The following is a 72089-nucleotide window of genomic DNA, read 5'->3' on the forward strand; positions in this document are numbered from 1 at the left end:
AGCCGGTCCAGGAGGCAGAAGACTCCACACAAGCAGATCAGGAGGATCAACCCTCTGCTTATAGTGAGCCTGCCATACCCCTAGTGAGCCAAAGGGTCCGTAGACGGCTGCCCAGTTTACCCTTGACAGCTCCCATACCCTGTAGCTCAGGACCAGTCAGCCAGCTCCGTAGGTCCACTAGGGTCACTAGAGGCCAATTGCCCGTACGGTGGAGGATCTAAGTGTTTAAGCTGTTTTTATTAATGTTTACCTGTTTATTGTTGCTTGTGTATAATTTTGTCTTTCTAGTTATTTATAGGAGTCTTTGGTGGATTTACCGGGAATCCTTTGTGTATAGTTGGAGCGTAACCCAGGATGGACTAAAGACTGTTAAGAACACGGGGCAGGACAGACCCCTACCTGGTTACGTCTCCCTGTTTTGGTGAAATGGACACCTTTGTTTTCTTCAAAGACTGCACCCGGTTGCGGACACGCCGTGACCATCTTTATGTGTTTCCTTATTGTATTGTTATTGTTATACCCTGTTATGTTTAAAAAATATGTTTAGTCCCGGAGTACTAAATTTCACTAGGGGGGAATGTGGCACCCCAGGGGTCTGGTCTCCACAATAATAGCAATATTATGTCTGAGAGCAGGTGGGAGGTCTCTTGGTCAGGAATCCTATGCATGCCACACCTCCTGCCCAGTCCTGGGAGGGGAAGAACTTCCCCTATATAAACTTGGGGCTGAGGCAGGGTTAGGAGAACAGAGTAGAAGAAGAGTAGAGAAGAGAAGCAGCCATAGGAAGAAACAACAGGAGCTCTGTGGGAGCAGTGCTACAAGGAGTCAGGGGCTGGCAGCTGCAGGGCTCGCCCTGACTGAGAAGTTATCACCGGACCCGGAGTCCGAGGCTGTGGGGACTAATCCATACCCAGCAGCAGAAACCGACCGGCAGGGGATTTCAGGTCCTCTGGCCCAGAAACCCGAAGGCACGGTCACACGCGTGGGACCAGCACCGCCGTCGTGGAGCGGAAGCCATTAGAAGGCCCCGAGTCACCGGCCATACGGGTGAGCACCACACGGTACACTCAGGGACGTGGGCTACTTTTACCCGCCTCTAGCAAGGTAGCCAGAAGAGTACAGTTAGTTGGGAAGGCCTACAACTCCGCCTGGCCAGGGGAGATCCCATCTGCTCAAGGACTGACCAGGCCCCGATCGCTAGCAAGTACTCCGGGAGGGTCTATCTTTGTCACCAGTAAAGACCCTGAACTACACCGCATCGTCTCTGAGTGGTTCCTGCTACCCCCATCATCCACGTCGGCTGCCCTGAGGCCATACCCCTCCCGTTGGGGGTTATACCATCCACGCTGCACCATCCTTCCACCGGCCTCAGCGGTCTGCCCTGCAGCGGCAGCTCCATAGCTGCATTCAACGGGTGGCGTAGTCATCCAACATCTACTGCTAACATACCGCCACTTAGTCTGACTCCCTGGGCACGGACCGGGTCACCGCCACGAGACTACTACCCCTATCAGATCCGGCTCCGGGTAGGCTCCCGCGTGCGCAACGCTGCGCGACTCAGGCCCAGGGGCGCGTCATATACAGTACGAGCACTATGTGGGGCCATGTATACAGTATGGAGCACTATGCGGGGCCATGTATACAGTACGAGCACTATGTGGGGCCATGTATACAGTACGAGCACTATGCGGGGCCATGTATACAGTACGTAGCACTATGCGGGGCCATGTATACTGAGTGCAGCACTATGCAGGGCCATTTATAGTGTGTGCAGCACTATGCGGGGCCATGTATACAGTATTTACAGTATGGAGCTCTATGCGGGGCCATATATATAGTACGGAGCACTATGCGGGACCATGTATACTGTAGGTAGCACTATGCGAGGACATGCATACAGTACAGATCACTATGAGGGGCCATGTATACAGTACGGAGCACTATGCAGGGCCATGTATACTGAGTGCAGCACTATTCAGGGCCATTCATACTATGTGCAGCACTATACGAGGCCATATATACAGTACGGAGCACTATGCGGAGCCATGTATTCAGTGCGGAGCACTATGCGGGGCCGTGTATACAATATGGAGCACTATGCGGGGCAATGTATACTGTGTGCAGCACGATGCGGGGCCATATATACAAAACAGAGCAGGATGCGGGGCCATGTATACAGTACCGAGCACTATGCGGGGGCCGAGTATACAGTGCGGAGCACTATACGGGGCCATGTATATAGTAGTACGGAGCAATATGCGGGGCCATGTATACAGTACGAAGCACTATGCGGGGCCATGTATACAGTACGGAGTACTATGCGGGGCCATGTATGCAGTACGGAGCACTATGCGGGGACGTGTATACACTACGGAGCACTATGCGGAGCCATGTATACAGTACGGAGCACTCTGCGGGGCCATGTATATAGTAGTACAGAGCATTATGCTGGGCCATGTATACAGTACGAAACACTATGCGGGGGACATGTTTACAGTACGGAGCACTATGCGGGGCCATGTATACAGTACGGAGCACTATGCGGGGCCATGTATACAGTATGGTGCACTATGTGGGGTCATGTATACAGTATGGAGCACTATGCGGGGCCATGTATATAGTTCAGAGCTCTTTGCAGGGCCATGTATACTGAGTGCAGCACTATGCAGGGCCATTTATACTGTGTGCAGCACTCTGTGGGGCTATGTATACATTATGGAGCACTATACGGGGCCATGTATACAGTACGGAGCACTATGTGGGGCCATGTATACAGTGCGGAGCACTATGCGGGGCCATGTATACAGTACGGAGCACTATGCGGGTTGATGTATACAGTATGGAGCACTATTCGAGGCCGTGTATACAATAGTGAGCACTATGCTGGGCCATGTATACAGTATGGAGCACTATGTGGGGCCATGTATACAGTATGGAGCACTATGCGGGGCCATGTATACAGTACAAAGCACTATGCGAGGCCGTGTATACAATAGTGAGCACTATGCTGGGCCATGTACACAGTATGGAGCACTATGCTGGGCCATGTATACAGTATGGAGCACTATGCGGGGCCATGTATACAGTATGGAGCACTATACGGGGCCATGTATACAGTACGGAGCACTATGCGGGGCCATGTATACAGTACGGAGCACTATGCAGGGCCATGTATACAGTACGAAGCACTATGCGGGTTCATGTATACAGTATGGAGCACTATGCGGGGCCACGTATACAGTAGGGAGCACTATGCGGTGGTCGTGTATACAGTACGGAGCACTATGCCAGGACGTGTATACAGTACTCAGCACTATGCGGAGCCATGTATACAGTACGAAGCTCTATGCGGAGCCATGTGTACAGTACGGAGCACTATGCGGAGCCATGCATACAGTACGAAGCTCTATGCGGGGCCATGTGTACAGTACGGAGCACTATGAGGAGGTCGTGTATACAGTACGGAGCACTATGCGGGGGATGTGTGTACTATACGAAGCACTATGCAGGGGACTTACAGTACATACCAAAAGTTTAGACATACCTTCTCATTTAAAGAAAATTGTACGTTCACACTGAATTCATCAAAACTATGAATTAACATATGTGGAATTATATACTTAACAAAAAAGTGTGAAACAACTGAAAATATGTCTTTTATTCTAGGTTCTTCAAAGTAGCCACCTTTTGCTTTGATGACTGCTTTGCACACTCTTGGCATTCTCTTGATGAGCTTTCACGACACTGAAAATGATTGCAATCAGAAATTCTTTGGTATTATTCTCTTCATTTAATTTGACTTCAATGAAAAAAACACAAAAAGAATTGTCCTAAAGCCAAATTGGATATAATTCCACACCAAACCTAAAAAAGGGGGTGGACAAAAGTATTGGCACCCTTTGAAAAATCATGTGATGCTTCTCTAATTCGTGTAATTAACAGCACCTGTAACTTACCTGTGGCACCTAACAGGTGTTGGCAATAACTAAATCACACTTGCAGCCAGTTAACATGGATTAAAGTTGACTCAACCTCTTTCCTGTGTCCTTGTGTGTACCACATTGAGCATGGAGAAAAGAAAGAAGACCAAAGAACTGTCTGAGGACTTGAGAAACCAAATTGTGAGGAAGCATGAGCAATCTCAAGGCTACAAGTCCATCTCCAAAGACCTGAATGTTCCTGTGTCTTCCGTGCACAGTGTCATCAAGAAGTTTAAAGCCCATGGCACTGTGGCTAACCTCCCTAGATGTCTACGGAAAAGAAAAATTGACGAGAGATTTCAACGCAAGATTGTGCGGATGGTGGATAAAGAACCTCGACTAACATCTAAACAAGTTCAAGCTGCCCTGCAGTCCGAGGGTACAACAGTGTCAACCCGTACTATCCGTCGGCCTCTGAATGAAAAGGGACTGTATGGTAGGATACCCAGGAAGACCCCACTTCTTACCCTGAGACATAAAAAAGCCAGGCTGGAGTTTGCCAAAACTTACCTGAGAAAGCCTAAAATGTTTTGGAAGAATGTTCTCTGGTCAGATGAGACAAAAGTAGAGCTTTTTGGCAAAAAGCATCAACATAGAGTGTACAGGAAAAAAAAAGAGGCATTCAAAGAAAAGAACACGGTCCCTACAGTCAAACATGGCGGAGGATCCCTGATGTTTTGGGGTTGCTTTGCTGCCTCTGGCACTGGACTGCTTGACCGTGTGCATGGCATTATGAAGTCTGAAGACTACCAACAAATTTTGCAGCATAATGTAGGGACCAGTGTGAGAAAGCTGGGTCTCCCTCAGAGGTCATGGGTCTTCCAGCAGGACAATGACCCAAAACACACTTCCAAAAGCACTATAAAATGGTTTGAGAGAAAGCACTGGAGACTTCTAAGGTGGCCAGCAATGAGTCCAGACCTGAATCCCATAGAACACCTGTGGAGAGATCTCAAAATGGCAGTTTGGAGAAGGCACCCTTCAAATATCAGGGACCTGGAGCAGTTTGCCAAAGAAGAATGGTCTACAATTCCAGCAGAGCATTGTAAGAAACTCATTGATGGTTACCGGAAGCGGTTGTTCGCAGTTATTTTGGCTAAAGTATTAGGCTGAGGGTGCCAATACTTTTGTCTGGCCCATTTTTGGAGTTTTGTGTGAAATGATCAATGATTTGATTTTTGCTTCATTCTCTTTTGTGTTTTTTCCTTGCAAGCAAATTAAATGAAGATAATACCAAAGAATTTGTGATTGCAATCATTTTCAGGAAGAAATTGAGTATTATCTGACAGAATTGCAGGGGTGCCAATACTTTTGGCCAGCACTGTATGGGGTCCATTATTCTGTATGAAGCATTATATGGGGTCCATTATTCTATTATTCTCTATTGAGCATTATATGGGGCTCATTATTCTGTATGGAGAATTATATAGGGTCGATTATTCTCTATGGAGCATTATATGGGGTCCATTATTCTGTATGGAGCATAATATGGGGTGCATTAGTCTGTATGGAGCATTATATGGGGTCCATTATTCTGTATGGAGCATTATATGGGGTCCACTATTTTATTATTCTCTATAGAGCATTATATGGGGCTCATTATTCTGTATGGAGAATTATATGGGGTCCATTATTCTCTATGGAGTATTATATGGGGTCCATTATTCTGTATGGAGCACAATATGGGGCCCATTATTCTGCATGGAGCATTGAATTGGAGTGCATTATTCTGTTTGAAGCAATATATGAGGTCCATTATTCTGTATGGAGCATTATATGGGGCCAATTATTCTGTATGAAGCAGTATACGGTATTGTTCTCATTATTCTGTATGTAGCATTATATGGGGCCCATTATACTGTATGGAGGACTATGAAGTTCCCATTATACCGTATGGGAGATTATATGGGGTCAGTATACCGTATGGAGGACTAAACTGTCCAGTCTGCACTGTGCGCTGCCAGTTATCGCCGGTTTCTGAGCTATTGTAGAATTTACAATAGATATCACTCATGTAATGTAAGAAGTAAGTGAAATCTTTGGCCTTGTACTATATATATATATATTTCTCTGCCGTATCTGCACCATGAATCCTGGTATGTATTAAAGGGGCCCACTGAGACTCTTTCGCCCGGGGCCTACGAAAGCCTGGAGCCGACCCTGCTGTCTGCAACCAAAGAGAAAAACAGGAATTCTTCTCCTGTAGAGGCGAAAACTGGTGAAAATACAGGATAAAAGTAAAAAAAAATGACCAGGTATAGTGATATTCCAAAATGTACACACATGGCAGCTTATTCTTAAAAGTTACTTAAAATGATAATTTCCCTTTAAATATTGGAACCTCTCTCCAGCAGGGAACGGCAATCTCCATGAATAAAGTCCACTGCACTCGTTCTGATTATTATATTTAGCATACAAGGCAATATCGGTTTAGAATCGCCTCAGTCATTGTTATAAGATCGCTATGTTTCCGGGCATAAATCATACGCTTGTAACATTGTGTATTCCTTAGTGTTGCAAATCTGAAATATTGTAAATTACATACTCCAGTTTGGCTAAAAATATTCCTAAAAAATGCTAAGAGGAGAATTTTTACTCTGCTGTACAATATGTAGTGTGTCCCCTGCCCCTGCTGTGCCCCTTCACAGAGTATGGTGCCCCATAGTGCAATCCTCTACATAGTATGATGCCTTCACAGTGCCACCTCTACAGGGCCCCAACAATGATTTCCCTCTCACAGTAACCACCCACAGTGATTCCTCATAGATTTTGGTGCCTCCACAGCACTTTCCCCCACACATTATAGTTCCCCCATGGAGCATTATTGAGGAAACTGATAAGACCATTATTGTGTAGGGCACAAATGATCATAGAATCATAGAATGGTAGAGTTGGAAGGGACCTCCTGGGTCATCTGGTCCAACCCCCTGCTCAAAGCAGGATTCACTAAATCATCTCAGATAGATGTCTGTCCAGCCTCTGTTTGAAGACGTCCATTGAAGGGGAACTCACCACCTCTCGTGGCAGCCTGTTCCACTCATTGATCACAATAACTGTCAAAAAGTTTTTTCTAATATCTAATCTGTCTCCTCCCATTCAGTTTCATTCCATTGCTTCTAGTCTTTCCTTGTGCAAATGAGAATAAAGATGATCCTTCTACAATGTGACAGCCCTTGAGATATTTATAGACAGCTATTAAGTCTCCTCTCAGTCTTCTTTTTTGCAAGCTAAACATTCCCAAATTCTGTAACCGTTCCTCATAGGACATGGTTTGCAGACCGGTCACCATTCTGGTCGCTCTTCTCTGAACTTGCTCCAGTTTGTCAATGTCTTTTTTAAAATGTGGTGCCCAAAACTGGACACAGTATTCCAGATGAGGTCTGACCAAAGAGGAGTAAAGTGTGATAATGACGTCACGTGATCTAGACTCTATGCTTCTGTTAATACATCCCAGAATAGTATTTGCCTTTTTTGCTGCTGCATCACACTGTTGACTCATGTTCAGTCTATGATCTATTAGTATACCTAAGTCTTTTTCACATGTGCTGCTGCTTAGCTGTATTCATCTCATTCTGTATATGCTTTTTTCATTTTTATTGCCAAGATGTTGTACTTTGCATTTTTCCCTGATAAAAAAACATTCTGTTAGTTGCAGCCCACTGCTCCAGTTTATGTAGGTCTTTTTGAATCCTCTCTCTCTCTTCTCTGGTGTTAGCTATCCCTCCTAGCTTTGTGTCATCAGCAAATTTAATCAGTTTACCCTCAATTCCTTCATCTAAATCATTGATAAAGATGTTGAACAATACAGGTCCCAGGACAGAGCCCTGTGGTACCCCACTTGAGACATTCATCCAACTGGATGTGAAGCCATTTACGACCACTCTTTGAGTCCGATCACTAAGCCAGTTATGAATCCACCTAACAGTTGCCTTGTCCATTCCATACTTGGTCATTTTTTCAATAAGGATGGTGTGAGATACTTTGTCAAATGCTTTGCTGAAGTCAAGATATACTATATCTACAGCATTTCCCTGTCCACCCAGTCAGTGATTCTGTCATAGAAGGAAATTAAGTTAGTCTGACATGACTTGTTAGTTGCAAACCCATGCTGACTCTGGTTAATCACTTCATTCTTATCCAGGTACTTACATACATGTTGTTTAATAATTTGTTCAAAGATCTTTCCTGGTATAGAAGTCAGACTCACCGGCATATAGTTCCCTGGGTCCACCTTCTTCCCCTTTTTGAAGATAGGAACAACATTTGCTCTTCTCCAGTCTTCTGGGACTTCTCCTGTTCTCCAAGAATTTTCAAAGATTATGGAGAGTGGTTCTAAAATTTCTTCTATGATCTCCTTCAGTACTCTGGGGTGTAATTCATCTGGACCTGGAGACTTGAACTCACTTATGTTAGCTAAATATTCCCTCACAATCTTTCTGTTTACAAATAAGGTGGATTTTTCTATTCCTTTAATAGGACAGTGAAGATCAGTTGATGTTACATTTTCTTTCTGAGAGAAAACTGATGCAAAATAGGAATTAAAAAGTTCTGCCTTCTCAACATCCTTTCTTACCATTTCACCATTTTCATCCTGTAAAAATCCTATAGCATCTTTGACTTTTTTTTTACTTTTGACATACCCCCAAAATCCTTTTTTATTGCTTTTGACATCTCTTGTAAGCCTTAATTCATTGTCAGCTTTAGCTAACCTGATACGTGCCCTGCAGGATCTGCAGACTGCATTATAATCTTCTTTAGATATGCCTCCCTCTTTCCATTTGATAAACATTTCTTTCTTTATTTTTAGCATGTGTTTAATTTCTGTGTTCATCCATCCTGGTTTCCTTAAATGCTTCCCATTTTTCCTACTTTTTGGGATTGTTAACGATTGTGGTTTGAGAATCTCATTTTTAAAAATTTCCCATCCTTCCAGGACATTTTTGTCCTTAAGGATATCCAGCCATTGGATCCCTCCTATTCTCTTTCTGAGTCGCTTAAAATCTGCCTTTCTGAAATCTAACCTTGAAGTTTCAGTCTTCACATGTCTTCCTCCTCTAGTTATCCAAAATTCTATAATAGCATGATCGCTGCCTCCTAGCGCCCCAGCCACTTTTACCTCCTCAATCATTTCCTCCCTGTTTATAAGGATTAGATCCAAAGTAGCAGATCCCCTTGTTTTCTCTCCTACCTTTTGGAAGATAAAGTTGTCAGCAAGAGAGGATAAGAATTTGCTTGACCTGTTAGCATTACTTGAGAGAGATTCCCAACAAATGTCTGGATAGTTGAAATCTCCCATGACCACTACGTCATATTTTTTGGAGAACTTGGTCATTTGATACATAAAGAGTTCATCCATATCTTCATTTTGCCCAGGTGGCCTGTAGTAAATGCCTGCAATGGTGTCCTTTCTGTTGTTCTCTCCTTGTATTCTTGCCCAAACAGTTTCCACAGAACTCCCAGTCTCTGCTTCAATCTCTGTGCAGATATACGCTTTTCTAACATACAATGCGACACCTCCTCCTCGTTTATCAAGTCTGTTTCTTGCAAATAAGTTGTATCCTTTTAGCCTTGTGTTCCAATCATGTGTATCGTCCCACCAAGTTTCAGTGATTCCAATGACATCATTTTTATTTTCCTGCGTTAGTAGTTCCAATTCTCCTTGTTTGTTTCCCATGCTTTGTGCATTTGTGCATTTGTATGACACTTTTACTCTTTAGGGTACTCACTCTGAGGTTCACTATTACCATCTGTTGGGCACAATTACTTTTAGGGGCACCATCTGTCTGGCACTGTTGGTTTCTGTGGCACTATCTGTGTAGATCTCTTTCAGTTGCTATTTCTAGTAAGTTTTGATGTATTGGCTATGTGCGCACGATCAGGAAAATTTCTGCAGCGTTCCTGCATCTATTGGCAGCAAAAACGCTGAGATAAATACGCAGCGTTTGATGCGTTTTCATGTGTTTTTTTATGTGGTTTTGCCTGCAGATTTGCCATGCGTTTTTCCAGTGCATTGTATAGGAAAAATGCAGGCAAAAACGCAAAAAGAATGGACATGCTGCTTCTTTTTCTGCACATGAAATTCAGTCAGGATAAATTCTGATCAAAGAACTTGCAAAATGTCATAGGAAACCATGGGAGAAGGTTTACAATGCATTTTTGGCCCATTTCTGTGCAGACAAAACGCACCAAAAACGCACTGTGTGCACTTTGGGTCACTGCGCTTCACTGCAAGTGCAGTAATGGGGAAAATGGGGCAACAGTAAAGAATTAGTGATATCAAAATAGATGGATAAGGTGGTGGAAATGTGAGAAGTCAAACATGTCTGTGTTGAAATCCCTACAGATGAGTTGAGGCTAGAAGAAGTCGTAATGGTGGTCTGGACCAGATGGAAAAGATAAGAAAAGTGAATGGCTCCAACTAGAAAGAAGGTGAACATTAAGTCACTTAATATAACTGTATGACTATGTATGACTGTGAGACCTCTTATATGCTTGGCAGAACTGAGATCTAACACCATAAGGATGGAGTATAGTGGTAATGTTTAGTCTTTTTATAGTGTGTTTATTTTGTAACAGTTTGGTGGTGCAATTAAGTTACCTTAAGCTACATTGTCACATTATCATTTCACGCATTTTACTCCCATCTTTACACTAAATATCTTATCAAGTCTCCTCTGTGACCTCATCAGTGATTCTATATAATAATATGGCCCGTCTGTACCTCCCTATAGGAGTAGTGCTCTCCACTAGTGCCATCTCTGTGCCCCCATATAGTACTAGTGCCCTCTGTGCCTCCATACAGTACTAGTGCCCTCTCTGTGCCCCAATATAGTACTAGTGCCCTCTCTGTGGCCCCATATAGTACTATTGCTCTCTCTGTGCCCCCATATAGTAATAGTGCCCCTCTGCGTGCCCATAAAGTACTAGTGCCCTCTCTGTGCCCCCATATAGTACTAGTGCCCTCTCTGTGCCTCCATATAGTACTAGTGCCCTCTCTGTGCCTCCATATAGTACTAGTGCCCTCTCTGTGCCCCCATATAGTACTAGTGCTCTCTCTGTGCACCCATATAGTAATAGTGCCCCCTCTGTGCACCCATAAAGTACTAGTGCCCTTTCTGTGCCTCCATACAGTACTAGTGCCCTCTCTGTGCCTCCATATAGTACTAGTGCCCTCTCTGTGCCTCCATGTAGTACTAGTGCCCTCTCTGTACCCCCATATAGTACTAGTGCCCTCTCTGAGCCCTCATATAGTACTAGTGCTCTCTCTGTGCACCCATATAGTACTAGTGCCCTCTCTGTGCCCCCATATAGAACTAGTGCCCTCTCTGTGCCCCCATATATTACTAGTGCACTCTCTGTGCTCCCATATAGTACCTGTGCCCTTTCTTTGCCTTCATATAGTACTAGTGCCCCTAAATAGTACTAGTGTCCCCTCTATGCCCCCATATAGTACTAGTGCCCTCTCTGTGTCTCCTTATAGTATTAGTGCCCTCTCTGTGCTTCCATATAGTACTAGTGCCCTCTCTGTGCCCCTATATAATGCTAGTGCCCTCCCTGTGCCCCCATATAGTAATAGTGCCCCCTCTGCATCCCCATATAGTACTAGTGCCCTCTCTGTGCCCTCATATAGTACTAATACCCTCTCTGTGCTGCCATATAATACTAGTGCCATCTCTGTGCCCCCATATAGTTCTAATGCTCTCTCTGTGCCCCCATATAGTACTAGTGCCCTCTGTGCCCTCATATAGTACTAGTGCCCTCTCTGTGCCCCCATATAGTACTAATGCCCTCTCTATGCCCCCATATAGTACTAGTGCCCTCTCTGTGCCTCCATATAGTATTAGTGCCCTCTCTGTGCTCCCACATGGTGCTAGTGCCCTCTTTGTGCTCCCGTATAGTACTAGTGCCCTATTTGTGCCCCTATATAGTACTAGTGCCCTCTCTGTGTCCCTATATAGTACTAGTGCCCTCTCTGTGCCCCCACATGGTGCTAGTGCCCTCTTTGTGCTCCTGTATAGTATTAGTGCCCTATCTGTGCCCCCATCTAGTACTAGTGCCCTCTCTGTGTCCCCATATAGTACTAGTGCCCTCTCTGTGCCCCCACATGGTGCTAGTGCCCTCTCTGTGCCCCTGTATAGTACTATTGTCCTCTTTGTGCCCCCGTATAGTACTAGTGCCCTCTCTGTGCCCTCATATAGTACTAGTACCCTCTCTGTGGCTCCATGTAGCAATAGTGCCCCCTCTTTGTTTGTATAGAGTAATAAGACCCCCTTCTGACTCTGAATAGTATTAGTCCTGGCTCCGTGCCCCCATATAGTAGTAGTGCCATCTCTGTGCCTGAGGATATGTATATTATTATAGATAATGTGGACCCAAGTGTCCGAAAATCAGAAGAGCCAAATGATATTGGTCAGAATGTAAAGATGGGTGGTCCGGCACTGAATATAATATAACTGAACAGGAATATAGAGAACATTATTACATTCAATATTCTCAGTCTTTATATTCTCCCCATCTGTAAATACAATGTTCCTTTTACCCCTTACACCTATGTAGTAAAGGTCATAGTCGCCTCTATGTCTTATTCTAGAACAATGGGAATCTTCTTCTCCAGGCCCATGTAAATAGCGTTTTTCTGATACAAATGTGATGTGAGCAGAAGATTAAAAATATTTTCAGTTCTTTACAGTCCATTTTTATTGGGCCTTGTTCAGACGAGCGTATTATACAGACCTGTGCTCTCTGCACCACAGACCGCACCCGCGCCCAGTATAGCCAATGTCCAGATATTCCACACATGGACCAACAATGTGAGTGGAGACAATCACTTCATGGGCAAGACCTTCCTAAATGGTATCTAACAGGACTGACGGCCGCTGATTGACTGCAGCGCTTATGTGGCACAATGACGCAAGATTGCCGGGGACACGGCGCTCGGGGCAGAGAAGCAGCATCAGTCCGACAGAAAATGTGCTTTTTTCTTATTTTATTCAGCACAATAGGGGCATTCAGAAGGAGATGTCAGTAGTAAAGACCCCTGTAACTCAGTCCAGTGTTTGGTGTAAAGCATGGAGGTAATAACCAAAAAGGTTCAGGTACATTTTAGAGCGGTTTTTTCGTTTTTTTCTCCCCTTCTTCCAAGACTCATATAACTTTTTTATTTTTCTGTCTACTTAGCTGTATGAGGGCTTGTATTTTGAGGAACGAGTTGTACTTTTCAAAAAAATAATTTATTTTATCATGTGATGTACTGGAAACAGGAAGAAATTGCAAAAAAAAGTGCAATTTCACAATTGTTTTTTAATTTTTTTATTTATCTTATTCACTATATGGAAAAATGATCTGGCAATATAATTCTCCGCTCCACCTGCGGCTGTTAAAGGCACATGATGGCTGATTAAATGAACTATCATCTGCAGAAAAAGATGCATGCTCAGCGCTGGAGCCCACATCAAATGCAGTGACACAACTTATGACGTAACTATGTCATGTGTCGTGAAGGAGTTAACCTGTCCTATCAAAGACATTGAGAGTCACTCAAGTTAGGAGAGTTGGACTCCACTGGCTGAATATTTACCAGATATAAGCTCATCCACGGGCCAGAGAACGCCCATCAGGGACTCTTGTACTGACGCAGATGGGGTACGGCCATCACTGTGCATCCCTGTAACTGTGTTCAATAAGGTAACGAGCAGCCGGCACACTTTCTCATACAATCATATGTGACGTCTTCTTACTCGAAAAAGCCTGTGTTTACCCTGGGTGATGGGGGACTCGGTGTCGGGTCCTATGATGAAGAGATGAGGTGCAGCCGTGGCCCAGACCCGACCCGTGCTCAGGCCCGTCACATTAAAAAGAGATGGTGTGGGCTCATCCGGGTTAAGTGGCTGATTAACGACTACGCCACCTGTGGTGCCTGGTGAAGGGCTACCAGTGCCGCTACAGTCCGCTGAGGCCTTGTTTTACGGCTGCCAGAGTTCTTACTACTCCCCACAGGCTGAGCGTGGCCTCACGGCAGAGGGACAGGAGGATGGGGGTAGTAGTAGAGGGAGACTGGCGCCGCGTCGTGCGGTGTGGCGCAGAATAAACAGTCCGGAGGCCATAGGGGTGAACTTCCAAGGCTTTACTCACTTTAGAGATGGCAGAAGGAAGGTGACTCCCTGCTCCTCGTGGAGTCCTGCGGTCACCATGCACGGGGGTCCGACAACCTCCGAGTAAGTCCAGCATTCAGTCGGGACCCTACTGCAGAGTGTTCCTGAACTACAGACCGAATCCTTTCCTGTCCGTGTGTGTGCAAATAGGCCGGGACTCCCTCTGAACTTCTCTCAGAACAAGGGCACGGGTGGCAGCTCCGCTCCGTCTGATACCCTGTGGGATCCTCTGGGCCTAACCGGGCTTTCCCGTCCAGGACGTAGAGTAGCAAGGTCGGGTGTCGGGGGCCGGTACCCCTCTTGCAGCCGGAGTCCCTCTGAATATATCAGCATGGCGAGGACAGGTGGCGTACACCGCTCCGTCTGCATCCTGCCTGGGATCCATTTGCTGTGGAGCCACACTCTTAAGCTCCGGGCCTTCTTGGTCCTGGTCATTGACCGGGTTGAGACATTCCTGGTCTACAACCTGCCCCTCGTCCCAAGGCCGGGGTACGAGGGCTGTGCCCCTTGCCGGTGCAGGCCCACACAGGATCTGCGCTCCCGGAGGGAGGTCACATTACACACAGTATTTGACAGCACAGTACAGCCGAAGACGACGACCAAGACCAAAGATGGCTTTTTATTAAATATGAAATTTAAAGTGTAACTAACTTGTAAGTCCTCCACCCTCACCCACTAACTGGTTCCCCTAACTCTTGGTTCCCCAGTCTCCCTGTAACCAGGGGAGCAGCACCTAGTGCATATTAGCTCCCTATGGTGGAGAAGTGTGGTGTTGGATGCAAGGTTTGGGTCACAACTATCACACTGGTCTTACCTCAGAGGAGGAACACCACACTCCATTAAAGAAGTGCAGCATCCCTGTGGCGGTCGAACCCTCAGGGGCGCCACACATACAACACTGACGACAGTGGAAACCAAACACTCCTGCACCCATGTCTGTGTCTATTCAGCACAGAAGTGTAAAATATCAAGTGCAGCCCGTGGAGTGAGGTGTGCGCAGCCAAGTGAGTAAGAATCACGTCCTGTTCTATATATTAGACTGGTACATGAGCATGAGATCTGCTGATTGTGCTACGTCCTGGCAGGTCTGTGCGGATGTGACGTTATTGTAGCATCGGCGTCTCTGCCCCCTTACAGGCAGAGACGTCGTCCCCCTTACCGCCGCGCTCCGGGCCCGTCATCTTCCGGCCCTCCTGCTGCTGCTGCCGGCACACGCAGCTTCCCTAGCACTGTGCTTAAGGCGCGCCCGTGCTCCCTCCTCCTTAAAGGGGCCATGCGCGCCATCCTAAGGAGTCCCCGGCCAATGGCGGGAGGACCTCTCATATAAAAGGCACCTCCTCCAAAATGGAGGAGCCCGTGCAAGGTTGTAGCTTTGTGTTATAAACCCTGCTTCAGCCCTCAGGTCTCGCTGCTAGTCTGACTACCAGTCCGCCAGCCTGACTACCAGTCCAGTCCGCCAGCCTGACTACTAGTCCAGTCCGCCAGCCTGACTACCTGTCCAGTCCGCCAGCCTGACTACCTGTCTCCGCCAGCCAAGTACACTCTCCAGCCCAACGGTCTGCCTACGGTCCAAACCCGCCAATCTGTCTATGGGCAAGGCTTGCCTGCCTACCCGGAGAACTTACCAGTTACCTGCCAGTTACCTGCCGTGACTACCAGCCAGCCTACCTGGAGGTTCCTGCCAGTTACCCGTGGTGTCTACCAGTCCGTCTCCCCGGATCACCTGTCAGCCTGCCTGCCGTGCTCATCCGCTGTACCGGTCAGTCCCTGCCTTCTGACCCGTGGAAGTCACCTGCTCTCATACAAGGACTGGCCCAGAGTAGCACCTGGTCCCTCTGCTCGGTCCTTCCTTGATTCACGGAGTCGATTGAGCCGCCGTGCGACCTTGGTCAGTCCGAGTTGATACCTAGTCATGCCCCTCAGGTCCCTCCTTGCACCGCAGCACAGAGGTTCCACCACCCAGATCCGTAACAGTTTGCATGGGCCATGGAACCCAGTGGCCCCCAGGCTCCTTCGCTTGCTGACGTGTACCAGGAGGTTTCTCATCAGAGATCCCAACAGGAAACCATCCTGACCTACCTGCGGTCTGTCAACTCTCGCCTGGACACGCTGCCTGTCACACCAGTGTCCACCTCGAGCCGAGGGACACCCGCTCCTGCGGCGCCTCTGCCTACCTGTGCTATAGCATCCAGCTCAGGACCCCGGCTCTCTGCGCCTCCTTGTTTTGGGGGTGACCCCGTCTTATGTCGGGGTTTTCTGAACCAGTGCACGTTGCACTTTTAACTACTGGCACATCAGTTTCCCTCTGACCGGGCCAAGGTGGCATTCATCATGTCTCACCTCACCGGGGAAGCATTGGCATGGCTAAACCCTCTATGGGAGAGAGGGGATCCCCTGGTGTCCGATCTTCCGGATTTCCTCACTGCCTTCCGGAAGGTCTTCGATGAGCCTGGACGAAGGACTTCTACTGCCTCCTCATTGCTCCAACTCCGCCAAGGGAGTCTCACCATGGGCCAGTATGCCATACAGTTCCGTACCCTTGCTTCTGAGCTTGCCTGGAATGACGAGGCCCTGGTGTCCACCTTCTGGGGGGGTCTTTCCGGATGGAAAAAGAATGAGCTAGCCGGCCGGGACATTCCTACCACCCTGGATGACCTGGTGTCACTAGCTGCACGGATTGACATCCGTTTCCTGGAACAAGCTAAGGAGACTACCCGGGAGAGAAGATTTCCTCATCTTGCTCCTGTTTTCCAGAAACCTGCCTCCCACCCTGCAACTCCCCAGGCACGCTCGCCCAAACCCATGCAGATCAACCAGACCAAGATGGTCAAGTCTCGCCAAGAAATACTCTGTGCCGAGGGGAGCTGTTTCTACTGTGGTAGTAAGGAGCATCTGATCCGTTCCTGCCCGGAGAAGCCGGGAAAATCCAGTGTCTAGGACCACTCGGAGAGGTCGTCCTAGGCAAGAGTAAATCCTCTCCGTTCTTGACTCTATCCGTTTCTATTTCCTATGGAGAGAACCGCTTCTTTGAAACCGCCCACCTGGATTCCGGAGCCGCCGGGAATCTCATTTCTCAGTCCCTTGTAGAGAAGTATCAGATTCCCACCAAACCTCTGGCTGAACCATTGGCAGTCGCTTCCGTGGATGGAAGACTCCTTCCGGTGCCCATCGTGCTCGTCACCGAGCCTGTGACCCTTCAGGTGGGAATGTTGCTGACGCGCCCCCTGGGAACTGGGCCTTGTAGATGCTGGGGGTTGTAGTCACCGTGGCAGTGACCTGGTCTGTGACCCAGGGCGGTCAAACCAGGGTAGTTTATGTGAATCTGTTTGTATAGTCTGACTACGCCACCTGTGGAATGCGGTTATTGGGAACCGCCGCTGCGGAGCAGTCCGCTGAAGCTGGTGGTATGTGCAGCAAGGTGATGTGACTCCCCACAGGAAGAGTGTAGCTTCAGGCAGCGTGTATGCATGATGGTGGTGATAGTGCCTGGATCAGTAATAATAACATGGAGTCTTTGCAGTGCAGTCCTAGGGTCTTTACTGGTGGTAATTATATAGGCCCAACGGGAGTACTTGCTAGGGATGAGGGCCTGGTCAGTCTGGGAGCAATCCTAGAATTCCCCTGGCCAGGTGGAGTTGTAGGCCTGCCGTTCTGACTGTACTTTTTTGGCTATCCCGCTTATAGTCGTGTTGTAGCCCACGTCCCTGAGTGTAACGTGCTGCTCACCCGTATGGCTGGCGACTCGGATCCCGTGTATTCCTCGCTCCTCTGTGGCGGTACTGGTCCTTTCGTGTGGCTGAGCCTCCGGGCTTCTGTTGGCCAGGAGACCTACAATCTCCTGCCGTGCGGTTTCTGCTGCTGGGCTTGAAGGGTCCCACAGCCTCGGACTCCGGTGTCCGGTTCTCGGTGTGTGCTCTGGCTAGGACGAGCTCTGCCAGCTCCAGTTCTCAGCTCCTTGCTCCTTCATGTCCTATCTGACTCCTGACACTGACTACACTCAGACTGACTAACACTGCCTCCAGATCCAGTTATATAGGGCAGGATCCTCCCCTTTCTGGTCTGGAGCAGGAGGTGTTGCTTGTAGTGTGTTCCCTGACCAGGAAACTCCTGTTTTGCTCCCAGACATGGTATTACTACCACTGTGGCAACCAGACCCCCTGGGGTGCCACATTGCACTCGGAGAGGATCTCCTTCCATGTGGTATCCGGACTCTCTCACTCCCTATTGCTAGGTCTACCCTGGCTACAGAGACATGAACCCTTTCTGAATTGGCGATCCACTGAGGTGCTCCGTTGGGGGCAGGATTGCCATGAGACCTGCCTGGTTCCGGTTCGCCCGGTTCGACCTCCATCTACTCCGGCTAATTTACCTGGTCTACCGGCACCTTACTGGTCCTATGCAGATGTCTTCGACAAGAAGGAGGCAGAGACACTGCCACCCCATAGGCCATATGATTGCCCTATCGACCTGGTACCCAGTGCCACTCCACCCTGTGGGCGTATCTACCCCTTGTCGCTGGCCGAAACCCGGGCCATGTCGGAGTACATCGAAGAAAATCTGGCTAGGGGATTCATCCAGAAATCTACCTCCCCGGCTGGAGCTGGATTCTTCTTCGTAAAAAGGAAAGACGGCTCACTACGCCCCTGTATCGATTATAGGGGACTTAAGCAAATTACTATAAAAAATAAATACCCCCTGCCACTCATCTCAGAGCTGTTCAACCGCCTTAAAGGTGTGAAGATCTTCTCCAAGCTCGATCTTCGTGGGGCGTATAACTTGGTTCGGATCCGCCAAGGAGACGAGTGGAAAACGGCATTCAATACCAGGGACGGCCACTATGAATACCGTGTGATGCCCTTCGGTCTCTGTAATGCTCCAGCCGTCTTCCAAGAACTAGTTAATGACATCTTCCGTGACCTCTTATATTCGTGCGTGGTGGTGTACCTGGATGACATCTTGGTCTTCTCTCCGGATCTACCCACACACCGGAGGGATGTTCGTCAGGTCCCGCATAGGCTCAGGCACAATCACCTATACGCAAAATTTGAGAAATGCCTCTTCGAGCAGACCTCTCTTCCGTTCCTGGGCTATATTATCTCTAAAACCGATCTACGGATGGACCCCGAGAAGGTCTCTGCCGTCTTAAAGTGGCCCCGACCGGAGGGGTTGAAGGCGATTTAACGATTCCTGGGCTTCGGTAACTATTACCGCCTATTCATCCCGCATTTCTCTTCCCGGACTGCACCCATCTCTGCGCTCACCCGTAAGGGTGCTAATCCTAAGGAATGGACGTCCGAAGTGGAGGAGGCCTTCCTCTCCTTAAAACAAGCCTTCTCTTCTGCCCCAGTGCTGCACCGTCCGGATTGCAACAAACAGTTCTTTCTGGAGGTTGATGCTTCCTCTTCCGGAGCCGGAGCTGTGCTCACCCAGAAATCTCCGTCCAGGAGAATGGTAACCGGCGGCTTCTTCTTCAAGCTTTTCTCCTCGTCCGAGCGCAACTATTCCATAGGAGACCGAGAACTGCTAGCCATCAAATTGGCGCTGGAGGAGTGGCGTTACCTGCTAGAGGGGACTCTGCACCCGGTGGTCATCTATACTGACCACAAAAACCTGGCATATCTACAAAATGCCCAAAGACTCAATCCACGTCAGGCCCGGTGGTCTTTGTTCTTCGCCCGTTTCAACTTTACCCTTCATTACCGCCCTGCGGATAAGAACGTTAAAGCCGACGTTTTGTCCCGATCCTTCCTGTCTTCTGATCAAGAGGAGGAGCCTATGCATGTCATCGATCCCTCCAAAGTAATGAATGTGGCTCCGTTGGACCTGTCTCGTCTCCCACCCGGCAAGACGTTTGTAGCGGTTCTTCACTGGGGTCATTCATCTAAATTAGCCGGCCATGCTGGCCAGAGGAGGACCTTCCTGCTCATTACCGGGCATTACTGGTGGCCTTCCCTGCACAAGGATGTTGTAGACTTCGTCACGGCCTGTTCATCCTGTGCCCGCAACAAGGTTCCCAGACGTCTTCCAGCCAGCCGTCTCCTGCCTTTTCCCGTACCTGCTGCCACGTGGCAACACATTGCTATGGACTTTATTACTGATCTCCCTGTTTCTGCCGGTTGTACTGTCATTTGGTGGTCACTGACCGCTTTTCGAAAATGGCCCACTTTATCCCTCTGCCTGGTCTCCCGTCTGCATCTGTGCTGGCTAAGGACTTCATCCATCATATCTTTCGTCTCCACGGCCTACCCCTCCACATTGTGTCTGATCGAGGGGTCCAGTTTACTTTGCGCTTCTGGAGAGCTACGTGTAAGCTGCTGGATGTCTCTCTGGATTTCTCCTTGGCTTATCATCCTCAGTCCAATGGACAAGTGGAACGTATCAACCAGATCCTTACCAGCTTCCTCCGGCACTTCGTCAACGCTCACCATACCGATTGGGTAGAGCTCCTACCATGGGCCGAGTTCTCCTATAATAACCATGAGAGCGAATCTTCTTCCAAGTCCCCGTTCTTTGTGGTCTACGGTCACCACCCCCGGATTCTGTTTCCCGTCTCCACTTCAGTGGACAATCCTGCCGTGGAGTCTCTGGTCAGCGAATTTTCCACCATTTGGGAGGACACTAGATCCGCGCTTCTTCAATCCTCCGAGCAGATGAAAAGACATGCTGATAAGAGAAGTCTGGATCCGCCTCAATTCCGTCCGGGAGACAAGGTTTGGCTCTCCTCCAAACATGTTCATCTCAAAATACCCTCCTATAAGTTGGGTCCATGGTTCATCGGTCCATTTGAAGTCCTCAAGCAAATCAATCCAGTGGCCTACAAGTTAAAACTCCCGGCCACCTTACGGATTCCAAACTCCTTCCACATATCTCTCCTCAAACCGGTTGTTCTTAATTCTATTTCCGACAATCCAGGTACCTCCCCAGCTCCGGTCTCCGCTGAGGACGTCTATGAGGTAGAGAACATTCTGGCCACCAAGAGGGTAAGAGGAAAAACCTTTTTCTGGTGGATTGGAAGGGGTTTGGCCCAGAGGAGAGAACTTGGGAGCCCAGGGAGAACATCGACGCCCCGCTTCTTCTTGAAAAAATTTTTTCGGACCTAAAGAAGAGGGGGCGTAAAGGGGGGGTACTGTATCATCGGCGTCTCTGCCCTCTGACAGGCAGAGATGCCGTCCCCCTTACCGCCGCGCTCCGGGCCCTGCTTCTTCCGGCCCTCCTGCTGCTGCTGGAGTGCGCAGCTTCCCTAGCACTGTGCTTAGGGCGCGCGCATGGTCCCTCCCTCTTAAAGGGGCCGCGCGCGCCGTCCTAAGGAGTCCCCGGCCAATGGCCGGAGGACCTCTCATAAAAAAGGCACCTCCTCCAAAATGGAGCTGCCCGTGCAAGGTTGTAGCTTTGTGTTCTAAACTCTTCCTCAGCCCTCAGGTCCCGCTGCTAGTCTGACTACCAGTCCACCAGCCTGACTACCAGTCCAGTCCACCAGCCTGACTACCAGTCCAGTCCGCCAGCCTGACTACCTGTCTAAGCCAGCCAAGTATACTCTCCAGCCCGACGGTCTGCCTACGGTCCGAACCCGCTAGACTGTCTATGGGCCAGGCTTGCCTGCCTACCTGGAGAACGTACCAGTTACCTGCCAGTTACCTGCCTACCAGCCAGCCTACCTGGAGGCTCTTGCCAGTTACCCATGGTGTCTACCAGTCCGTCTACCCGGATCACCCGTCAGCCTGCCTGCTGTGCTCGTCCGCTGTACAGGTCAGTCCCTGCCTTCTGACCCGTGGAAGTCACCTGCTCTCATACAAGGACTGGCCCAGAGTAACACCTGGTCCCTCTGCTCGGTCCTTCCCTGGTTCACGGAGTCGATTGAGCCGCCGTGCGACCTTGGTCAGTCCGAGTTGATACCTAGTCATGCCCCTCTGGTCCCTCCTTGCACCGCAGCACAGAGTTTCCACCACCCGGATCCGTAACAGTCATTAGTCATCTGTACTGCAAACCTCCTAATGTGGAAGTGAGCGGCAACAGATTACTCCTTTATGCCCCATCCCCCTGATGATGCCTGAGAGCCGGCGAAACATGTTGGGGGTCTATATATTTATAGATGGAGAGAGACAGGACCTGAATTACAATTACGGTGACAATCTACCTGTATATAACTAATGGCTGACTGCAGCAGTAAATCATACAGTGTATTCAGTGCCTGTGAATGTGATACAAATGCACAAAGGAGCATTAATAATGGGGTCACTCATTCATGGGGGTTTTATTGTTTTGTTTGGGTTATATGTAAATAATATTAATAAAAGCGACACTATAAAGAGAAAGAAGATTTCAGTGACCCCAGAGCTGAGTTATAATTAAATAAAAGGTACAGCAGTGACCCGTCCTTCCCTGGGGTTGTGGTGGGATTACTGTATATCACATGTGATCGGCCATTGGTAACGGTACAACCTGTATTATATATATTACTGATGGCTTTATTATATACTTCCCCAATCTCACCATATTCCTGTCTTCATACATAGTATATTCTGTGTCAGAGCACATATAACACCCTTCATGCTTAGTACACATGTAATAATACTACTGTGACTACATAACATCACCATCTACAGCCGGCCACATGCTCATTACATGGTGCAAATGGCAGAACAGCACCAACCAGAGTGCCTTATACCAGTGCCAGTCAGGACCTCTATATAAGGGACTGCTCCATCATGTGTCCCCCGCACACAGTAACCACATACACAGTACAATAGTGCTATAAGACTCCATCCACACTGTACATATAACTGCCAATGACTCCTGTCCGGTCTGGTGTTGGCTGTTTGGTAAAGTATATTATCCCCTTTCCCTTTCTCTATTGGGCACCAGTGTGTATATATATATATATATATATATATATATATATATATATATATATATATATATATATATATATATATTGTATATACACGCCCTCCATCCTGGTATATATGTCCCTCATCCTGGGCCCCATCCTGGTATATACAGTGATACAGGGATGTGAAAAAGTGTTTGCCCCCTTCCTGATTTCTTATTCTTTTGCATGTTTGTCACACTTAAATGTTTCAGATCACAAAACAAATTTAGATATTCGACAAATATAACAAAATACAGTTTTTAAATGAAGGTTTTTATTATTAAGAGAAATAGAAATCTAAACCTACAAGGCCCTGTGTGAAAAAGTGATTGCCCCCTAAACCAAATAACTGGTTGGGCCACCCTTAGCAGCAACAACTGCAATCAAGAGTTTGCGATAACTGGCAATGAGTCTTTTACAATGAGGATTTCTCTGTAGGAATCTTGGCCCACTCATCTTCGCAAAAGTTTTGTAATTCACCCACACTGGAGAGTTTCCGAGCATGAACCGCCTTTTTAAAGTCATGCCACAGCATCTCAATCGGATTAAGGCTTTGACTAGGCGACTACAAAGTCTTAATTTTGTTTTTCTTAAGCAATTTAGAGGTGGACTTGCTGGTGTGTTTTGGATCATTGTCCTACTAATGCACCCCATAGTCCTATATAGTAGTATAATGCATGCCTATAGTCATTCATAGTAAGATAATGCACCCCCATAGTCATATATAGTCATATATAGTAGTATAATGCACCATCATAGTCATACATACTAGTATAATGCACCCCATAGTCATTCATAGTAGTATATTGCACCCCCATAGTCATATATAGTAGTATAATTCACTCCATAGTCAAATATAGTAGTATAATGAACCCCCATAGTCATATAAAGCAGTATAATTCACCCTGTAGTTATACTTTGGCAGTATAATGCACCCCCATAGTCATATACAGTAATATAATTCACCCCATAGTCATATATAATAATGCACCCCATATTCAAATAAAGTAGTATGATGCACCATCATAGTCATAAATAGTAGTATAATGCTTCCACATATTCATACATAGTAGTATAATGCACCACCATAGTCATATATAGTAATATAATGCACCCACATAGTCATATATATTAGTATAATGCACCCTATAATCATATATACTGTATTAGTATAATGCATCCCATAATCATATATAGTAGTAAAATGCACCCCTATAGTCATATATATTAGTATAATGCACCACCATAGTCATACATAGTAGTATTATGCACCCGCATAGTCATATATATTGGTATAATGCACCCGCATAGTCATATATATTAGTATAATGCACCCCTGTAGTCATACATAGTAGTATAGTGCACCTCCATAGTCATATTCATTAGAATAATGCACCTCCATAGTCATATATATGACTGGCTCCCCATTGCCCAGAGACTCCAGTTCAAAACCCTAACCATGGCATACAAAGCCGTCCACAACCTGTCTCCTCCATACATCTGTGACCTAGTCTCCCGGTACTTACCTGCACGCAACCTCCGATCCTCATAAGATCTCCTTCTCTGCTCCCTTCTTATCTCCTCTTCCCACAATCGCATACAAGATTTCTCCCGTGCATCCCCCCTACTCTGGAACTCTGTACCCCAACACATCAGACTCTCGCCTACCATGGAAGCCTTCAAAAGAAACCTGAAGACCTACCTCTTCCGACAAGCCTACAACCTGCAGTAACCATCACTCCACCACATTACTGCATGACCTCCTCTACCCCCACCTACTGTATCCTCACCCATCCATTGTAGAATGTGAGCCCTCGCGGGCAGGGTCCTCGCTCCTCCTGTACTAGTCGCTGACTCGTTTTGTTAAGATTATGTAAATGTTTTTGCTATGTATATTCCTATCACATGTAAAGTGCCATGGAATAAATGGCGCTATAATAATAAATAATAAATAAATAAATATATATTAGTATAATGCCCCCCCATAGTCATATATATTAGTGTAATGCACCCCCATAGTCATATACTGTATATTAGTATAATGCATTCCCATAGTCATATAGGGACGCACATCCAGTTGAAGTTTCTACTGGCGTCGCCTGCCTCCTGCATGAAGGGATTAATAGAATAATAATAAAAAAAAACCACTAGAAGTCGAAATGAAGTTCTCTGCCGTTCCTCTGGACTCTAAACTGTCACCCATGATGCCCACATCAGTGTATAGAGCAGAGCAGGTCCATGACCTGCTGCCTGGCAGGTGCCACCTGAGGTTCCATCACCTCTGACCTCACCTGCACACGACCAACTGCCGTTTACTTTCATCTGTCGGCTGAAGCGATCGGACGGAGGTTTGCGGTTTGGAAGATTTTGGAAGATATTTTTGCAAATGGCGTCTACTAGACATGGAGAACAGAGCGAGGAGAAGAAGAGGAAGAGAGAAGAGGACAGTGTGACCGGATTCAAGAAGATCACGAAGAAGAGGAGAGAAGCCAACAATGGATTGGAGGAGTCAACACCTGGATGCAGCGGAGACCCTGGATCATCCAGCCCCTATGCCAGGCTTAACATCAGCCGCTTCGACATCCACCAGGTCTTGAGTAGGGGCGCCTTTGGCAAAGTAAGTCCTACATATTTTATATTCATTTTAAACCTGAAGTTTTTATTATATCCTCATGTATTGTTCTCTGTTATCAGCCATGTCATGCTTTGTTGTTGCACATTGTAGTGCTCTGTGAGATGACATAAGTCATCTCCATAGTTAGGTCTAGTGCTGCTATAACGTGGTATTCTTCTACACTGGATGGTTGATCTCAGGGGTCACAGCTGTAGGGAGCAGGGGACATTGTTTTTTTCCATGTCATCATCAATATTGGCTCCTATCAGGCGGCCATATTGTACATACGTTGCTCTCTGTTTTTTTATTAAACCTTAATAGACAATGATATTCAGACCACACTAATGCCAACTCAAAGCCTCCACTAATGCTTGTTATGTTTATTCCCATATGGTAACAGTGGAAAACCCTTTAAAGAGTCGCTGTTGTTTTAATTTTTATTTCATTAACAGCACACATGAAAATAAGCAACATAATAAATATTATTTGAGAAATCTGCTTCTTTCTCCACCAAGATTGATTTTTCATTTTCAAAGTCTCTATTTTCGTGTAAAATCTGTATTTAGTGAAGACAGATTGTTACGTTACTGAGATAGGAGATGACAGTTGGTGCTGATAATATTCTATGTAAAGGGGAAGAGGGAGGAGCTAAAGGCAGAATTCCTCCCTCCTCCTTCCACTTCTCTTCTACATAGAATATTATCAGTACCAACTGTCGCCTCCTTTCTCAGTAATGCAACAATCTTTTATCACTGAATACAGATTTTAACCGAAAATTGAGAATTTTAGAAAATGAAAAATCAGTCCTGGTAGAGAAAAAAAGCAGATTTCTGTGATTAGATTTATTACACATTGCTTTTTTTCATGTGTATTATTGATTTATGAAATAAAAATGCTGACTATTTTTTATCACCTTTCCATAGCCCATCCCTGGAGTAGGCAGTGCATTATGCGCAGAGATTTGCTCCTCTACATGGTCCTGGTTACCAGCAGATTGAGAAACCACTCAGTTTTATCATGTGCCTTAGTAGAAAATCCAGATCCCTTCCACTTCCTGCAGACACCTTCCAAGTATTCTTCATTTGTCTTTTTCAGGCGGTCCTGGCATCAGTCCCCGGCCGTAACATCAATGATTACCAAAAAAGAGGACAATGAGGACACCATTATGCGAGAGCGGCGGATACTCCTGGTGGCCAGAGACTGCCCATTCTTATGCCACCTCTATGCTGCACACCAGTCTCTGCAGAGGGCATATTTCATCACGGAGTATCTGTTCGGTGGCAGCCTGGAGGAATTGATCAGGATGTGCGACTGCCTGAACATCGGCAATGTGAGGTGAGAAAACGGAAAATGTATCTAAAGGAGAACTAAGGAGATGGAAAAAAACCGAGGTCTGGGTGTAGCTAAGGAAGCACTGGCAGGGCATATGTTTAAGGTGCTGGATGCAGGCAGTGGGGTGCCAGGATATTTGGGAATTGCTAGAGAAGGGTTTGATGACATTGATACTACACTCTGTTCTCTCTGTCAGATTCTACACAGCAGAGATTGTATGAGGCCTCCAGTTTCTCCATGGACACAACATCGTCCACCGGTAAGCAGAACGTTCCTCCTTCTCTCTGTCTCCTTTACATTCTGTAGATATGGCCCTCAGCATTCCTGCTGTCCTGCCCCCTATTCTACCTGGTCTTGTAGTGATCCATTTTCCATCTCTTGTATCACTGGACAGATTTCTAATTTTATTTTCTTCTTTCATTGCAGAGACATAAAGCCGGAAAACATCATGTTGGATGCAGATGGCCACATCCGTATAATCGATCTAGAACTTGCCCAAGATGGCGTCACCTCCTCCAAAAACATGTCTGGAGTGACGGGCACTTTCCACTACATGGCCCCTGAGGTGTTTCGTAGAAAACCATACGGTGCAGCAGTGGACTGGTGGAGCCTCGGGATCGTGGTATCCCGGATGGCAGCAGGACGATTCCCATTTTACAACGGCCCCGTCAAGCAAACGGCTTTCAAAGCTTTCATCAACGAAAAGCCAAAATTTCCATCCTGGCTTGATGCTTACGTGAAACATCTGTGGCACCCCAGGGGTCTGGTTTTCCACAGTAATGTAATGTTATGTCTGAGAGCAGGTGGGAGGTCCTTTGGTCAGGGATCCTGTGCATGCCACACCTCCTGCCCAGTCTTGGGAGGGGAAGAACTTCCCCTGTATAAACCCGGGGCTGAGGCAGGGTGAGTCAGACAAGGAGAGTGGAGACAAGAAGCAGCATAGGAAACAGCAGAGTTCCAAGGAGTCAGGGGCTGGTAGCTGCAGCGCTCGCCCTGACTAAGAAGATTCTTTACCGGACCCGGAGTCCGAGGCTGTGGGGACTAACTTCTACCCAGCAGCAGAATCCGTCAGGCAGGGGATTTCAGGTCCTCTGGCCCAGAAGCCCGAAGGCACGGTCACACGCGTGGGACCAGCACCGCCATCGTGGAGCGGAAGCCATTAGAAGGCCCCGAGTCACCGGCCATACGGGTGAGCACCACACGGTACACTCAGGGACGTGGGCTACTTACATCAGCTTCTAGCAAGGTAGCCAGAAGAGTACAGTCAGTTTGTGAGGCCTATAACTACGCCTGGCCAGGGGAGATCCCATCTGCTCAAAGACTGACCAGGCCCCGTTTGCTAGCAAGTACTCCGGGAGGGTCTATCGTTGTTACCAGTAAAGACCCTGAACTACACCGTACCGTCTCTGAGTGGTTCCTGCTACCCCCATCATCCACGTCGGCTGCCCTGAGGCCATACCCCTCCCGTTGGGGGTTATACTATCACGCTGCACAATCCTACCACCGGCCTCAGCGGTCTGCCCTGCAGCAGCAGCTCCCTGGCTGCACTCAACGGGTGGCGTAGTCATCAACTATTTACTACTAATAGACTGCCGTCTAGTTTGACTCCCTGGGCACGGACCGGGTCACCGCCACGAGACTACAACCCTCTACCGATCCGGCTCCGGGTAGGCTCCCGCATGCGCAACGCAGCGCGACACAGGCCCAGGGGCGCGTCAACTTTGGCGTAGTCGGCAGGATTTCGTGCCCGCAACCACCGGGTACTGCGTGCCTGAAAAGCAAAGACTGTTCAAACTTACCAGTGGTGAAGATTCCCGCTATCCGTGGAGGTTTCCCGCCATCCGGCGCCATCTTCTACCTTCTTCCCGCCATCGGTGAAGTTTCCCGCCATCCGGCGCCATCTTCGGCCTTCTTCCCGCCATCCGTGGAGTTTTCCCGCCGTTGGACGCCATCTTGGGGACGCCGCGCGGGAAGAAGAGGGGCGTGGACTCCGAAAGCGCGCGAGAACTGAAGCCCCGCCTCACGTCCGGACGTTGCGTAAGGTCCTGGAAGGAGCCCAGCAGACGCCGACGTCACAGGAGCGCGACGGAAGGTCCTCAACCCTGACGATCCACTGCGGAGCCGCGGCCTACGGAAGAGGATCATCGCAAGGTAGGCCACGGTCCACTAGGGGGGAGGAAGATGTCGGATACGGAGGAGAGCTTCACTGCCCCAACCCCCGCCAGCGCTACCGCTGCTGCAGTTATGCCCTTCACCATGCCCTATATCCCGGGAGCAGCTTGGCTACCCCAGTATTCAGGGGAGTCACATACCCTGCATGACTTTAGAGAAAAGCTGGATAGCCTCTTCCAGGTGTACCCCCTCACAGAAGAGCAAAAAGTGAGCATCCTGGTGGCCCAACTAACCGGGGCAGCCAAAAGGGAAGTAAAATCCTGGCCACCTGGGAGGAAGACTGTCGCAGGGATACTAACCCGGCTGAAGGACACCTTTGATACCCGCACCTCAGCCGAGATTAAGCTTAGATTCTACGGGTGCAAGCAGCGAGCGCATGAGAGTATAAGGGACTATGCACTAAACCTACAAGAGGCCCTGAGGGCCATAAAGCAGACCGACCCTGATGGGGTGGGAAACGAGGACAGGCTGTTGACTGAACAATTTATAGAGGGTTTATATTGCAATGCCCACCGAACCCAGTTGCGGGCAATGGCCTTACAGGATCCCCATCTGGACTTTGCACAGTTCAAGGACAGAGCCATCCGGGTGCTCCGAGAACTGGCACCAGGTGGCGTTGTGACCCACAGACGCCCCACTACCACTTACTACCAGGAGGCGGCGCCCTTGTCAGCAGGGCCTGTGGGAGCTGATGCGCAGGCTTTGGACAATGACCCGGCTCCAGACCTACACCATCAGGTCCAAGAGCTAGCTAAGAGCGTTGCTGCGCTAACCCGAACTGTGCAGTCTTTACAGGTTTCCACCCCAGGGAAGATCCAGCTGGCATCCGGACCGGAGGACATCCCGTGGCGTCGACCAAGGAGGACCCCACCGGCCAGAGGAAGACCCAGTGACCGATACAGCGAGGACGGACGACCCATCTGCCGCCGCTGCAATCAACCCGGACATATGGAAAGGTACTGTTCTTTAAACGGGCACAACCTGGGGTAGAGGGCCAACCCCCAGGAAAAAGATCACCAGGCCCATCGAACTGGCGCGACAGATATGTGGGAGGACGTCCAGTCTTGCCTGTGGTACTGGATGGCATTCCCATGAGTGCCCTACTGGATACCGGGTCACAGGTCACCACCATCCCGTACGTGCTCTTCAAGCAGTACTGGAATGACTCGGATATTACCCACTACCCTGACGACGACTTGAGTATCATCGCCAGCAATGGCCAGCCCGTGCCACAGATCGGATTTAAGGAGGTGGCCCTCAAAATCGGTAGAGTCGAACTGGCCGCACAGGGACTGATCATTGTAGATATTGATAAACATGAGAGTCACCCAAAAATAACTCTAGGAACTAACGTAATTGAAAATTGTCTTGCAGAGGTGATTTTCATTTTACAGCAGGTTGCCAAGAACGCCAGCTCCGGCGAGCAGCGGGTGCTCCAGAAAGAGATCCGGGCACTGATGCAACGGCAACAAGTGGAACTCTCCGGCGGTGAGATTGGTAGCGTAAGAATGTGTGACCCTTTTCCTATTGCCATGCCCCCAAAAAGTGAAATGATGATTTGGTGCCGGGCAGCTATTGGTCTGAGAGGAAGAGATTACCAGGCAATGGTAGAACCAGTTTACTCAGACAGTAGGCCCACCATTTTGACAGCACGGGGGGTGGTCAATGTACGCCATGGGAGGGTGCCCATTCGCATAATAAATATCGGGGAGAGGGAAGTGTACCTGCCCCGGTATGCCACGCTAGCCAAATTATATACCACTAATCAAGATTCTATACAATCTGTGGAACCCTTGCCTCCATCTCACCCGGAGGAAGGTAACGGCTCTAAGAAAGACATGGAGGACTGGTGTCAGCAACTACATTTGGGTACTGATTCCACTCCCTCACATCAGAAACAAGGAGTCTATCGGGTGGTTCAAGAGTATGAGAGAGTGTTTAGTAAACACCCGTTAGACTTCGGGCGAGTCAAGGGGGTAGAACACCGCATCCCCACGGGAGATCATCCTCCCATAAAAGAGAGGTATCGACCCGTACCCCCTGCACATTACCAACACGCCAAGGGGATGCTTAGAGACATGAAGGAGGCTGGGGTAATCCGGGATAGCTGTAGCCCCTGGGCAGCCCCACTAGTTTTAGTCAAAAAGAAAGATAACACCATGAGGATGTGTGTAGATTACCGGAAAATCAACCGTATCACACACAAGGATGCGTACCCCTTACCAAGGATAGAGGAGTCATTGGCTGCTTTAAGATCTGCTAACTTCTTCTCTACCTTGGATCTCACTAGCGGGTACTGGCAGGTTCCTGTAGCAGAGGCGGACCGGGAGAAGACCGCATTCACCACCCCGATGGGACTTAGTGAGTTCACCTGCATGCCGTTCGGACTCTGCAACGCCCCAGGAACCTTCCAACGATTAATGGAGTGCTGTCTGGGCCACAGAAACTTCGAGACGGTCCTGTTGTACCTGGACGATGTCATCGTATACTCCAAAACTTATGAGGACCACCTGAAACACCTGGCGGAGGTGTTCGAAGCTCTGGCGAGTTACGGCCTAAAGGTGAAACCCTCCAAGTGTCACCTCCTGAAACCAAAGGTGCAATACCTGGGACACGTGGTGAGCGCTGACGGAGTGGCTCCCGACCCCGATAAGATCACCGCAATTAAGGGATGGCCAAGCCCCTCCAGCGTAAAAGAAGTGCGGCAGTTCCTAGGGTTGGTAGGCTACTACCGAAGGTTTATTCCCGGTTTCACCAAAAAGGCAGCGCCTATGCAGGACCTCCTGATAGGCCAGTCCCGGAAGGCCAAGAACCAGAAGCCGCCCTTCAAATGGGAAGAGCTAGAAGAAGAGTCCTTCCGCCAGCTGAAGATGGCCCTCACGGGGGATGAAATCTTGGCGTACCCAGACTATAGCCAGCCCTTCATCCTCTACACCGACGCCAGTAACATCGGGCTAGGAGCCGTACTATCCCAGATTCAGCAGGGGAGAGAACGAGTGATCTCCTATGCCAGCCGAAAACTGCGACCCACCGAAAGGAACCCCGAGAATTACAGCTCATTTAAGCTAGAGTTCCTGGCCGTGGTATGGGCAGTCACCGAGCGCTTTAGGCATTACCTCGCTTCTTCCCGGTTCACCGTATACACGGATAACAACCCGTTGATACATCTGGACACGGCAAGACTCGGTGCCCTGGAGCAGAGGTGGATGGCCCGTCTGTCCAACTACGAGTTCACAATCAAATACCGGGCAGGACGCTCCAATACTAACGCGGATGCCCTGTCCAGGATGCCCAACCTGCCGGACGAAGGAGAAGATCCGGAGGGACTGGAAGAAGTTGAACTCCCTGCGTTCCACCGTCATGGGACTATCCAGTATTCCCACCGGGTAAGGGGTAAACAGGCTGCTACGTTGAACCCCTTACCCCACTACAACTGGGCGGAAACGCAAGACAGCGACCCTGCCGTCCGACTGGTGAAGGAGATGCTGACTCGGCCGGAGGCTCGACTTGAACCAGACGCTCCGGAGGAAGCCAAACAACTATGGGCGGAGAAGAGTCGACTATTCCTTTACAAGGGGAAGTTGTGCCACAGAATGGTCAACTCCCGGACGCATGAACTACTCTGGCAAGTAGTGGTGCCACGAAGAGACGCAGCCATGGTGATGGAGGCATACCACGACGGAGCTGGACACTTCGGGTGGAAAAAGCTGGAGTTCCTGCTGCGCGAGCGGTTCCACTGGGTAGGCATGAGGGGAACCATCGAGAAGTGGTGCAGAGACTGTGGCCCGTGCAATCTGAGAAGGAAGGACCGGGCCAGCCAGAAGACTCCCCTGCAGTCTATCGTCACCCGGCAACCGTTGGAACTGGTAGCCTTGGATCATGTAAAACTGACCCCAAGCAGAAGTGGCTACGTCTACGCGTTAACCATCGTGGATCATTACTCCCGGTTCTTGGTTGTCGTCCCCGTCAAGGACTTAACGGCTCAAACAGCAGCTAGAGCCTTCCAGCAGCACTTCTGCCGTCCACACGGGTACCCGGACCAAGTGCTGACGGACCAGGGACCTGCCTTTGAAGCGGAGGTCTTCCAGGAATTCTGCAATCTGTATGGCTGCCGGAAGATAAGGACGACACCCTACCATCCGCAAACTAATGGACTTTGTGAAAAAATGAACCAGGTGGTAATGGATCTGCTAAAAACATTGCCCCTGGAAGAACGCAGTCTGTGGCCTGAGAAGTTGCCCGATCTGGTGGACCTATACAACCACATCCCGGTAGGTTCCACCAACTGTACCCCGGCTTACCTAATGAGGGCGAGACCTGGTAAGTTACCTGTTGACCTGGAAATGGGAGTCCTGACACCTGAGGACACTTCACCAGAAACAGACTGGGACACAGAGAGGCAGCAGCAGTACCGGAGAGTACAAGAGAGCGTGGAGCGAAGTCTCTGTCAGGCTAGGGAAAGACAAGAGAAGACTTACAACCAGTATGCTCCCGCTGTTCCCCTGGTACCCGGAGAGCAGGTCTTGAAGAGGAAAAGACGGCTCCACAAGTTGGATGACCAGTGGGAGGAGGACCCGTACACCGTACTGCCCTCAAGCCACGAGAACCCGAAGGTCTGTACCATCAGTAAAGACGGAGGGGAAACCACAGCCATTGTATCCCGGGACCACCTGAAGAAGTGTCCCGAACAACTGAGGAACCCTGAAGAGGAACAAGAAGACCATCGACCCGTGGAAGAAAGGGAAGATATGGTTAGTACCGTGCTCGGGGACTTCCCTCAGTCTTGGACTCAAGTCAATGGTGCAGTTGTGGTACCCGTACTCACCTTCCTCCAACCATCATCCCAAGAACCTACGGAGCAACGGGTAGAGCTGGAAGAACAGCCGGTCCAGGAGGCAGAAGACTCCACACAAGCAGAACAGGAGAATCAACCCTCTGCTTATAGTGAGCCTGCCGTACCCCTAGTGAGACAAAGAGCCGGTAGACAGCTGCCCAGTTTACCCTTGACAGCTCCTACACCCTGTAGTTCAGGGCCAGACAGTCAGCTCCGTAGGTCCACTAGGGCCACTAGAGGCCAGTTACCCGCACGCTGGAGAATTTGAAGTGTAAAAATAGTTTTATTTATGTTTATCTGTGTATTGTTGCTTGTGTATAATTTTGTGTTTCCAGTTGTTTTTAGGAAACCTTGGTGGATTTACCGGGAATCCTTGTATATAGTTGGAGCGTAACCCAGGATGGACTAGAGACTGTTAAGGACTCGGGGTAGGACAGACCCCTACCTGGTTACGTCTCCCTGTGTTGGTGAAATGGACACCTTTGCTTTTCTTCAAAGACTGCATCCGGTTGCGGACACGCCGTAACCATCTTATGTGTTTTTATTGTTATTGTTATACTTTGTTATGTTTTTCTAAATGTGTTTAGTCCCGGAGTACTAAATTTCACTAGGGGGGAATGTGGCACCCCAGGGGTCTGGTTTTCCACAGTAATGTAATGTTATGTCTGAGAGCAGGTGGGAGGTCCTTTGGTCAGGGATCCTGTGCATGCCACACCTCCTGCCCAGTCTTGGGAGGGGAAGAACTTCCCCTGTATAAACCCGGGGCTGAGGCAGGGTGAGTCAGACAAGGAGAGTGGAGACAAGAAGCAGCATAGGAAACAGCAGAGTTCCAAGGAGTCAGGGGCTGGTAGCTGCAGCGCTCGCCCTGACTAAGAAGATTCTTTACCGGACCCGGAGTCCGAGGCTGTGGGGACTAACTTCTACCCAGCAGCAGAATCCGTCAGGCAGGGGATTTCAGTGTTAGAACCTTGCTGTTAGGTTTTTTTTCCTTTGCTGGTCACATGACCTTGTTGGCCTATTTAATCCTGCTCCGCCCTTCTGGCTTTGCTGGACTTCATTGTATATCTACTTTCTAGCTAGCCTGTGCTCTGTATCTAACTCTGTTAGTTTGCTTGGTCTACGGACCTCTAGGTTCTATCTATTTTGTTTGTTCGTCTGTCTGCTGCTATTTCTGTTAGGAGGTGTCCCATATTCCTCCCAGTCCTTAGTACTTGTAGGGATTCCCTCCCCAAATCTATAGGTCTCCGTACAGACTAGATTAGGACTTTAGCAGGTCTGATCGCAGGATCAGGTTCCCTGTTACATCGTAGGGATTCAGCTGAGTCTTATAGTAGGGACAGATCTCCTCTCTTTCCTTAGCTTTGGTAGCAGAACATAACAGTAAGTCCAGCCTGTAAATTCTCTAAGGAAAGATTTTTTTTTGTTCCATCATGGTGTCGGTTCAGGATTTGGCTAAACACCTGCAGGGACTCTCTCTGGAAGTGGCCGAGCTCCGTCAGCACGTGAGTAACTGTCCTGGAGCATATTTCTTGGAGCCTAAGGTATGTTTGCCGGATTTATTTTTTGGTGAACATCGAGAATTTTTTTCATTTAAAAATGCTTGCTTATTGTATTTTCGTTTGAGACCCAAGTCCTCTGGGGATGAATCCCAGCGCGGAGGGTTCATAATGTCACTTTTGCGCAAAGAGCCTCAGGAGTGGGCCTTTTCTTTGCAACCTAGTGATACATGCTTCAGATCAGTGGATAGTTTTTTTTCTGCTTTAGGACTATTATATGATGATCCTGACCGTGTGGCATCAGCTGAGACTGAGTTGAGACGTTTAAAACAAGGATCAGGTAATATGGAAAAATATTGTACACATTTTCGTCGTTGGTCCACTCAAACAGGGTGGAACGATTCTGCTCTGAAAAGTCTATTTCTTGCTGGGCTCAGTGAAAAGGTTAAAGACCTGCTAATTGCTTATCCTACACCTGAGGATTTGCAACAGGCTATGCAATTAGCTATACGGGTGGACAGAAGACTGCGTGCTAGGGTTAATGAGAGCAAATCCTCTGCTATGTCAGTTTCTGGTTATGATAATGTGTGTACTAACAGTGGTGAACCGATGGAGATTGGATCGGTGGCACCTCGCTCTCAAGAAAAACACCGTCGTTTTTCAGAAGGCTTGTGTTTCTATTGTGGAAAATCTGGTCATTTGATTAAAGGCTGTGAGCTTCGTATGAAGAAAGAAAAAAAAATGGTCAGTCACGCCCGTATTGCCTGTTTAAATTCCAAGGGTATATTTTTAGCTGCTTCCACGATTGCTCAGGAAAAATTAATGGAATTTCGGGTGTTTGTTGATTGCGGGTCTACACTGAATGTTATTGATGGGGGATTCGTGGAAAAACTCAATTTAAAACCTGAACCTTTATCATCCCCCATTGCTGTGGTTTCTGTGGATGGCTCCCCTTTGAAGAATATTACTCTCAAGGTCAGTGAATTTCCTCTCACTATTAATGGTGTTCACCATGAGAAATTGGATTTGGTAGTGTTGAATAACTTGCCTTCTCCAGTAATATTGGGTTTGCCCTGGTTGAAATTTCACAATCCTGTACTGGATTGGTCTACCAGTGAAATTAAATCCTGGAGCCATAAATGTTATGACAAGTGTTGTAACGGGCGTATTGCAGCTTTGGATAGGGGAGAATTGCCTGTTCCTATTCAGGATTTTTGGAGAGTTTTTTCTGAGAAAGAATCGCAGGTTTTGCCTCCCCATAGAGACTATGATTGTTCTATTGAATTTGTCCCTGGAGCGACTCTTCCTAAAAGTCGTTTATTTAACCTTACTATTCCTGAGAGGAAGGCTTTGGAGGAATACATACAGACAAGTTTGGCCGCCGGTCACATTAGGCCCTCTAAGTCTCCTGTGGCGGTTGGATTTTTTTTTGTAAAAAAAAAGGACGGCGGTTTACGTCCTTGTCTGGATTTTCGTGAGATTAACAAAATTACGGTACGCAATCCTTACCCACTGCCATTGATTCCTGATCTGTTTAACCAGTTATTGGGGGCCAAGTGGTTCTCTAAAATTGACCTTAAGGGGGCATACAATCTGTTGCGCATGAAGGAGGGTGATGAATGGAAGACTGCTTTTAACACTCCTGTGGGTCATTTTGAGAATCTGGTTATGCCTTTTGGTCTTACTAATGCTCCTGCATTTTTTCAGAATCTGATTAATGACATCCTTAGACCTTTGATCGGTAAAAATGTGGTTGTGTATTTGGATGACATTTTGATTTATTCGCCAGATCTGGAGTCTCATTGGCGGAGCGTGCGTGAGGTATTACAGTTATTAATGGACAATTCGCTTTTTGCTAAGCTGGAGAAATGTGAGTTCGCTGTACAGAGAATTAGTTTTTTGGGCTACATTATCTCCAGCAAAGGTTTTGAGATGGATCCGGTTAAGGTTCAGGCTGTGCAGGAATGGCCTAGGCCTATTGGTTTGAAATCAATACAGAGGTTTTTGGGTTTCGCCAATTACTATAGAAAATTCATAAAAAATTTTTCTAGTATTGTCAAACCTCTGACTGATCTCACCAGGAAAGGTGCTGATGCGGTTCAGTGGTCTTCTGAGGCCATTGAAGCTTTTGTGTATCTCAAGGAGAGGTTCACCTCTGCTCCCATCCTTATGCAGCCTGATGTTACTAGGCCGTTTTTGGTTGAGGTTGATGCTTCCTCTGTGGGGGTTGGCGCAGTATTGTCTCAGGATAACGGGGATGGATTACATCCCTGTGCATTTTTTTCAAAAAAATTTTCGGAGACTGAATTGAATTACGATATTGGTAATCGGGAATTATTGGCTATTAAACTCGCATTTGAACACTGGCGCCACTTCTTGGAAGGTGCGGAATTTCCCGTTCAGGTTCTTACGGATCATAAAAATCTGATATATCTTGACGCTGCCAAGCGCCTGAATGCCCGTCAGGCTAGGTGGGCACTGTTTTTCTCGCGGTTTAATTTCTCCGTTACTTACATCCCTGGTACTAAGAATGTTAAGGCGGATGCCTTGTCTCGCAGTTTTTCTCCCATAGTCGGTGCTGAGAAAGAGGAAAACATTTTACAAGAAGGTGTTGTGATAGCTGCTTTAGACTCCGTTTTGGAAGATGAGATTCTTAAAGCTCAGGAGAATGCCCCATCTAACACTCCTCATGGGAGGTTGTTTGTGCCTGGGACCTTTAGGAGAGATTTGTTTGTTGAGTGTCACGAATCTCGGTTGGCAGGTCATCCCGGAATCTCTGAGACCAAGAGACTGGTGGGTCGCAGTTTTTGGTGGCCTGGATGGCAGAAGGAAGTCATTAAGTGGGTGCGCCAATGTACTATATGTGCTAGATCTAAGTCCTCACATACTCCTGCTGCGGGGTTGCTTTGTCCTTTGGAGGTCCCCAGTGCTCCTTGGACACATTTGGCTATGGACTTTATAACTGACCTTCCCCCCTCTGAGGGTTTTACTGTCATCTGGGTGGTCGTGGACCGTTTTAGCAAGATGTGTCACTTGGTTCCCTTCATCAAACTGCCCTGCGCTAAAACTCTCGCTAAGGCCTTTGTCAAGGAAATTGTCAGACTTCATGGCGTTCCTACTGACATTGTTTCTGATAGGGGTCCTCAGTTCGTGGCTCGTTTTTGGCGTGCCTTTTGTGACAGGTTGGGAATTCATTTGTCGTTTTCGTCCGGATATCATCCTGAATCTAATGGCCAGACAGAAAGGAAAAACCAGGATGTTGAGCAGTTCTTGCGTTGTTTTGTGGCAGACAATCAAGAGGGGTGGTCTGAGTTTCTGCCACTTGCCGAATTTGCTCTGAACAATCATACATCTTCTTCTGCTGGTTGTTCGCCTTTTTTTTGTTGTTCTGGGAGACATCCGTCGTTTGGGTCGTTCTCCAAGTTGGGATCTGCCGTGCCTGAGGAGGAGAGTTTTTCCGGTGATTTGGAAAGAGTTTGGACGGATGTGCGTGGTAATCTTCAGGAGGCCAACAGAAAATCTAAAGACTACTTTGATAGGAAACGACAGGAGGTTTTGTTCGCTGTTGGTGACATGGTTTGGTTGTCCTCTAGGAATCTGCGGTTGAGGATTCCTTCTAAGAAATTGGGTCCCAAGTTTGTAGGGCCCTTTAAGGTGCTTCAGGTTGTCAACCAATCTGCTGTTAGGTTGGAGGTTCCTACCTCCTGGAGAATTAATCCGGTCTTTCATGTCTCTCTGTTAAAAAAAGCTGTTGTGTCGGATGGTGACGCCTCTGCCTCTGTTCCTCCGGTGGTGGAGGACGGGGAATATGAAATTTCTCGCATCCTTGACTCTAGACGGTATAGAGGTAGTTTGCAGTATCTTGTGGCCTGGAAAGGTTTCGGACCCGAGGATAACTCTTGGGTGAGGTCAGATGATGTTTCCGCGTCCAGACTTATCAGAGCGTTTCACAGGAGATTTCCTGATAAGCCTGGTCCTAGGGGATCCGGAGGATCCTCTTAGAAGGGGGGGTACTGTTAGAACCTTGCTGTTAGGTTTTTTTTCCTTTGCTGGTCACATGACCTTGTTGGCCTATTTAATCCTGCTCCGCCCTTCTGGCTTTGCTGGACTTCATTGTATATCTACTTTCTAGCTAGCCTGTGCTCTGTATCTAACTCTGTTAGTTTGCTTGGTCTACGGACCTCTAGGTTCTATCTATTTTGTTTGTTCGTCTGTCTGCTGCTATTTCTGTTAGGAGGTGTCCCATATTCCTCCCAGTCCTTAGTACTTGTAGGGATTCCCTCCCCAAATCTATAGGTCTCCGTACAGACTAGATTAGGACTTTAGCAGGTCTGATCGCAGGATCAGGTTCCCTGTTACATCGTAGGGATTCAGCTGAGTCTTATAGTAGGGACAGATCTCCTCTCTTTCCTTAGCTTTGGTAGCAGAACATAACATTCAGGTCCTCTGGCCCAGAAGCCCGAAGGCACGGTCACACGCGTGGGACCAGCACCGCCATCGTGGAGCGGAAGCCATTAGAAGGCCCCGAGTCACCGGCCATACGGGTGAGCACCACACGGTACACTCAGGGACGTGGGCTACTTACATCAGCTTCTAGCAAGGTAGCCAGAAGAGTACAGTCAGTTTGTGAGGCCTATAACTACGCCTGGCCAGGGGAGATCCCATCTGCTCAAAGACTGACCAGGCCCCGTTTGCTAGCAAGTACTCCGGGAGGGTCTATCGTTGTTACCAGTAAAGACCCTGAACTACACCGTACCGTCTCTGAGTGGTTCCTGCTACCCCCATCATCCACGTCGGCTGCCCTGAGGCCATACCCCTCCCGTTGGGGGTTATACTATCACGCTGCACAATCCTACCACCGGCCTCAGCGGTCTGCCCTGCAGCAGCAGCTCCCTGGCTGCACTCAACGGGTGGCGTAGTCATCAACTATTTACTACTAATAGACTGCCGTCTAGTTTGACTCCCTGGGCACGGACCGGGTCACCGCCACGAGACTACAACCCTCTACCGATCCGGCTCCGGGTAGGCTCCCGCATGCGCAACGCAGCGCGACACAGGCCCAGGGGCGCGTCACATCTCATCAAGAAGCTGCTGCGCAAAGACCCTCAGACGTGCCTGGGTGTGAGCGAGAACATCCGTTTTTTACCACCATTGGCTGGGAGGAACTGGAGAAAAGGAGTGCGGAGCCGCCATTTACACCATTCAGGCCAGTTCTGGAGAACCATCATCTGCAGTGGCCGGAGCATACAGTCCTTCACCCCGTGGCCGGATTTACGTACGTGTCATCAAACTGGGCCCGGTAAGGATCTTTTCATCTGGGGATAACTCCCATTAGGTGTTCTCACATTGTGGTAATCACCATCCATCTTGTCTTTTTTTACATTTTCTGCTAATGGCTTTATGTCTCTGTTTTTCTTAGGTGGATGAAAAGATCTGGACTGTGAAAGATTCCATGACCATCTGGTGAGTGACCGCTGTACAGACAGGACACCTATTATATCAGTACATTGTATCAAATGTTACATAGCGGAATGGTTAATTATAAAGACCATTCCCCTAATAACAGAAGATGCGGTAGACAGAATATTTCATGTCTTCCTCTTATGTCTTGCAGGATGAGTCCGTGCCAACTGCCCAGAACTCCATGCCTCCTGACCCGTACCTCGTCTCTGCTGCTGTACGTCACCTCGGCTGCCCTTCAACATCAGCTCTCTCTATAACATCTTCATGCTGGACCACTGCCATTGTTTTGCTGCCCCAGACCCTTGACCTGGCCTCCTCCAATCCTGGGCTGGAATTTGACATCCCTACAGCCCGAAGATCTTCTACCCCAGGAGCGGCCTGTGTTAAGTTTCCATCTGGTGAGTTCAGGAAAAATCATCCTGGGGCAGCGGAGCAGCAGAATGTACACGGAGCGGCCATTATCCCTGAACTCACCTTAGCACAGGCCTGGTAAGTATCGCACCCATCACATCACCCACACTACATGATAAGTATAGGCACACACACTACATGATCAGTATAGGCACACACACTACATGATCAATATAGGGGCACACACTGCATGATCAGTATAGGGGCACACACTACATGATCAGTATAGGCACACACACTACATGATCAGTATAGGCACACACACTACATGATCAGTATAGGCACACACACTACATGATCAGTATAGGCACACACACTACATGATCAGTATAGGCAGACACTGCATGATAAGTATAGGCACACACATTACATGATCAGTATAGGCACACACTACATGATAAGTATAGGCACACACACTACATGATCAGTATAGGCACACACACTACATGATCAGTATAGCTACACACACTACATGATTAGTATAGGCACACAGTGCACACAGTAATTTTGGCACATAGATGTAGGACATAGTTCGGCTTTTGATCGGGATTTAATCTGATCGCCATATTCGGGGTCAGGAAGGAATTTTTCCCCCTAATATGAGGATAATTGGCCCATTCTTCATAGGTGTTTTCGCCTTCCTCTGGATCTACACGGCCTTACATAGGTTTAGTATCATAAATTAATAAGTAGATTCACACAGAAGAAAAGAAATTATAAAAAATAAAATAACATTTTCTTAGTTAAAAAGAAAAATTAGTTTATTCAAATATAAATGATAATTAGTACTAGCAAATAATTTTTGTTACTTAGAAAATTACACAGGTCAGGTACATTACACAGCTTAGGTATATTACACAGGTCAGGTACATTACACAGCTTAGGTACATTACACAGGTCAGGTACATTACACAGCTTAGGTACATTACACAGCTTAGATACATTACACAGCTTAGGTACATTACACAGGTCATGTACATTACACAGCTTAGATACATTACACAGGTTAGGTACATTACACAGGTCATGTACATTACACAGCTTAGATACATTACACAGGTTAGGTACATTACACAGGTCAGGTATTGGCCTTTGATCTTGGGATTCGTTCTGATCGCCATATTTGGGGTCAGGAAGGAATTTTCCCCCCTGATATGAGGACAATTGGCTTATTCCTCACAGGGGGTTTTCGCCTTCCTCTGGATCAACACGGCCCCTACATACATTTAGTGTGAGAGGTTAATAAGTGGGTACATACTTTGAGAGTATAAGAATAAGGTATGAAATAAAATATTAGTTAAAAAAAATGTTAGCTAAGCCAAATATAGACATAAATTAGTGCACACATGCAAAGATCATTTGTTTCTGTTTGTTTTTAATTTGCACTTACATTTCACAGGTTCGGTATCAGCCTTTGATCCTGGGATTTATTCTGACCGCCATTCTTTATTTGGGGTCAGGAAGGAATTTTCCCCCCTGATATGAGGACAATTAGCCTATTCCTCACAGGGGGTTTTCGCCTTCCTCTGGATCAACACGGCCCATAAATAGGATTAGTCTGATAGATGAATAATTTACACATACATGATATTATAATATAAAATAATCCCCATCTATAAATAAAATCTTCTTTTTACCCCTTATATCTTTGTGCTTGTTTTTATTCCATTGCTCTTCCACAAAGTCATTATTATACTCCAACCCTATGTTTTTTTGTGACATATTGTACTTTATGTTAGTGGTAAATTTAGGTCAATATTTTTTGCATCTATTTGTGAAGATATCAGAAATTTGGTGAAAAATTTTGAAACTTCAGCAATTTTCAACTTTGAATTTTATGCTCTTAAAGCAGAGAGTTATATCACACAAAATAGTTTCCCTAATTTCTCTAACATTTCCCACATGTCTACTTTACTTCTGCATAATTTTTTAAACAATTTATTTTTGTTAGAAAGTTAGAAGGGTTAAAGGTTTATCAGCAATTTCTAATTTTACCAATAAAACTTTTAATTTTTTTGAATGGAACCACATCACCTTTGAAGTGACTGAAAGGCCTATGTGACAGAAAATACCCGAAAGTGACACCCTCCTAAAAACTGCACCCCTCAAGGTGCTCAAAACCACATTCCAGAAGTTTATTAACCCTTCAGGTGCTTTTATATGCGATTAATGCTTCTATATTTCTCTTATACCGATGTTTGAAAAAGACCACTTTTGGTCGAAACGTCATGGCATATCGCTTTAAGCTCCTCCTTGTTGGTTTTCAACGGTGTGGTGAATGTATATATTTGAATAAACTGTTTCCACCTTTGCAAATTACCTTTGAGTACGGCTGTTATCTATATCCTTACGGGGGATAGTATCCTATTCAGCCTGCACCAAATCTACAGCTGATTGCGCATCTTCTTCTATCAAATCCCCTATCCATGATGCAGGCGAAGTTGCCTCCGACCTGCACTTGCAACCAAGTGTTTGTCCCTACCCCAGTCCTTGGAACGCAAGCACAAATACGCAACCACTCACATACAGGCCAAAATACTAAACTGCCACATTTCCAGACTGCTTGCACTGGAAATGTTGTCTTTTAGGCTTGTGGAGACGGAAGCTTTCCGCAACCTCATGGCGGCTGTCCCTCGCTACTTGGTCCCCAACTGCCGCTATTTCTCCCGGTATGCTGTCCCCGCCTTACACGAGCACGTGTCCCATAACATTACCCGTGCCCTCACAATGCAGTTACTGGGAAGGTCCACCTAACCACGGACACGTGGACAAGTGCTTGTGGCCAGGGACACTACATTTCCCTGACGGCACACTGGGTAAATATTATGGAAGCCGGGACCCAGTCAACCCAGGGACGGAACATGTGCTACCGACACCGAGGATTGCGGGCCCTGGTTCAATCAGGGTTGCCCCCACCTTCTACAGCAGTTCCTGCACCTTCTCCTCACCCTCCATTTCCGGAACGTCAACATCAGTCTCAAGCTGTATGCACTGCAGCATTTTCTTTTTTCAGGACTTGGGTCTGTGCGAGGTCTGGTTTCTTGTACTCCGAGACATTGTTTTTACTGATATAACTTTGGGGTGGATAGGATGTTTTGATTACATTTTTTTGTGCAGTTGCGATGGCTGAAAAAATGCTATTTTGGCGTTTTGATTTTCTTCTTGCCATTTACTGATTGGAATAATTTATTCTATACATTGATAGATGGACTTTGATGATCGCAGTGATATCAAATATGTGTATTTTTTTATATTTCATCATTTTTAATGGGGTAAAACAGGTGATTTGAACTTTTGCATCATGACCGGCATGTGGGTCTTCAGCAGACTCCCGACCATGATGGCAACCCATTGACGCGCCATGATAACGTCTCGGGGGGCCATTGGGCGCCTAGAATAGTGAGCCCCCCTGCCGGCGCACATTAAATGCTGCTGTCACAGACTGACAGCAGCATTTAACAGACGTAGACGGAGCTTCGCTGTTAGAGGCAGATGAAGGCTGAATAACACACGTAGACAGTATTGATTGTAATATACAACAAGGAAAAAATCCTAAACTGGATCCACATAGCAGTAACTGGGAAAACACTTTGACAAAATAAATATAAACCAAAATGAATGACATCCCCACATGATTAAAAGATATATTTATTAGAAAATAATAAAAAAATACATACAATTCAAGCAAGGTAACTCGAAAAGGAGGGATGAATGACAGTGATAGTTGTAGTAACCCAAGTTGAAGTTCTTTAGGTTTATATTGATTGTAATATGTTTAGCAAAAACCATCGCTTTCCAGAACAAAAATCCAAAACTAGAAAGAATTATATATATTTTTTTTTATGTTTTTTATATTTAAATGTAAAAAAAAAAACAATGTTCAAATGTTCCACACCATATCCATCATATCCATTGCTGGGCAGCTCTGAAAAAACACATGTAGAGATTCTCCAGGTCTTGGAAACTGCTTCTGATCATGTTATCAGTGCAGGTGGGTGCAGGTCTTCACCTCTTTCTAACAAGATGTCTCATGCCTGTATAGAAACAATAAGACGCCTTTCTCATTAATCTGAAAACAATTAAAATACATGTTTTTTAAAAAATTTTGAATATATCCCTTTTATCAAATAAAACAAACTAAAGAGAAGTCATGGAGGAAAAACAAAATATTTACCTGGAAAATACATGTTGGAAGCTTTGTGTGAATCAGGATAGGTGGATTCTGAATGTTTGTTGTTAGCTGCTCGTGATGAAGACGTGTGCTGATTGTCTCCCTACGTGGTGAAAGAAAAGCAAAATATATAAAAGTAGTTACACTTTAAATGATATACGGCAATAAGAGACTAAATTAGAGACTTAAGATTCTCAATATTTTAAAAATAGCTTATTACTGATTGTTGATGATAGTGGAGGCTTCTTTCTTACCTTCATCTTAGGTAGATGAGATGATGATATTTAGACAAATCTTAATGTTCAAATAGTTCAAATAGTGAACCTGAAAATATAAAGAAACATAATTACATCCAACTAAGCTTGAAATTATAAAAGGTTTTCAAAAGCATTGTAGATAATTGATGGAAATTATCAATCGTTCCATATCCAGCAAGTTATGGAAATGTATCCAGTATTAATATGGTAACCTATGAGGATGGATTCTGAATGTTTGCTGCTAATCGCTGGTGCTGGTGATGAGCACAAATACTCATTGTCTCGCTACTCAGGGGAAAATATATAAAAGTATCTGAACTTTAAATTATAAAGAAACAACATTAGAGACTAAATATTCTGAGGAATAGTTACATGTTTAGCTGATGGACAATTGACGTAATCGGCCTCCACACCGGCGGCAATAAGATTTATTATCAGCTATTCTTTGAAAACGCCCAAGTCTACAAAGATAAGAGAAATATTGGTTACCAGACTGGAATGAACGTTGGTTAATACCATGGATCATGTTAAAAAGAACAAATTGAAACCAATATATTAAGGACTGGCCCCAGCACAGAAAATATAACATGTAGCATCCTAAGCCCTACAGTCCCCAGACGTCAGTCCGCTCTGATAGTAGTAAAGTATAAAAGCCTTATACCAACAGAACCGCCCTGACGTCTCTGCACGGCGATTGTGTTTCATGACGCGATGAATCATCAAATCTACTTACTTGTTATCACACAGGGAGCACTGGTAGTTGTACTTATAGCTGATGGTATAGCTGTGACACATCGTCACTTCCGGCAGCTCGGGATGGATGTCATTTACCCTTCTGGTATAAGTCTGCCATAACGGGCCATGGTTATCTCTGCCTTCACCGTCGATTATCCAACAGGCAGCATGGCACATCTCGTGCGCAAGTGTGGATCGTAGTCGCACTAAAAAAGAGTTTATACAGGCATAAGAAAATCTAAGTACACCCTGCTTGAACTCTTTGGTTTTACATATCAGGATTCAGGATATAATATAAAATATCTGAAACTTAAAACGTCTTCAAATTAGGTAAATACATCCTGAGATGAAAAACACATGAAAAGTCACAACTGCCATTACTTATTTACCAATAACTACTTCAAAATGCAGAAGCAGAGAGTGAAAAATAAGTACACCCCATGAATCACTAGCTTTTAGAATGATCTTTATCAATAATAACTTGAAGCTGCAGTAAGGGTGTACTTAATTTATCACACACTGCTTTTGCATAATTACACTATATTATTTATCATGTTGTTTTCTGAGATTGTATTTTCTTACTTTTAAGATCTTCTAAGGACCTGATGCTTTTTTGATTTTGTCCTAATATGTAAAACATTAGATTCCAAAGAGGGTGTACTTAGTTTTTCCCATGACAGCATGTACGATGAATTTATAAGATGTATTACATCACAAGTAGCAGTTTTGCAACCTATAGAGGTTGTCTCATAAAGCTGCAGGATGGACGTGATATGAAACCTACCGGAAGAATCCAAGACCTTATCGGAAAGCTCAATAACTGAGGAACGGTGGTTGTTCTCCAACTTGTGACGGCATTGACCGGATGCTGATGTCAGCCTCTTATTCCAGACTACGTCCATTTTCCTCGGGAGCTAAAATAGAGGAAACAAATTCCACTAAATCTGTAAACTCTTTGACCCCATTCTAACAAAGCACCCAACTCTCCTGTGTGATTTACAGCACTAGTCTCCTTGTATGGGACATGGGGTCTACTGAGAAGTCCAACATGTGAGAAAAAAAATAAAAATAAACCTTTCCTAAAATGTCCAGATGTCAACAAATTGGTTTTTATATGTAAATGTAAAATCCTGTGAACTACAAGAAGTTGCTAATCTCTATATGTCTGCATGATGGATCATGTAAGGTCTCCACTCATCCCACAGATAAGAAGAAGGTGATGGCATTTACCAAACTAAGTGAGTTTTGCCTGAGATTTCAGAACCATGACAAGGGAGTTAGGGTGCTCTTCAGAAACTTAGAATGATAGAAAAGATTGTTTGAAGGTGGAGATAATGGATAAGTCATGTGTCGCCCAGATACCGATAATAAGATACCTTATTCTCGAAGATTGTCCTGTTGTATAGATGGTACAGTCGCTCCACCAGCTTCTCCTTTGTTACCTGAAAGTGGGTAACGTAGATGGAAGATGGAGAAATAATGTCTTCCAGGAAACAGCCGGGGATGTTACATAGTGGTGTCCTGGGAAAGATAAGGAATCAGAAATAAATCCAAAGGAAACATCTGACCTAGTTCATGGTTTTCCACAGAGGTAGATGCATCCGGCATAACTCACCTCTCCTCTGTAGCGGAGCTCTCCTCACTATCAGATGGTAAATTATCTGTACAGAAATATGGAAGAAGGAAAATTTGTAATCAGACAGGTCAGAATGCAGATCCATGCTAGAGAGAAAACATAATAAATGCTGTAAAGTGAAAATACATCTAAATCAAAATGCCAGAATTGTGGGGTTTTTTCTTTCTGCAACTACTCAAAAAATGCAATAAGAAGCAATTTAAATGTCACATCCACCCCATAATATTATCAATAAAAACATCGAGCCGCCTTATAAAAGAACAAGCCCTCATACGCCTCCATCAATAGCAAAATAAAAATGTTACAGATCTCAGAAAATGGCGACAAAATCAAATATATTTATTAATAATATCAGAATTGTTTTTCACACTTAAAAAGAAAAACTTTGCACGTTTGGTATGGACATAATCATACTGGCCTGGAGAATCATATTTCCAGGTTCATTTTACTGTGCAATGAAGACCTTAAAAATCAAAAACCCTCCAAAAAATCCATTTTTTTTTTCAGTTTTCCCTTACTTTGAATTTTTTTGCATTTTGCAATACATTGTATGGTAATGTGAATTGTGCCATTGAGAAGAACATCTCATTGCACTAAAAACAACCCATTATATGTTAATGTGGATGGAAATATAAAACAGATAAGTCTCAAGGAAGAAGGAGAGGAAAAGACACAAGTAGACTACAAATTGACCAGTCCCTAAGGGGTTAAAGGTACAGACCCAACTGTAATTTGCGTTTAGTTGTTAGATTTGGAAACTGACAGTACAAAAAAACATTGTTCTTTCTACAATAACATAACCCTGGTTGTATCTAGAAATGATGACTTACCATGATATGTGGAAGATTCTCCAGTATTGGAATCGTCATCGTCAGTGATAACAATGATGTCATCATCGGAGCTGTGACATAAATGTAACAGAATATGAGCCACCATTAATCATTATTCCCCATCAGGTATCTAGTAATGGAGGAGATGTGAGTCTTACCAGGTGGTACTGTCCGGATCAATATCTGAAGGTGGTAAAATCAGATCTGTGGGGGCAACACAACATAAATCTCTTATTAGAATATTGTAATAACAACGACAGAGGAACATCAAAGAAATAAATCCTAATACAGTATTCAGTGTACCCCTATATGTAGATTAGGAAATAGACCACATTCAGCTAAAGTAACCTGCACTGTGCATGGCCACCATGAGAAGAAATCCCCGAATCCCAATCCTGACCGACTATAGAGCGAATGCATGAATAATGTTCCTGACCAAATGCTGAAAAGAAATGTTGTTCTGCCACTATGGAAGTGTCCCAGACATAGGACTCACACCAATAAAGCTTATCTAAAATAGGATTACCCCTTGAATGTATCTTTAATTTAAAAATGCACAGACCCATTTATAATTTGCCTTTAATTGTTACATTTGGAAACTGATCTGTGACAGTACAGAAAATTCAATGTTGTGGGGGCAACACAACATAAATCTCTTATTAGAATATTGTCAAAAGAAATAAAAGTGTACCCCTATATGTACATGGGGCAAAACACCACATTCAGGTACAGTAACCTGCCCTGTACATGGCCACCATGAGAAGAAATCCCCAAATCTCATTTCTGTCTGACTTTATAACACCTGTATAAATATTCCTGACCAACTGCTGAAGAGAAATGTTTAATATGAACTCATTACCTTAGACGTACAATAGAGATAAATCCAAGCCCTGACCACAATGAGCTGCACCCAATGACTATAATGACACATGAATATATCAGAGCTGTTACTGGATCGGAGCACAGTACCTGGTAAATTCGGAGTCGGGCCCGAATTGAAGCCACTGATGATAACCTGGCGTGGAGACCTCGGTATTGGCTTCTTTCGTGGATGATACTGAAAAATTGTCAAACATGTCAGATAGAATCTATGAGCATGAACATCTCTAATTTATAATCTTCCTCCATTTTCCACTGACTTACAGGTAGATGCCTATATGAATATAGTTACCATTGGCCTGCGCTTACTTCATGTGCAGAGTAGGACGGGTGTGCGGGACACTTATGGTTAGGATATGGATAGGGGCGGTGGTGACATTTTCGTGTCTTCATACAATATTATTATGTACCCTGTACATGGACATGTTGACACAAATACCACAACTAAAGGCAGTCATTACTCTGCAAACATGATCCAAACTACCACCCCATCATGCCTCTTCCTGGAGCTCTATTTTGTGCCACCATTTGTTTTTAATGGGATTTTTATCCCAAATGTATTCTCATTATTTAAAAATATAAAAATGACGCTCACCTGATGGAAATCGTCATCATCACTGCTGTCCTCGGTGTCAGAGAGAACTATAATGCGCTTAAATCGCTTTTTTCTCATCATATTTGCAAAAATCTCTTATAACACTCCTCTCTCCTCAAACGCCTACAAAATCCCTCAGCGGAACTCTGGATGACGGGGCGTTCTATATCGTCCAGTCATTGTGGCATCATCGGAATGATGCGATTGTTTGTTTTTTTATTTAACTTTATTTAAATCTACAAAACGTACTGCAGAAATACAAAACATAAATCCAGAAAAAAACAACAATCCTTCTAATTCCCTAACTCCTGCCCTTTTTTGAATTGTTCAGAAAAAAAATAATAATCAAAAAAGTCGACAAAAAACAAGATTTAAAAAAACAAAGAAACCCCGAAGAAAATAGGCGATTGATTATCCCTCTCCCCCAAGTTTTAATGCTCTACGCTACATTTTTTGCAAAATCTTCTCTCAATTTTTTAAATTCTCTGAGGAGCAAAGCCACGCCCTCTTGTATTTTATTACTCTCTGAAAAAAATTCTTCCATTCTGTAGTATTCAATTTTTTCCCTATCCATTTCCTAACCAAATCCACTCTTGCTGTATAAAGTCGCCTACTTACGAACTCTTCTTCCTCATTTCATCTCTTCCGTTCCAGAGAGCAGGTTACAATTGTTGATTTGACCTCAATGGAGATCTAAGTCCCCAGTTTCCCCTCTATATCTTTATACCCTATGATAAATGTATCAATTCTGCCCTTGTTTCTTACACAACTTACAAGTATTGTCAGCTATCTTCTCCATTCTGTATAATACCTGGTGAAAATAATAGAACTAATGGATCAATTGGATTAATTTATAGTTTGATTAATTGACATCCCACTTTTGTTTTTATATATATTGAGCCTCTGCAATATTTACTCTTTACTTTCTCAACTAATCTTCTTCTTAAACATTAAATATATAAGGAATCACGGTTAATTTTTTATTAATATTATATTTATTATATTATAGAATATTGTATAAAATATATAAGTTTATTAATATTAGATAGATTTTTTTTTAAATGGCAACCAATCAAAAAATAATCCATTCCTCAATTTGATTCCTTCATACTCTTCATCGCTTGTTGAATTTCACAATATCTAAAATCGTGCACTTTACTAAGCTAAACTGTGTCTTCATCACATTAAATGGCAACAACTCATCTTCATGGATTAAATGTTTAACCAAATGCAACCTTTTCTCTTCCAAAACCCTGTATCTTAACAATGTTATATATATTTATATTATCCTATGATGAGGCGTATCCAATTGACGTGTTAATATTTAATATCTTCTTTAAATAATCAAGTATAATTGCAAGAAAAAAACATTTGTCATCTCCTAGATTCCCGTGAAACAAAATCCCTGATTTCAAAAATTCATAAATGTTACAAAATCCCCTTTTTTCTTATTTAGTAAAAATCTTTCAAAATCAGAATTCCTGAAATTTAAGTAATTGGGCTTCCCAGAAATATCTGTGGAAATAAGGGACGGCCAAGCCTCCTTCTGTCTGAGACTTCAGAAGATAGTTACTTTTATTCTCACCCTCTCTCGCCAACAAATCAGGTCGTTCAGAAGAGTTTCTGTTTATTTAAAAATTTTCTCATTTACCCATACCGGGCAGACGCTGAGGACATAACGAACTAGAGGCGAGAGACCATCATCTTAATCAGGGTTATTCTATCCACATTAGATATCGGCAGCATCCACATCAACATCTATTTTAATTTCCTAATGAACAATATAATGTTAAGCGATACAAAACTCACAAGCTCCCATGTGATATTTATCCCTAAATATTCAAAGCCATCTTTTTACTAAAGTCTGTAAATCTCTTCATGCTTTTCTGATTTTTTCATCAAATGGTAATAAAACCCATATACTACAGTTGCTATCCAAGCCAAAGTGGGCACCAAAAGACACGGTCACCTCTATGGTCCACATGAAAGATTTCCCCATCTCTAACAAAATCAGCAGAATATCATCTGCATAGATCAATATCTTTCCCCCTCTCCACTGCTGCCAAAACCACTAATTTCCTCAAGGAAAATACAGTGAGAAGATAAGAGAGGGGGCATCACCGTTTTGTACCTCTGGCTTGGGGTGAATGGTATAATAGTTTGATCCACCTGATAAAATTCTCCCTGAACCCAAACATCTTGAGTACCCTCCACAAGAACTCCTACACCACCCTGTTACAAGTCTTTGTGGCCTTTGATGCCAGGATGGAGCGGTGGTCTCCGTCTCCTAATATTGTTAAACACTTTCCTCAAATGAATCAGTTCCACTCCCTGGTATAAAACCATTCTGGTAAGAAAGTAGTGGGGGCTTCAGAATTATTTAAACATGTCTTACATTTCATTGAGGATCCAGATACAAATGAAGAACAACTTCCTTTAGGTCCATGATCAGAGTTGACAATTCACACCAGCCACTTCCAATATTAAAGGAGATGTTCACCAATATTTGATGAAACAAAGGAGTTTAGCGTAATCTTAAAATTAAAACGCAGATATCTCTCTGATCACTTTCATTCATGTGCACCTCTGCTTGTGTCCTGTGTTAGTTTTCGCTCTTTTTCTGGCAAGGGGTGTCTTCCATCCAAGTTGGAATAGAACATGTCTAAATCTCTTTTCCTTCTTAGACGTCACCTCTCCAAGATTATCTTTTTTTTAATTCAAGTAATTGAGAGATTGCATAACAGGAAAAAAAGAATAACAATGGTTCCAGAATGAAAATACATAATTATTCAACAACATCATATCTGTTATTAGCTCTTTATATACATCTCCATACACATCATGTCAGTCAAGTTTAAAGAATACAGCAATACACATTACACAGGTGTTTATAGGGGAAATACAAGGAAAACTATTATCTCCCAGACTGAATTGAGAGGTAGGATCAGTAGGGTATGGGTCACACCAAAGCTTCCAAACCTTCTCAAATTTATTAGGACAGTGTCCACTCTTATATACTATCTTCTCATACAAAAAGCCAAAAAAGAGAATTCCCATGTACAAAAATCAGTCAATCTTTATTCAACAATCAATTAGACAACATTAAAAAAGTGATACTACAGAGATGGTGGATGAATGCAAATTAGCATGCTTGTCCTAGAAAGTTGGACAGGTTACAAATATAAATATAAATTGCACATGGAGCCACTAAAGACCAATATGAAGAAAAAACATATAAAGGATGAGAATCCAAATATATACATATAAATGCCCTGAACAGTAATGAACATCAAGGGGGATCCACCTGGCTGTATAAATATGTAATATAAATAGTGAAAGTTCACTCTTAGACCTAAGTAATAGTGCCAGAAGTACACAATGTGTGATCCACCTAGTGTTCATCAAATAGAAATACTATGGTCGCACAATAAAACTGTTCACAAAGATCAATATATAGAAAAAAGATTTTATATTCCCGTGGATTCACTCCATAAGGGTAGTGGCAACAGGATGAGACAGAATGCTGAGGAGTGGTACTCAGAAAAAAGTATAACTATAAACAGAACAAGTGCTCAATATAACCACATAGTCAGCAGACTGAAAAATCCTTAAAACAGTGCTATTGAACATAAATAAGTCGCAAAGGACAGCAAGCAATTCATATTCACTGCAGTAAACCCTCTAACGCGCGTTTCGCTTCAAAGCTTCTTCAAAAGGGTATACTGAGTAGACAGAGACTGGGTATTTATGTAATTGGACAGCTAATCCACTACGTTACACATCAAATGCTATTTAAAATGACTGCATGAGAATGTTACATGGAGATGTTAACCCTTTATAGAATGAGGAGTATATATCCCTATACACCAGATATCGATTGCGGTAAAAAACGCCAAGCTCACCTGCAGGCGGGCTCCCTGTTGCACCTCGCTTCCTCGCCGTGCAGTCACATGCGAGAGGAGGGAGGAGCGAAGTTCAATCAGGGAGAGCGTGTGTTGCCCGGTCAACCCCAGATGCCAAATAGTGCATCCATTCCCGCCACGTGTGACAACACGTCAGAGGAAGGAGAGTCCATATGAAAGTGCGTGTTGCCTGGACTACTCCAGAGGTAGTATGGCCCGGACTGCATCCCCCCATAGGGGCCTTAAGAGGAGGGCCGCATGACTCAGGAGGTCTGCTAGGCCGTAATTTGGGGTGGTAAGGGGTTAATGTAAGGAATAGAGTTTTGGGCGCGAATTTGTAGGGAAGGAGTATAGGGGCAGGGGGATAGTACGGGGTTATCTGATTGGCTAGTGGGAAGTATCTCTGTGGGGAGTATATAAGGTGAGGGGTGGTGGGGGTAGTCCATTCGGGAAAAGTTAACGAACCTGAATCTACGTCGGGTCCTGAGGAATGGAGGCTCTTTTCCAGGAGATCCGTTCGTTGGCTGAGAGCAGGGGACAGCTGTGGCTCCAGGATCAGCTGCAGCGATGGAACACTGAAGGGACGGCCGGAGAGGTGGCTGCACCCGCATCACCTCAGAGAGGTGCAAGGAGGTCCAGGCCGCCGGAGAGACTCAGCCCGGAAGGGACTCTCCGGCCAGGCACCGGTTGCAAAGCCACTCCAGGGACCCCTCCGGATCACAGGCACAACCCCAGCCCCCATCTGCCGCACGCCGCTCTGGAAGAATCTCTAAGCATCAGCATCATTCAGAGGCCGGGGTGAGTGACGTCGTTGGCTCTGCCCCCCCTGTGAGGTCATCCCGGTCATGTGGCACCACTATCCAGGAAGTGCGGGCTGCTCAGGAGAGCAGGGCCTCTGCTGCTGCAGGAGGGAGAGATACATTATATGAACGGCCGGGGCATCCACTTCGGGCCCAGCGAGCAGCCAGGGGAAGGAGAGCTGAGCCTGAAGGATGCCGAACCCAGGGAGCAGAAGGAGGCAGGAGGGTGAATAGGTCAGCCGGAGCTATTTCAGGTGAGCGGCAGGCACAGCCGCGCCGGGCCCATGCAGCGGGGAAAGCAAAGGAGTACCGGTCAGTTGGAGCTGACCCAGAAGAACGGCAGGTGGAACCGCACCGGGCCCAGGCGTCAGGATCAGCAGGACCCCGGCGGCGGAGATCGGGAAGACCAGTGTGGGGGGGCAAGGAGACGACCCACTCGGGATGTCGGTAGCACCGAGGACCGATGCAATGTCCATGGGAGAGGGCAGATTGCTGCTAGGGATGCGGGCTGCAGGCATGCAGCTGAAGTCTCTCCTCCTCCCAGACAGCACGCTATTGTGGATAGGAGGTCCAGGTCTAGCAGTGGGTTGACTCCGTCGGGTTTACCTGGCGATGTCCCCGAGCCTGACTCTGCCTCTGAAGAAGAGGGCCAGATTTCATCTGGCAGTGAAGAGAGTGGGGACGATCGCCGCAGAGGACACGAAACGGCTGTTCCAAGGCTTCCTCGTAGTCAGCCTAGTAAGTCACATGGTTTAAATGTGCCTCGGGGGAATGCGGATGATGTAGATCAGAGGGAGCGGTATTTTCAGAGGGGCTTGGCAGCTGACAGGGCGATGGGTAGTGAACGGGTGAGCGATGTTGTGTCGGAATTTGTTAGCATGGTGCGGGGTTTTTTGTCACCTGCGGCAGTTCCTAGCGGAGTTTGGCAGGGTGGTGCTGGAGGTTCAGGGGCGGTTGCGGAGACCCCGGCAGTTGTGAGTGGAGGGATTCCTGCACCAGTTGCAGCTAATGAGACGGTTGCAGCACCAGTGGCTGCGGCGACTCCAGTGGATACAGTGCGGTTGGATGACAGAGCAAGGGGCAAGGTTTATATGTGCTTTGATGGCCCCTTGGGAGCTCATTTAAAGCAGGAGGTGTGAGAAAAAGTGAGTACGTGGAAATTTTTTCTTTGCTACCGTTGGAGAAGTTTAATTTGGGCAGGGTAAATCCAGATGAGAGTAAGAAGGATGAGGAGGAGCGCAGGCGTTATCGTCTGATTCCTCGCACTTTTCAAAATTGGCTGCAGGCGTTTACCACACTAGCGAGTGTCATTGGGGAGAAAACTCTGGAGAACTGTTCTGCATTATTTTGATATTTAGATTCGATTAGTGAAGCATACCGTGTTTATGGCGGGATGGCCTGGCTGAGGTATGATGAACAGTTTAGGCAAAGAAAGGCAGTCCGTCCGAGTTTACGGTGGGACCACAAGGAGATTAGTTTGTGGTTGCGATTGATGACAGCACCAAAGTCGGCCTCGCAGTCCTTTCCTGGAAGTAGCGGGGGTTCTGCCAATTCGGCGGCATCCTCGTCAGGCTCCAGGAAAGGGCTGTGCTGGCGGTTTAATGAGTGGGAATGCCGTTTTGGCACAGACTGTAAGTTTTAGCACGAATGTTCAGGCTGCGGAGGGTCTCACAGCCATTCCAAGTGCTTTAAGAAAGGAAAGAAAAAAATCAAGCGACTCTTTTTCAAAAAGGGAGGACACCAGTGAGAATAGATCGGATGCTTCCATTTCTAAGTAGGTATCCGGATAAGGAAGCAGCTGTGTTGTTGAGGGATGGTTTTAATTTTGGCTTCAGGATTCCGTCGGCAGTTGTGCCACGTACGGTGCGGCCTAAGAATTTGATTTCGGCTCGGATGCATGCGGCAGTTGTTAAGGAAAAATAGGATACGGAAATTAAGTTCGCTGTTTATGTGTTTCTCCTCTGGGCGTTGTGCCCAAAAAGGAGCCTAACAAGTTTCGGTTAATCCATCACTTGTCTTATCCTCATGGTAGTTCAGTTAATGATGGTATTGATCCAGATTTGGCATCAGTATCGTATGTTTCTTTTGACAAGGCCGTGGACTGGGGGCGGAGGCTGGGAAAAGGATCTCTCATGGCAAAAACGGACATTAAGTCCGCTTTTCGTCTGCTTCCTGTGCACCCAGACAGTTTTCATTTACTTGGTTGTTTTTGGGACAGTCATTATTACGTGGATTGTTGTCTACCGATGGGATGTTCGATCTCGTGTTCCTACTTTGAAAAATTTAGTTGTTTTATTGAATGGGTAGTTAGGGAGGAATCCGGCTTGGACTCCATATTGCACTATTTAGATGACTTTATGTGTATTGGGCCAGCTGGGTCCTCAGTTTGTTCTTTGCTGCTTACGACGGTGGAACAGGTAGCATCTCGCTTTGGCATTCCGTTGGCCCCGGAGAAAACGGAGGGCCCCTCCACGGTTTTGAAGTTTTTGGGCATTGAATTGGATTCCATCAGGATGGAATGCCGCTTGCCAGAGGACAAATTGTTACATCTGAAATCTTGTGTCCAAGAGGCTTTGCGGGCAAAGAAATTGCGCCTGCGCCAACTGCAATCTTTTTTGGGTAAGTTAAATTTTGCGTGCAGGATTTTACCTATGGGAAGAGTTTTTTCACGTAGGTTGGTTCAGGCGACAGCAGGCATTAAACATCCGTTGCATTTTGTAAGATTGAATTCGGAACACAAGGCGGATTTGTCCATTTGGGCGGATTTTCTTCAATCTTATAATGGCAGGTCAGTTTGGATGGATCAAGTCGTTTCTAATGTGGATCTGGTTTGGTTTACAGACGTGTCAGGTTCTTATGGTTTTGGGGCCTATTTCGGTGGAAAATGGTGTGTGGGAGAGTGGCCGGAATCATGGAAGGATGCAGGTTTGACAAGAAACATGGCATTGCTGGAAATGTTTCCTATTGTGGTGGCTTTGGAGGTTTGGGGCTCTGAGCTGAGGAACAAGAAAGTGCGTTTCTTCTTTGACAACTTAAGTGTAGTGCATTGTATTAACAACTTGTCAGCTGTTTCATTGCCAGTTCTGTCTCTTTTGCGCCATCTAGTGCTCAGGTGTTTGGATTTTAATGTCTGGTTTTGTGCTGTTCATGTACCGGGTGTTCAGAATTCAATAGCTGATGCATTGTCTCGCTTCCAGTGGGATCGTTTTCGGGAACTAGCGCCGGACGCGGAGCAGTTGGAGACCGATTGGCCCCGGTGGTTGTGGGATCTAGTGTCCGTGCAGCGTTGAATTTTGTGAGGTGTTCTGTTAACCCCAGTACTTGGTCTCGATATGTTTCTGCGTGGCGTCTTTGGCAGGAGCTAGAGGAGTCGGCAGGTGAGCAGGTGACGGAAGCGGACCGTCCCTATTTATTGTTGTATATGATCGGCAGGGCATTTCAGGAGGGTTTATCAGTCTCAGCTGTAGCTGGTAGGTTAGCAGGTTTGGCCTTCTTCTTTAAGTTAAGTGGTTGGAGGGACTTTACCAAGGATTTCTTGGTTCGCCAGGCGATGAAGGCATTTCGGAGGAGCTATCCGGTACGAGATTGGCGGCGCCCGGTATAGTTTGAAATACTGGGTCAGCTTTTGCGTTGCCTTAGCTGTGTGTGTAGTTCTGAATATCAATGTCGGCTATTTGGGGCGGCCTTTGTTCTGGTGTTTTTTGGGGCATTTAGGATAAGCGAATTGGTGAGCAGAAATGTTAAGTGTCATGGTGGGCTGTTATCACAGGATGTAGTGTTCTCGGAGGAGGCAGTACGGTGTTATTTGAGGCGGTCAGAAACCGATACAGCTGGTAAGGGTTGTTTGGTGGAATTGTGGGCTGTGGACGGTTTGTTTGAATGCCCTGTGAGATGGGTTTCTGCATTTCTGAAGGTGAGAGGTCCATCATCGGGTGCCTTTTTGTTACATCAAGATGGATCTGCATTATCAGTGTATCAGTTTATTACCATCTTCAGGCGGGGTTTAGCTAGTTGTGGTCTGAATGGTTTGGAGCTTGGTTCTCATTCGTTTCGGATTGGGGCTGCCACTGAGGCTGCTCGCTGGGGTTTGGGGGTTAAAGCTGTGAAAAAGATTGGTCGCTGGGAGTCGGCGAGGTATCGGTCTTAAGTCCGGCCTCATATGTTACAAGATTTTCCCCCAATTTTTTGATAGCGTTATTATTTGGTAACGATTTTCTTTTCTTTTTTACATCCCCCCCCCCTTTGTTTTATGTTTCAGGACCCCCTCGGTTGATCTGGGTGTTTGGTCACTCGTATGTATATGGGAGTTCCAGTCGGGCCAACGTAAGACCGGCGGGGCGCCAGTTGGGCACAACGAAGGAGGTTGCGATGGTTCGGTGTATCGGTATCAGGGATTTGCTGTGGATCCGGGTAATGCCCGAATTTCATTTTTATGCTAATTTAGGCCCCCGAATATACTCGTTTTGCATGCGGGTGGGAATGACTTGGGCTCTAGGACGTCTAGAGACTTGATCCGTGACGTCGTTTGACTGCCTGAGGCTTTTGGAAACCTAACCGGGATTACTGCTCGTATGGTCGAACATCGTCGCACGCCTGGCATGGCGACACTCCTGGTCAGTCGAAAGTATAAATAAAGCTCGGAGCAAGGTGAATAGGGAGGTTTCCCGATTCATTGCTCTGCATGGGGGGGTTGTGGTTCGTCATCGGGATCTGGAAGTTCCGTCTAGGGAATTTCTGCGGTCTGATGGGGTCCATTTGAATGATATTGGCATAGATATGTGGGCATTAGCATTGATGGAGGGAGTTGAAAAGGCACTTTTGGTATGGCGGGACTCTCAGGCATAAGGTGTCATGCCTGCTCGCTATGGCGGAAAAGGAGGGGGGTTTTGAAGGCGGTTGCTTACATCGAAGGAGGACGGGGGAACCCACTGCAGGGATGGGTGACTCCCATCGGTGTTAATCGGGTGTTAAAATTTAAAACGGGTCCCTACTGAGCGAGGTCTCAGCGGGACATTTCTGGATGGGCAACAGTCAGCTGGGTCCCCGTGGGCCGGTTGCGGTGCGGCTAGGGGTGGCATGGTGGAGCTGTTTGTTGCAGTTTTTCAAAATGTATGGGCAACAGTCAGCTTAGTCCCCCTGGGCCGGTTGTGGTGCGGCTGGGGGTGGCATGGTGGAGCTGTTTGTTGCAGTTTTTCTCCAAAAATGGTGGAGCCTTCAATTCCCCTCCTCCTTTTTCAGAGTTAATTTAATGTTAATTAATGTTATTTATGTTTATGCTGTTATATAATAAATGAGGCTGCTGTGGCCATTATATCCAATGTCACAGTGTGGTGGTTTTTATTTATAGTAAGTGGGGGGTTTTCAGTGGGCTGCGTATAGTAGGCCGTATAGTCATACATTCCGAAGTCATGCACAGAGTATATATGTGCACCACCTGAGAAACAGCATCACACAGGCAAATTCAGACGGCACACACAAAATATGTGTTAGAGTGTAGTAGGGGTCATAGGGAACCAACCAAAGGGAGATATTAATATGGAAAGATCCCATCCAAAAGATATATATAGATGTCCAGACAATCAAACCCAGAGTCTGGGCACACAAAACGGAAACACCACTGCATAGATTCGTAAGAGCTAAACCTGCATATACGGTATGTAAACCTATGGACATAGATACTTACTGAATCCCTAAAAGAAAATAAATGTTTTTTTGTTTTTTTTCCAAGTTTACACATGCATATGCTGAAGTTGTCAATTGGGAGTAAATATCATCTGATATAACTCATTCATACATCCATTCATCTGTCCCTAACCACACAAAATCATACCTCTCAAACACATTGCCTGCATGTGTGTACACAAGCAAAAAAATGTTTATTCATACATGTGCATGTGCACACACAAGTGCACACACACATATGTATATGGACACATAAAAACACATAACATTATTAATGTTCTTCACATATTAGTATTCAGCCACCAAATCAAGTGCAATGAGTGAAAATATTCAAAAACAGGGAAATGATGCACCGAAATCATACATCTCAAGTGAATCCTACAGTGTCATAAAAATACCCCTCAAGTGAATCCATTCAAATAAAAAGTGAGAATAAAAAAGTTTTTTTAAAATATGGTGACACAAGAGTGTATAAAACCACCCTACACAATGAAAGTGAAAAAAGGGGTTCTTTATTAAATAGGACAGACACAGAAGAAAAAATCCATAGGACTATTATAAAATTCTACAAGAGTCCATAGAATATTAAAGGACACATCGGTACCCAGAAGTGCAAAATAATACATAACAGTGAGTTTAATAATCATTATGGTACACATTATGTAGAAATTCAACCAATAATACATATTAAGTTGTGTAAATTTAAAGTGCAAAAGTGCTGATGTTGTGTAGACAATATCTATAATATAACGGCAGAAGCGTGTCTCTGTCCGAAGCCTCGATAGACTGTGCATGCGTGACGCGCAGTCTGGCTCCAGACAGAAGACCCGCATCCAGCCGTTACAGGTAAGACGGCCACTGCTATGGGGCCCAGCCCGTGGCCGGAGGGGGCCCGTGAGGGCCCCAAGCAGCGTGGGAACGAGGAGGATAGGTGAGTAGGAGGTTGCGGCGGCAGAGGAGCGGGTTGCGGCAGTGGAGCAGCGGAGCACACAACCACGTGTGCCCGCTGCTAAAGGGACATGAATATTCCCTCTGAGGCCACTCCCATGGGCGTGGAGAAGACGGAATATTCATTCTCTTTAGTAGCGGCCACGGAGGAGCGCTGAGCCCCGGCTCCTGCTGTCAGTGGCCGCCGCTAAAGAGAAAGCATATTCACGCTTCTCCACGCCCATAGTCCCGGCGTGGAGAGGAGTGAATGTGTGGCAGCAGCTCACCTCTGTGTCTGAGAGCGCGCGCAGCTCAGATGCCGACATGAGCTGCTGCAGACAGGACTCAGCGCTGGAGCAGAGGTGAGGAAGGAAGGTGAGTATGAGTGTTTATTGTTTTATGTGCAGTGATTGGGGGATGAGGGGGCCACACATACCAGGATTGGGGGATTGAGGAGGCCACACATACCAGGGATGGGGGATTGAGGAGGCCACACATACCAGGGATGGGGGATTGTGGAGGCCACACATACCAGGAATGGGGGATTGAGGAGGCCACACATACCAGGAATGGGGGATTGAGGAGGGCATACATACCAGGAATGGGGGATTGTGGAGGCCACACATACCAGGGATGGGGGATTGTGGAGGCCACACATACCAGGAATGGGGGATTGAGGAGGCCACACATACCAGGAATGGGGGATTGAGGAGGGCATGCATACCAGGAATGGGGGATTGTGGAGGCCACACATACCAGAAATGGGGGATTGAGGAGGCAACACATACCAGGGATGGGGGATTGAGGAGGCCACACATACCAGGAATGGGGGATTGTGGAGGCCACACATACCAGGAATGGGGGATTGTGGAGGCCACACATACCAGGAATGGAGGATTGAGGAGGCAACACATACCAGGAATGGGGGATTGAGGGGGCCACACATACCAGGGATGGGGGATTGAGGAGGCCACACATACCAGGAATGGGGGATGAGGAAGCCACACATACCAGGGATTAGGTGATTTAGGGGGCCACACATACCAGGGATGGGGGATTGAGGAGGCAACACATACCAGGGATTAGGGGATTGAGGAGGCCACACACAGCAGGGATGGGGGATTGAGGAGGCCACACATACCAGGGATTAGGGGATTGAGGGGGCCACACATACCAGGGATGGGGGATTGAGGAGGCCACACATACCAGGGATGGGGGATTGTGGAGGCCACACATACTAGGGATTAGGGGATTGAGGAGGCCACACATACCAGGATACTTGGATTGAGGAGGCCACACATACCAGGAATGGGGGATTGTGGAGGCCACACATACCAGGAATGGGGGACTGAGGAGGCCACACATACCAGGAATGGGGGATTGAGGAGGCCACACATACCAGGAATGGGGGATTGAGGAGGGCATACATACCAGGAATGGGGGATTGTGGAGGCCACACATACTAGGGATTAGGGGATTGAGGAGGCCACACATACCAGGATACTTGGATTGAGGAGGCCACACATACCAGGAATGGGGGATTGTGGAGGCCACACATACCAGGAATGGGGGACTGAGGAGGCCACACAAACCAGGATTGGGGGTTGAGGAGGCCGCACATACCAGGATTGGAGGGTGAGGGGTGCCACGCATACCGAGATTTGGGGGGTGAGGGGTGCCACGCATACCGGGATTGGGGATGAGGGGTGCCATGCATATCGGGATTGGGAGTGAGGGATAGGGTGCCATGCATACCAGGATGAGGGATACCATACGCACCAGGATAGGGATGAGGGGTGCCACGCATACCAGGATTGGGGATGAGGGGAGCCACGCATACCGGAAATGGGGATGAGGGGAGCCACGCATACCGGAAATGGGGATGAGGGGAACCACGCATACCGGAAATGGGGATGAGGGGAGCCACACATACCGGAAATGGGGATGAGGGGAGCCACGCATACCGGAAATGGGGATGAGGGGAGCCACGCATACCAGAAATGGGGATGAGGGGAGCCACGCATACCGGAAATGGGGATGAGGGGAGCCATGCATACCGGGATCGGGGATGAGGGGAGCCACGCATATCGGGATCGGGGATGAGGGGAGAAACGCATACCGGGATCGGGGATGAGGGGAGCCACGCATACCGGGATCGGGGATGAGGGGAGCCACGCATACCAGGATCGGGGATGAGGGGAGCCACGCATACCGGGATCGGGGATGAGGGGAGCCACGCATACCGGGATCGGGGATGAGGGGAGCCATTCATACCGGGATTGGATGGTGGGGACAGGATGGAGGCAGCACATACCAGCATGGGAGACCATATACCAATAAAAATGCTCGCCACCCGGGTGTAGAACTGGTGGTTCAATAGCTAGTCTATAATATAACCGGGGATGCGTGTCTCTGTCTGAAGCCTCGATAGACTGCGCATGCGTGACGCGTAGTCCTGCTCCAGAGATGAGCACGCATCCAGTCGTTACAGGTAAAAGGAGTATATGGCGCCGGAGATCGTGGGATGCGTAGACACTGAACGCATACCGCAATCTCCGGCGCCATACTTACATACTTACCTGACCAGGAGGAGCATTGCCGTGGCGCCTCTCTTCGCTGGAGACCAGGGTCGGAGTGAAAGCGTTGGACCGGCGCGTGTGCATTGCGCTATCCGGTGCCATTTTACTGAAGACACAGTGTGTCTTCATCAAAATAGCGCCGGACAGCGCGGTGCTCCAGCGCTGCACTCCTCCCCCGGCCTCTGGCAGAAGAGGACGCAGCAGCGCTGGAGCACAGGGAAGAAAGGTGAGTATAACTGTTTATTTTTTTGTATGTGTGTACAGTGTGAAAGGGATGAGGGGGCCACACATAACAGGATTGTGGGGTGAGGGGTACCACACATACCAGGATTGGGGGTGAGGGGTACCACGCATACCAGGATTGGGGGTGAGGGGTACCACACATACCAGGATTGGGGGGTGAGGGGTACCACACATACCAGGATTGGGGGTGAGGGGTACCACGCATACCAGAATTGGGCGGTGAGGGGTGCCACACATACCAGGATTGGGGATGAGGGGTGCCACGCATACCGGGATTGGGCATGAGGGGTGCCACGCATACCGGGATTGGGGATGAGGGGTGCCACGCATACCGGGATTGGGGATGAGGGGTGACATGCACACCGGGATTGGGGATGAGGGGTGCCACACATACCGGGATTGGGGATGAGGGGTGTCAAACATACCGGGATTGGGGATGAGGGGTGCCACGCATACTAGGATTGGGGATGAGGGGTGACACACATACAAGGATTGGGGATGAGGGGTGCCACGCATGCCGGGATTGGGGATGAGGGGTGCCACGCATGCCAGGATTGGGGATGAGGGGTGCCACACATGCCGGAATTGGGGATGAGGGGTGCCACGCATGCCGGGATTGGGGATGAGGGGTGCCACGCATACCAGGATGAGGGATGGGGTACCATGCATACCAGGATGAGAGATATCATACACACCAGGATAGTGATGAGGGATGCCATGCATACCAGGATAGGGATGAGGGGTGCCACGCATACTGGGATTGGGGGTGAGGGGTGCCAAGCATAACGGGATTGGGGGTGAGGGGTGCCACGCATACCGGGATTGGGGGTGAGGGGTGCCACGCATACTAGGATTGGGGGTGAGGGGTGCCACGCTTACCGGGATTAGGGGTGAGGAGTGCCACGCATACCGGGATTGGGGGCGAGGGGTGCCACGGATACCGGGATTGGGGATGAGGGGTGGCAGGCATACTGGGATTGGGGATGAGGGGTGCCAGGCATACCGGGATTGGGGGTGAGGGGTGCCACGCATACCGGGATTGGAAGTGAGGGATAGGGTGCCATGCATACCAGGATAAGGGATACCATACACACCAGGATAGGGATGAGGGGTGCCACGTATACCGGGATTGGGGATGAGGGGTGCCACGCATACCGGGATTGGGAATGAGGGATGGGGTGCCATGCATAACAGGATGAGGGATACCATACACACCAGGATAGGGATGAGGGATGGGGTACCATGCATACCAGGATGAGGGATACCATACACAACAGGATAAGGATGAGGGGTGCCACGCATATCGGGATTGGGGGTGAGGAGTGCCACGCATACCGGGATTGGGGGTGAGGGGTGCCATGCATACGGGGATGAGTGGTGCCATGCATACCGGGATTGGGGGTGAGGGGTGCCACGCATACCGGGATTGGGAGTGAGGGATAGGGTGCCATGCATACCAGGATTGGGGGTGAGGGGTATCACGCATACCAGGATTGGGGGTGAGGGGTGCCACGTATACCAGGATTGGGGTGAGGGGTGCCACGCATACCAGGATTGGGGGTGAGGGGTATCACGCATACCAGGATTGGATGGTGGGGGCAGCACAAATACAAGGAGGGGGGCAGCACATAGCAGCATGGGAGACCATATACCAATAAAAAGGCTCGCCACCCGGGCGTAGAACGGGTTCAATAGCTAGTAACTAATATAAAGTGCTAAAAAGCCAAAATAATGGCATTCATTGAGGGACGTATAAAGTGCAAAGAAGAGAAGTGCAGAAAGCTAAAGTGCAAGTATTCAGAAAATGGTCACTGTGAAACAATAGACTGAAATAATCTAATCTAAGGTGCTACAGTGCTAACAGGACATATTCACTGTGAATCAGTAATGTGGAAAGTACCAATCTAAAGTGCTAGAGTGCTAAAAGGACATTTAGTGAGAAGTAGTTCTGATAATACCGTGTGTCATACTCACTCGTTTACTTCTTAATAACTTTGGGATTCTACATGTCTGGAAAACCCCCATATAGTACTAGTGCCCCCTCTGTGCCCCCATATAGTACTAGTGCCCCCTCTGTTCCCCCATATAGTACTAGTGCCCCCTCTGTTCCCCCATATAGTACTAGTGCCCTCTCTGAGCCCCAATATAGTGCTAGTGCCCTCTCAGTGCCCCCATATAGTACTACTGCCCTCCCGGTGCCTCCATGGCCTGGGCCTGGTGGAAGGGCGCATGGCCTGATGGGAGGGCGCGCGCAGAGGAGAGTGGCCGCGGCGCTAGAGAAAGGGGGATGACGCATGCGCTCACAAGGGTGAGATGATGGTCCGTGGACCCACAGGTAGGGATTAGTATTGGAATGGCAGAGGTGAGTATTTATTTTTTTAATCTGGGACCATGTATACAGTACGGAGCACTATGCTTGGCCGTGTATACAGTATGGAGCACTATACGGGGCTGTGTATACAGTACAGAGCACTATGCGGGGCCGTGTATACAGTACGGAGCACTATGCGGTGGCCGTGTATACAGTACAGAGCACTGTGCGGGGCCATGTATATAGTATTACAGAGCACTATGCGGGGCCATGTATACAGTATGGATCACTATGCGGGGCCATGTATATGTGACGCTCACAGCCCTGCCCTGAGAGATGGGGGTACTCGGAGCCGAGTCAGATGTTGAGGGTTGCAGTCATGGCCTGGACCCTTTCCGTGCCCAGGGCCGTCACATAAAAGATTTAATGGGCTATGAGGGTTGGTGGTAATCGAGTGGATTCAATGACTACGCCACCTGTGGTGCCTGGTGATTCGCAACCAGCGCTGCGGCAGTCCTCTGAGGTGGGATGATGTCGTGGCAGCAGCAGATGGTACTACTCCCCACAGGCGGAGCAGGGCCTCAGGGCAGAGAAGGACGGATGAGGGGAGTCGTAGTGGGTGGCGTGGTGTCGTGCTGAAATAAGGGACCGGAGGCAGGGATGCAGTCTTCCAAGCTTTACTCATGTTGTTAGGCGTCAGCTGCAAGGCTTCTCCTCGCTCCGCACAGCGCGCTGCGGCCACCAGAAAGGGGGTTCAACACACTCTGGGTAGTTCGGGTGCAAGAATCAGGACCCCCGCACTAGAGTGTTCCTAGACTTTCTCACTAGGTCCTCTCCTGTCCATATGTGGTGCGTGTGATAGGCTGGGTCTCCCTCTGGCTATACACAGAAAAAGGGAACAGGTGGCGTATGCCGCTCCGTCCGTTACCCGGTGGGATCCACTAATCCTCCGGAGCTTCTCCGACTAAGACGTGAAGTAGCGAAGTAAGATATCGGGGGCCGGTCCCCTCTTGCAGCAGGAGTCCCTCTGGCTTGGCCAGAATAAAGAGGACAGGTGGCGTATACCGCTCCATCTGTACCCCACTTGGGATCCTTTTGCCTATGGAACTTTTCTCCTCTACTCCCCTCCAGGCCTTCTTAGGTAGGGACCTTGACCGGGTAGAGACAACCGTTAACTCTAACCCGCTCCTCGCCTCAAGGCCAGAGCACGAGGACCATGTATCTTCAATCAGCTGCAGGTTCCACCGGAAAGCCACGTTCAGCAAAGAAGACCACAATCAAAGACCTTGAACCTAAGATGGCCGTAGTTTAAATATGAAGGAATAAGTGTAACCTAAAAGTGTGTCCTCCACCCTCACCCACTACATGGTTCCCCCTATCTTTGGTTCCCCCCATCTCCTCTATCCCGGACCGGAGCAGCACCCTGGTGCATTTAGGCCCCCTACAGGACAGGAGTGGTGTAGTGTTGAGTGATGAGGTGGGGTCCTGAGAGGTGCTCCATCCTTACCTCGGAGAGGAGATACCACACCTCAATCTGAGGTGCAGTACCCCTGTGGCGACTGAACTCTCAGGGGCGCCACATTTATAGTAGTAGTGAGCACTATGCGGGGGCCGTGTACACAGTATGGATCACTTTGCGGGGCGATGTATACTGTGTGCAGCACTATGCGGGGCTATGTATACAAAACAGCAGTATGAGGGGCCATGTATACAAAACAGCAGCATGCGGGGCCATGTATACAGTATGGAGTACTATGCAGGGCCATGTATGCAGTACGGAGGAATATGCGAGGCCATGTATACAGTAGTACAGAGCACTATGCTCGGGCCGTGTATACAGTACGCAGCACTATGCGGGGCCATGTATATATTAGGATGGAGCACTATGCGGGGCATGTATACAGTACGGAGTACTATGCGGGGTCATGTATACAGTACGGAGCACTATGTGGGGCCATGTATACAGTAGTACGGAGCACTATGCGGGGCCATGTATACAGTACGGAGCACTATGCGGGGCATGTATATGACTCGCCCCCAGGGCCGTGGGGTACTCGGCAGCTGGACCTCTGGCTGCTTGCAGGGGATTATCACGGGGACTGGCCCGGTCCGTGGCCCAGGGCGGTCGCTGAAAAGGGAAATTATTGGTTGGGGAAAATTGCCGTGACGCCACCTGTGGTGTTTGGTGAGGATCACCAGCGCTGCGGCAGTGCTCTGAGGCAGATGATAGGGCAGCTTAAGATGGTACGGCTCCCCACAGGTGGAGCAGGCCTCAGGGCAGTGTAGGAGAAAATGGAAGAGGTGCGCTGGGCGTTGTAGTGCAGGGAGGGAAATGGTACCGGCGAAATGAAGGAGCGGAGGCAGTTCAGTGCAGTCATCCGAGTTTACTCACAGTTCTGTTCAAGTTCCTCAGGTGCACAGTACTGGTGCAAGCCTCCCACGTCGCACTGCGTTCACCGGGCAGGGGTTCAGTCCTTCCTCAGGCAGCTCGGGTGCACCTGGCAGAACCCCACTTTCAAATGTACCTTCCTAGACCGACTTCACGCTGGGTCTTTACTCCCTCCTGCCCTGCGCTTCTCACTGTGAATCCTATTCGGGCGCTGCGAGGTCCCTCCTGTCCGTCGGAGTTGCTCAGACCTGCTCGACCTTACTGGGATTGAAGTGAGAGTTTGGCTCCTGCTATAGAAGTCAGAAGCCTCCGGTATTTTCCAGCCGAGGCTTGAAGCTGCACGACAGGGCCAGGGGCCGGTCCCCTTCTTGCGGCCTAGATCCTCCTGACACTTGGCAGGTTCAGGTGTACGGGTGCCGCCTGCACTCGCCGTACTCCCCTAGGATGTCTTCTGTAGAACGGAGCTTACTCCCTGCTCCCCTCCTGGGCCTCAGTCCTGGGCCCTTGTAGTGGAGCAGAGCTCCTAGAGAGACTCTGCTCCCAACTGCTCTCCAACTACTAGTCTCACTGTTCTGCCACCCTAAGATGGCTTCCCTATGTTATATCTTTACTGTATGAGTGCTCCCATGAACTACCTCCTCCACCCACACCCACTACTGGTTCCCGCTGCCTTTGGGTTCCCCCCACTCCAGCCAGGGTCAGGGCTCAGCAGAAACATACATTGCGTCTTGCCCCTTCAGCTGGCCTGAAGTAGTGTAGTGTTGGATGCAGGTGTTGGGGTTCCGTACAGCAGTCCCTTCTTACCTGAGAGAAAGGGAGACACCACACCTCTGGGTGAGGTGCAGTACCTCTGTGGCGACCGAACCCTCAGGGGCGCCACATTCCCCCCCGGTAAAACACAGCACGTCCGCGGGCTGGAACAAAGCAAAAACATGGATACTAGACATACAAAATTTTTGAATGCATTCGCATAGAAGACTGTAAAACATTCTTCCCTTTATGGGAGGCACATCATTTTAAACGTTGCATTGTAAAACATTCTAAGAGCATTTTTCATATATAAAACATTTTCACGAAAGTTCCTGCACCAAAGTGCAACAGCAGCAGAATGAGGGACCCGTCCACAAACCCTCAACGTAGGCCCTGGGCGTGGCTGCAGGGCATAGATGATCCAGATACTGGACCTCGTCTTTCGCCACGCCAAACGGGTTTTTGTTCTGCGGTAAAGATTGCGCTTATAAAACCAATAGGGTGCACTTTAAGAAGTGCTAAACTTATTTACAATGGAAAGTTTGTAGGGAGATCACTGTCCTCTTCCCTATTGTCTCTATACCCTTACGGGTACCTAAGAAAACATATTATAACAACAATATCCTAAACTCAGCAACCGGACGGGTGACTATACACAGTTCGGTGCAGTCTCAGTACTAAGCCTAGTACTGGGGACCCCTCCTGGGGTACTCTTCATTCTTCCCTGACCCAGCCAGGTCACGAGGGACTTCCTGCAGCGGTGCATCCTTGTTGGCATGGAACACTAGCAGGGCATACCAGCCACGCTCACCATGATGCCGGATGAACGTGACTCGGTCTCCCGGATACAGGTTCCGGTCGGGATGGCCTTCTTCCAGCTCAGGCTCCACATCCCGCCGGTTGACTAAAATGTCCCTGTTGAACTCGTGACTACGGATGAAGCCCCACCCAGGCTTGAGGTTAAACTTGACAATGAGGCCTTCCTCACAGGGGCTGGGGTTGGCTGTCTCCACCTGGCGGACGTGTGCCTTGGAGGCCTTGTCACGGGCCTCCAGGCGTTCACTGTGCGCTTTCCGCGCACGTCGCTCCCTCTCCAGTTGTCGGAGCTCCCGCCTGCAGAACTCCTTCCTCTGCAGGGTGGCGGACTCTGTTTCATAGGTGAGCCCCATCAGATCTCCCCCCCGGTTGTCCCAGCATAACTCCTCTCCGCGGGGGCAGGCAACCGGGGGTGCTGGCATTGGGAGGAGAGGGCACGGCTGCTGATCCTCGAAACGGGCGGACCAGTCAAAGACCGGCGCGCCGTAGATCCACTCCAGCAGCGGACGCGGAGGTGGCGGGAGGGCTCCTAGCAACAGACCCGTAGCTTCAGCGCCCGGGATTAGAGGGTCCGGCAGGACGCTGTATGGGGAACCTTCCTGTGCAGCGCTCAGAGGCGGGGGTTCCAGGAAGGCCCTTGGTGGGGGGTTTTTGGGTTCCGCGCCCAGGGGTGGAGGTTCCAGGCTGCATAATGGTTCCGGCCAGAGTGCGGCAGCATATGGCAGGGGCTGGGGCAGGAGGCTCAGGAGCAGGTCGGCGCTGGCAGCGCCCGGGGCTGGGGATTCTTTCCTACCTGCTCCTGTGTTCCACACGGCCTCCTGGTCTCCTGCGATCTCCGCCTGGGCTGGTGTGCGGCTGCTGGCATCTGGTCTCACTTTCCGGAGGGCTGCCAGTTTCTCCAGCAGCTCACTTTTCCACCGGGCGACGCCTGCCTGCTGGGTTTGCTCCTCTTGCTGGCCCAGCTCGAGGAGCTCGCTCTCGAGGAACTCCACATCCTCCGGGGATAGCTTCTCCATATCTTCCTCCATGGTAGAGGAGGTGGCTTGGTGCAGCGGCAGGCCAGAGGTAGAGGCTTTGTAATAATTATAATGGATACCACAGGAGTCTTTTTGCGTGGAACAAAGATACAACAGAACACAGCTTATAGGTGTCAAAGTGTATATTATAAACACACGGTGTTTCAAACAAGTGCAGACGAAAACTCAAAGTCCATAAACACTCAGGGGAAAATGCAATCAGCAGAGCAGTCTGTAAAGTGCAGTTCA

This window comes from Phyllobates terribilis, unplaced genomic scaffold (assembly GCF_046119375.1).
Source record: "Phyllobates terribilis strain yellow unplaced genomic scaffold, ASM4611937v1 Scaffold_3__8_contigs__length_932513732, whole genome shotgun sequence".
NCBI classification, from domain to species: domain Eukaryota; kingdom Metazoa; phylum Chordata; class Amphibia; order Anura; family Dendrobatidae; genus Phyllobates; species Phyllobates terribilis.